The sequence below is a fragment of the Magnolia sinica genome, chromosome 10 (assembly GCF_029962835.1).
Source record: "Magnolia sinica isolate HGM2019 chromosome 10, MsV1, whole genome shotgun sequence".
Classification (NCBI taxonomy): domain Eukaryota; kingdom Viridiplantae; phylum Streptophyta; class Magnoliopsida; order Magnoliales; family Magnoliaceae; genus Magnolia; species Magnolia sinica.
The window spans coordinates 7072340-7144428 of record NC_080582.1 but is presented as its reverse complement, the minus strand read 5'-3'; the positions used below and the strand labels follow the sequence as shown (position 1 = coordinate 7144428).

Here is a 72089-nt window from a genome sequence, read left to right as displayed (position 1 = left end):
GATGGGAATAATTCTATGGCTCTAATTGATGTTAGACTGAACTTATGTTAATTTTAGTTTGATTAGTAGGAATGCTTCTAGTTTTTAAGGGTTTGTTGTGACTGAAATTACAATGAGTCTGCGATAGCTTTGAGTATTTTGTTTTCATTATTTGATTGTGAAGTTAGGAAGCCCTGTTGTTCACCATTACCCCTGGGACATGGTTGGATGATGAAATCTCTCCTAATACTCATACATCTTTCTGATTGGTTATGGATTGGTTTAATTCTATTGTTTGCTTTTTCTCATGGGCATAGTTTTGTGATAGAATCCATTCTAATTCTCATACCCCTCAGCTCTTTGAAAACTAGATCAAAGGAAGTTCAGATTGTGTTTTAGTGAAATATCTTCTAACTGAATGAAGATGGGACTCAAAGTCCAGTTGAGTTCATGAATCAAGCATAGATCTCCCTGATCTCTACAAGTGGATCCTCTGATTAATCCTTAGTTTTCCACCTTTGCTTTCTACAAATTTTAGATTAATATTTTCATGTCTCAACCCTATGCTGTGGGGCCCGTGTAACTTTGATCTCCTTTGAACCGTTCGTACAACTCTGAGCTCAAGGAGCGTCCATGCTCGTCCTCGCATGACACATACCTACGACAGCAGTTATGTAGCTAATGTGAGGTACATCAGCCAATCCTCTTCCATTACAATGATGGATTTATTATATCTACACCGTTCATCTATTTTAGAAATCATTTTAGAGTATTATCCAAAAAATGAATCATTTCCAAAGATCATGTGGACCACACCACAAATAGCAGTGGAGATAGTGATTTTCACCGTTAAAAAATTCATAAGGCCCACCATAACGTTTATTTTCCATCTAATCTGTTCATAAGGTCACAAAGACTTGAATGAAGAGGGAAATTTTTTTTCATATTGATCTAAAACTTCTGTGACCCCAAAAAGGGTTTCAATGGTAGAAGTTCAACCTCTCACTGCTTTTTTCAGTATGGTCCAATTGATAGTTAGAAATATCTTATTTTTCATCTCAAGCCTTAAGACGAGCTCACCAAATGGATGGACGGTTTGGATATAACACACACCTTATGATCAGACCTACAGAACTTGCTGGCATCAACACAACAGCTATATCACACCAGCCAATCCGCGTCCATCACGCTAGTAGCTCTCAACATACAAATAGTACAGGCTTCCTATAAAACAGATATATCATTTTATTTTATTTTAACAGATATAACGTGTTACAGATAACTCAAAGTTGCGTTGCGGAGGGAAAGAGAAGAAAGTAAGGGACGAAAACGCAAAAATGTCTGTGGAGAGTATTGTGAGCCATATCATCGGCAAGTTGGATTCTTTGCTGGTGGAAGAAGTAAAATTGCAGAAGGGTGTTTCCAGCGGAGTCCGCCGTATAAAAAAAGAGCTACGAAGCATGAGTGGACCCTTAAGGAATGTAGATAGCGAGGCTGGGGTGAAAGAATGGGTGTCACAAGTCAGAGAAGCTCCTCCCAACATCGAGGGTGTTCTTGATGAATACGCACTTTGCCTATTCCAAGAACCCATTCATCGTAGCCATAAAGTCATGATTTTTCTTCATAAAACTATGCACTGGATCAAGAACTTGAAGAAGTGCCACCAGATTGCCAAGCAGATACAAGAACTTAAAATCGATGTTGATGGCATTTCATCTGGAGCAGAAAAATACAAATTCGAGAAGATCGAGCATGACACCTCAAGTTCCAATGCCCCATCTGATACAACGAGCCATCTTCGATCAACTTCTCGTTTTTATCAAGGAAGTTGACCTTGTAGGCATTGAAAATCCAAGAAATAAATTAATTGATTTGTTGGTAGCTGAAGAAAAAATGCTTATGACGATTTCTATAGCTGGAATGGGCGGTCTGGGCAAAACAACTCTGGCAAGAAAAGTCTATGACAGTGAACGGCTGAAAATTGCACACTTCCAAGCTTTTGTTTGGTCGCAGACGTTCATCATTGAAAATATCTTCAGAAGCATTCTAATGCAAATTTGTAGGGTCAGTAAAGAAGAAGCGAAATCAATGAACAAGGATGAACTAATCGAGAATATGAGGGTCCATTTACAGCAAAAGAGGTATGTAATTGTTCTTGACGATCTATGGAAGGTAGATGATTGCAAATGTATAAGAGTTGGATTACCCGATGATGAATGTGTAAGTAGGATCATGGTCACCAGCTGCAAAAGCGAGGTGGCTGCTGCTTGTGTTCAAACTTCTGACCATGTTTACAATCTTTCACCATTGTCTCCTGAAGAAAGTTGGGCTCTCTTTTGTAAGAAGGCATTGCAATATGACTTGGGTGGAAATTGTCCTCCTCACTTGAAGCAAATATCTGAAACATTCATGCAAAAATGTGGAGGATTGCCTCTATCAATAGAAGCCATAGGTAGTCTTCTGTGGACTAAGAATAAAACTCTTCCGGAATGGCAGAAACTGTATAATAGCCTCGGCCTCCAGATAGAAACCAGTGATAGCCTGACAAGTATGAATCAAATACTATCGTTGAGTTACAATGATTTTCCATACTACCTCAAGACTTGTTTCATATATGTAAGCATTTTTCTAGAAGATTATTTGATCAAACCCATGACATTAATTCAGCTATGCATAGCGGAAGCGTTTGTAGAAAAAAAAAAGGAAGGCATAACATTGGATAAGCTTGCTTATGATTACCTCCATGAGCTTGTCAACAGGAGCTTGATCCAAGCGGCATCGTATACAGATTATGGGGCACTCAAAACTTGTTGTGTCCATGATGTCGTGCGTGAGATCATTCTTTCTAAAGCTAGGGAGGAGAAATTCCTGACATTCCAAAGTGGAGGAAAAGTAAATGATAAAACACGGCGCCTGACCCTACATGACCATGGGGAGATTTCTCCAGAGAATGACTTGTCTCATCTTTGCAGTTTTTTTTTTTTTTGGAACAAAGAAATGGCCTGTGTCCTCAATGAAAGCTTGGCTTTCTACCTTTAGGTTGCTGAAGGTTTTGGATTTAGAGGATACAGGTATAGATGAATTTTCAAGTGAGATTGTAAATCTATTCCATTTAAGGTATTTAAACTTGAGCCAAACATTGATTAGGACACTCCCAAAAGACATTGGTAAGCTTAAAAACCTAGAAACTTTGAACCTTCAATACACATGCGTTGACACACTACCGACCAGTATTGTCAAACTCGTGTACCTACGCTGTCTCGTTCTCCTTGTGCAACCTGACCGTCGAGCAATTTGCAGGATTGGGGTTCAGGTGAATTCTGGAGTAGGGAATTTAACATTACTACAGCAGTTGGGCTTCATAATGTCAGACCGAGGCAATGGGGTTTTAATACAAGAGCTAGGAAAGCTGACACAACTCAAGTGGCTGGGAATTTCAGACGTGGCAAAAGAAGATGGGTCGAGTTTGTGTGCTTCCATTCAGAAAATGACATGCCTTTCCTCGCTTTCTGCTCTTTCAGGAAACGATAGGACTCGATTTAAATTATATATCATCTCCTCCACCACTCCTTAAGCATGTATATTTGCATGGGCATTTAGAAAAGTTGCCGGACTAGATTCCCTCGCTTTTGAACCTTGTGCATTTGAAACTGTCGTGGCTGCAATTGAAGGAAGACCCACTTGGTGCCCTGCAAGATTTGCCAAATCTAATGATGCTCGAACTAAGAAGAGCATATGATGGAGAAGAGTTATGTTGTGGAGGGACAGGGTTTCAAAAGCTCAACGCATTATTCCTCCACGGCTTTAGGGCGTGTTTGGGCGGCGGGAGAAAGGAGCGATGCCAAACCTCCAAAAGATTCTTATTGATGATTGCCCTAAATTCCATAATGTGCCTTTTGGCATCGAACATCTAACCGTCTCAAAGATATCGAATTCAGGGATGTCGGAGATGCATTGGGGAAGAGTATAGGAAGGGTTGACATGAAAAACGCCAGAAAATCAGCCACGTCCCTCTCGTCCGTTTCAAAGCAAACGGATACTCCGCACCAACACTCATATATACTCGAAATATGGAAAGGTATTAATCCTCCCTTTCGAGTTTTTGACTTTGTTTTTCGATAGAGCAGGGAATTATTGTGGTTTTATGAACATAAAATGACTAAATGCCCTCATGTGGTGTGCTATCACATCCAACCCCGCCTATGTGTGCATGCCAATGATGTCGATCAAATGTACCGAAATTCATGCCTATTAATTCATTAGTGGGCCATTTGTAATTCAAAGGCTTTTGCAGAGACGCAGATTGCGTCCTACAACGCTCGTCTCTAGCCCGGAATGGGCCATTCTGTGGGCGGGCCCACTGTGATGTATTGGTTTATCCATGCGATCCATCCCTCCTCTCGGAGATCCAACGCTCAAGTGGACCACACCAAATAATAAGCTTGGTTACATTAATTAATGCACAAAGCATTAAATGTAAAGGTAATCTCTGGTGGGTCTACTTGAGAGTTGGACCTGCCTCATTTCTGTATTTATACCTTAAAATGACCTGAAAGAGGGATGGACGGCGTGGATAAACCAACACATCACAGTGGGCCAGCCCATAAAACTGCCCGTTCGGGTCCAGAGACGTCGGGGTAGGACGCAATCTGTCTCAGAGCGGATTAGGTGAGACCCTGACCTCACCCAAGATGGTGGAGCCATAACCGTGACCATGGGTCCACCTTAATATGTGTATTCTGTATCCACTCCGTCCATCTGTTTTTTCAGATGACTTCAGATTATGATTTTTTTTTTTTTTTTTTTAAAGCACATCTAATAATTATCAGGTGAACCATACCATAAGAATAAGTGGTGATTGACCATTAATGAGTAACAAAAGTTTTGATATTTGTTTTGTTCCCTTTGTCCAGGTATACGGTGGCTTTATCAACCCAATGGATTGCAAATAACATTACCCCAACGTTAAGGTATGCTCTCATAAGTTTTTAATGGTAGGACAGTCAATCATTACTTTTTTAATGGCATGCTCCACTTGATAATTGGACCTGTTTTTTGGATAATGTCCTAAAATGATCTGTAAAAATGGATCGAGGGAGTGGATACATAATACATACATCAATGTGGACCACATGATAACCGTACCGTAAGGGCCACACCAACTTAGGTGAGGCCGAGGTCTCACCTAATCCGCATCCGTTTTTGGATGGCATGCATTGTTTTTAATGGTATGGCCTGCTTGATGAGCGGACGAGCGTGATTTTCTGTTGAGCCTTGGAAAAGGGTGATATCCCGCGGGATCCACAAAGCTCGACTAACCTACGTACGTTAAAGGGCATTATGGTCATTTTACTCCTGAACAATTTGGAATCAGTCAAGCGCATACACCTTAAAATTCCACCAACATACTGGTTTCTTATTTTTGTCAGAGATTCCGAGGAATCAACGGAGACGTGCACGATCTCTTGATAGGTACAAACAAGCACATCAGGATACAATCGTAGCCGTAGGACATCAGGTTTCATTTGCTTCTATTTTTTTTTTTTTTATTGTTTAAAGATCGTCATGTTTTGTGTTCAGTTGCTTTTTTTTTTCCAGTCCTATTTATTTTCGTCAAGGATTTTGGTTGGGGAGTGGACCATGTTGTAAAATTTGCTTTTAAAGATGGTATTTTGATGAATATCTATGTGAAGTAGTAGATCCAGACCGTCCATCTAGAGGTCCTAAGAATAAATGGTTATTGTTGTAACTATTAAACAGATTATCCTGCTCATCAATTATTGCCTGTTGAATGATCACTGTTAATCTTTTTTCTTCCTTTTCTTTTTAGCCTTTTTCAAGAAGAACATTTCTCACTATCCTTACCATAACAATGCTGTTCTCTATGTTAGTTATTTTGTATAGGGTAGCTTATGTAGATCCGATACAACAGATACAGCCGTTGTTTTCCTCCTAACATATTACAGTGTAGATATCCTATCCCTGAAAAAGGTAAGCCGCACCTGAATATCAATCAGGACACAATATTTAAATCAATGAACAGGCAATGGTATGAGAATCTGTCCATCCAACTGGTGGATGAACTTGATTTTTGTATCAAGTGATAATCATGGTGCGGCCCACCTTTTGCTGGGATTGATTTTCCACACACATGACATTTTGACTGATAAAATATGTATCTACTACAAGTTATGACCCAATTACTGTATCTGATCATATATCTTTCATGTATACCCACTTATAGATTTTATAAGATGGAAATTGTTTACCATACCTGTTTCACACTGTGGGTAAAATACTGAAACAGTGTGGCCACCATGTTGTACGTAAGTGAATCCACTACGTCCATCAGGTGAGATTCAAGAATTCTATTAGGGGTGCGATCCGGTGTGCCACCTTAAGCTAATTAGGTGGTATCCAAGAAGTGTGGTCCACTTGATGTGTTCACAACATCTAACCCATCCATCAGATTATCCCATGAAACAAAAATTACAGGAAATTTTATAAAATACTACCTTGTTATTATGGTTATTACATTCCAGTTCATTTTTCAAAAAGGCTTTCAACTAGCCACCCCATTAATATAATTAATTGGGAATTTTACAAAATAGTACCTCCTTGGTTGGATTCTATTTGTTTAATCCACACTGTCTATCCATTTTGCCAGATTATTTTAGGGCATGAGCAAAAAAAACGAGACATACATGTCTCAGGTGGACCCCACCACATGAAACAGTGGTGATGAACGCCCATCATTAAAGTATTTTTAAAACTTTTTGTGGGCCACAACCCCCCTTCATCCAGGTCCGTGTGACCTAAACAATAGGTTGGATGGAAAATAAGCATTATGGTGGGCGTGAAGGTGGGCAATAGGAAGTTTTTAATGGTTGTTATTCAATCACCACTGTTTCCTATGGCATGGACCACTTGAGATTTGGATCTGCATCATTTTTAGGCTCATGCGGTAAAATGATCTGGAGGAATGGATGAACTACATGGATACATCATGGTAGATTCCACAGAACACCCACCAGTAAACATATTTATGTAACTATACAATTGGCCCTCTCAAACGTTTTTTCATATCTAATTTTTTATTTTTATAATAACAGACGTTTACATCTAGGTTCCTATTTAATTCTTTTTAAACAACCTCATTAATTGGTGATCATTTCATCATTCTAGGAAAAATCATTTTTAAAACTAAGGGACCCTAGAGAAAACTAACTGAAGGTATAGTTTGACAACAACTTAATTAATGAGGTAGCTTAATAAAAATTTAATTAAAAAAGGTACCAGATGTAATATTATATGAATAAGGTACCATTTTGTAAAATTCTGTAATTAGGTTGTACTTTTTAACGGAAGCTAAGACAGGCCATGCCATCAAAGGTTAGCACCTATAGTGAGCCCCGCAGTGATGTTTATGTGAAATCCACCCCAACCAACATGTGCGTCCCCCAAGTTAGGTGCATGACCCAAACATCAGCCTCATCCATGATTTAGGTGGGCCACATGGTTCCTCTAAATTGTTGTCATTAGTGTGGCCTACCTGAATCACAGATAAGCCTTTTTTTTGTCCCCTAGGCCTAAATTTTGGTGTGACATATAATAGTTAAAGTTGATTTCATATAGTAATAATGATGAGCTCTATAAAAATAAAAGGGTGAATGTCTCTCATCAAATTATTTCTTTTGGTCTGGCCCACCTGAATCAAATATCAGGCTGAGTTTTTTGCCTTGCGCCTAATGTGTGATAACATATCTACTGATCGAAGTGGATCTTATATACAAGTGACGTAACATTAAGGATGGGTGTCTCCTAATAATCTCTTTTTTTAAAATAAATCAACGGAATCTCCTAACGCGCGGTGTGAGGGAGATCAGAGGGACGCTGATATTTTGAAGGACCTACTGTGACGCATATGTGAGATCCAATCTTAGCACTAAATGTGTAATCCTTCCATAGGGGAAAAAAATCAAGCTGACCTATTATTAAAGTGGGCCGCAATGAAGGAAATAGTTGGGAGAGACATCCACCTTTCAAATTTGCAGGGATCGCTGTGATTATTATTTAAAATCCATTCCAAGTATTAGATGCCACACCAAAAGTTAGGCCTGTGGCCCAAAAATCAAACTCATCTGTAATTCAGGTGAGCCACACCAATAGAAATAGATTGGACGGTTGCCATGTTCATTGTTTCCAATCACGTGGAATGCCTAAATTATAGACGGGGCTGATTTTTTTTATACATAGGCCTAACATTGGGTGATGCACCGGGTTGTTGGGATGGATTTTACATAAATATTATGGTGGGGCCCGCCCTGGATCTGCAAACCCCTTGCTCACATGGCTAGCCCCAACTTCCATTAGCTTCCCCCACCTTCCCTGGAAAATCTAAGTGAAGGTGCTCCAATGATGATTATTAAATGAATGAAGTACCTTATTGAAAACATTTTTCAAAATGGTGTCATAAAGTTCTTAATTTTGAAATTAACCACAGGAACACAGGTAGACCGAGGGGATGGGTTGAGAGGGAACGCCCGCATAGGCTCCACCATGTTGTGTATATGGAATCTGAGCCTTCGAGACCCTTAACTCTCCCATGAGTAGACAAAAATCAGGTTGTTTTTCAACGCAGATGGCGGGGCCAGTGAGATTAATTAAGGGTGGGTGTCCCTTCCCACATTATGATTTGTTCTCTAGCCCACTAGCGTTTTGGATAGAATTGATTTTAATGTCCTCTGTATATCCTGAGGTGATTCACCTGATGGACTGATGTTATATTAACACCACATGGGCCCCACATCTGCCTGATGCCATTTTAAGCTTAGGGTGGTATCGTTGCCACCAGGTGGGTGGTCAACAACTCAGTAACTGGACATGGAGAGATAATTACTAGGGGGGATTTATTTATTTTTTTCCTTTGGCTGCATGCCTTTTGGATTATGGACTGAAAATCTCTTACTTTTAAAATATTTTTGTATAATTGCCTTGGATTATGGACTGAAAATCTCTTACTTTTAAATTAGTTTTGTATGATTGCCTGTCTTCTTAGATACTAATAGTCAACTACTTGCGCTAACATTGACTGACGGATTGTTAGATAGGAGATCCAATTGTTTTGAGTCAGTTGACTCACCCACCTTCCGAGATAAAAGTAAAAGATAGTAAACTCATCGAGTTATTAAGGAACATGATTTCTAGCTCTTGGACTGTCGATTTTTTTTATTTTTTATTTTTCGGATCACTGTTACAAATTACACAAGATTGTCCAAAAAAAATACAAACCACAGGTTCGGAATTTAACTAAAATACCCCAATAATTTTCAGAATCCAAGGATTGAATTTACATTCCTTTCAACAATCTCCTTGACCTGCTTCTTCTAATCACCAGTCGTGATCCTCCTTCATCATCCTAAGAATTATCGTGACGGTAGAACAGCAGCGACTTTGCATGCGCCGAACCTTTGTTTCTCCCGGTAATCTACTTTGGAGCAAAGAATAATAGAAGCTCCAGCATACCACGGTATAACCGCATGAATAGGAATCAGCCGAGACCAATACCACAGCAAGGAAGGCGGCTCTCTCTTACAAGCCTTCCTTCAATAGTTGTTGCATAACTTGGAACAGCTTGATATATGTCGTCATGGTGATAGTGAGGAGAAGCGGATGCGACATCTATAAGAAAAGGGGGTTTTAGCCTTGGTTCAAAACTGTGGTTAAAAAGGTTCAAAACTGAGGCTAAAGCCTTTAGTCTCAATTTTGGCTTAATTATTCAAACCGAGGTTGAAATCCCAGTGGCTAAAGGCTTTAGCCTCAGTTTTAACAACCGAAGCTAAAATGACTTTTATAGCCTCAGTTGTCTCGAAATGAGGCTAAATCAAAATTTTAGCCTCTATTGTTTCCAACTGAGACTAAATCAAAATTTTAGCCTCAGTTGCCTCCAATTGAAGCTAAATCTATTTTTAACATCGGTTCCCAACAACCGAGGCTAAAGTCTTTAGCCACAGGAGTTGTAGTCTTAATTTAGATATCTGAGGTAAAATTGAGACTAAAGATAAATTTAGCATTTGTTGGCATCAGCTGAGGGTTAATTTAATTTTTAACATTAGTTATCCATAACCGAGGCTAAATCTAGTTTCTATCAATAAAAACTAACAATATTATAATCAACCAATGATTGAACCTGTGCATGTTTCACCCATTTAACATCCATCAAGATAACAATCAGCACAATCAAATAATTAATGGTTTATTTAAAGTTTTCAAACCAAACAAACGGTCATTGCTGCTGCTGCTGTACATCCAGGATTTCTGTCATTGTTGCTGCTACCACTGCTGGCTTCAATGAGAGCCTCCACCACCCTTGATTCTAGTGTTTGAACCATGATCGTCTCCCAATCAAAGGTTGCAGATGCATGAGAGTTTATTCCCAACCTGAGGCTACAGGTTGAGGAGAAACACCCAGCCCAACGATAGCAATTGGTGCAAGAGCAGCAGCTACATCCCATCCATCAGCTGATACAGCAGCTGCATCCCATCCATTAGATCCATCCCATCCATCAGCTGATACAGCAGCTACATCCCATCCATCAGCTGTTTCACAAGGAAAGACAGGTGTCAGTGAGATTGTACACATAGCATACATTAACCAGGATTAAACACGTGGCATACATCAACTAGGACGAGGATTTCCTGCGAAAGCCTTTCGCAGGAAGTTCCTGCGCTGGAAACTGAGGTGGAGCCCACCAAGATGTTTGTACGGAATCCACTCCGTCCATCTGTTTTCTGAGCTCATTTTCGGATGTCAAATGAAAATTGATCAGGATTCAAGACTCAAGTGGGCCGCACTAAAAGAGAAGGTGGGTAGGAAAATTCCTACCGTTGAAACCTTCCTAGGGTCGACAGTGATGTTTACATGCCATCTATACCGTTCATAACCTCATTCCTATTAGGATTAACTGAAAACACAAATATTAACATGATTCAAAACTTCTATGGCCCCACGAATATTTCAACTGAGGACGTTCAATTCTCACGTCATTGGCCCACTTAAGCAATGGATCCGGTTCATTTTTTCCCTAATGTCCTAAAATTAACACAAAAAACGGATGAATGGGGTGGATTTCTCATAAACATTGCAGTGGGTTTTTCCCTAATGTCCTAAAATTAACACAAAAAAAGGATGAATAGGGTGGATTTCTCGTAAACATTGCAGTGGGCCCCACCTGGGTTCCCAGCGCAGGAACTTCCTGCTAAACGCTTTCACAGGAAATCCGCGTCCCATCAACTAGGATTAAACAGACTACATTGTGGAAACCACTGTCACTAAGTCATATTCCAAAAATCAGATCTGGTGGACAATCCAAACATCTAATTGGTGGAAACGTATAGATATCTCTTAGTTTCAGCTTTAATGGTCCTCTTAGTTTCAGCTTTAATGGTCCAACAATGTCTACTAATCCAATAGTGAGATACCCAAGTAAGCCTACTTTCGAGTCATAATACATCTAACTGGGACTTGTAATTTGAATTGATCGTGTGCCATGCCTGCAATTTCTCAGTAATTCAATAAGCATATCATCGATCTCACTGCTAGAGTATCTAAGTTTTTCTCTGGTAACCGAGGATGTCAATGTAGCTACAGATGCAATAGAGCACTGTGAAGTGATGTTCATAGAATCAACCCCACATCAGAAACATGCTTGCAAAATACACTTGAGACATAGAACTAACAAAGAATGCACATGTACTTATTTGCATTCGCATGGGTTGACTGCATGCAACTCATAATTTCAGCTGTTAAAATGTCTTCAAAGTTAAAACTCATTCGCATGGGATGGCTACAATTCTTTTTGTTGGGCCCACCCGAATGGATGTATTTGTTGACTGATCAATGGAACCTATGGCTAATGCCATTTCTTTTTCTTTTTTTTTTAAATGTTAAAACTCATTGCTCAACCTTATATATGTCCCTTCACCAATGAATTCCTTATTATTATTATTTATTTATTTTTCTTGCTGTTAAAATGTGGAGTTTTCGATGAAGAATTATGGAGAATGGTAAGTATATTAACCAGTGCTATGTAGCTCGTAAACCTCCCGTGGCCAAGATCTGCCTTTAGTTGACCTTTGTAAACAATCGTCCTGCAAAATCAGAGCTATTTAGTTCTAGTGAACTCAAAAACTATAACAGCTTCAGAAAATGGAAGAAAAAAACATTACTCCTCTTTGTTGATGTAGGTTTTGAGTGAAATAAGAGCATATGCATGGTCGGGCCCACCCAATGCAGGGACTATATTGCACGCACATTTGCCATTTTTATGCATTGGTGTGAATGGGCTCTCTGACATGCTTGTGGCGTTAGGCAACATCATTGCTTTGCTAGAGTATTCAATATATTTAATACTATATAATATTAATACTAAAACTAATTGGATCCAAGCTGGAACCGACTTTGACCTGACCTAACCCCATTTTAAGAGGGTACAAGTTGATGGACCTGACAAGAACCAGGCTAGACTTAAAATTTAACCGGTCCAAAAAAGTAAGACCCAAACCAGACCCAGGTGGTATAAAAAGTTGGGACCCAGATCCATTAGAATAGGGTCCATTAGGTACCTGCACATGTCTAGATAACCATTGAAAGCCCTAATTTTCAGTCCTTGTTTCTCAGCAAAGTGAAAGAAATTAAGAATAGATAAGGCGGTTAAGAAAAGATAGGGAAGCTCACCTAACCCTAGATCCTTCCGATCTATCAGATTCAACAAAATCTCCCAAAAATAGTAGAGAAAACGCAATCTAGAGATAGGGAAGCTCAAATCTCATTAAGAAAAGATAACAAAACGTTGAGATTCAAAGCTCTCAGTTGAAAATCGCTGTAAGAAAACACATCTTATTTATCTAGCGTGGGAAGCAAATTGTGACCTACCTGGCCTGCACGGAAATCGGCTCCCTCCCTTCTTTGGATCTCAGAGAGAGAGAGAGAGAGAAACAGATAGAGAGAGAGAGAGAGAGGAGGGAGACGGAACGAGAGGAGGAGAGAGAAGAGAGAGGATTAGGGCGAGAGAGAGTGAGAGAGAAGAAATATCAACATGGCATACATCTTTAATTCCCAAAATGCCCTTTCTCGGATGGCCAAAATTCCGTTGGAAATATTGGGTTAGGGGGTATTTTCGGTATAAGCTGGTATTTATATTATATAGTATTGGCAATTTAAGAATTGTACGTCAACTTTCGCACGTGTGATGGATTTGGGCCTTTAAATGACGTACATAGAATCTTGTGGAATATCCAGATCATGTATTGAGTGTGGCCCACCACTCAACTACCTAGTACAAAATATCTGGTTGGTTTAATGATTTAATAGGCCAAACACGTATGTTGGGTGTTGACCGTTCGTGATTTTTTTTCTCACCGTTAATCTTTAATAAAAAATGTGGTTGGCGTGATGACTGGACCAAATCTACTTTTTGGAAAGTAGGATCACCTGATGAATGGACCTGATATTAATCATGTGCTCCAAGTCAGCTCGTGTGGCACGAAGGCTTCATACATCTCGCGCGAGTGCACTTATATTTTCTCTTTAATAACATTAATACTCTGGAGAGCATGAACAACCATATACACATTCACAAAGGTTTCTTTATAAGCGACTCGTATTCGCCTCAATCCAATCCGTTCAAATTACGAGGCCCACTGTAATTGGTCGATAATGTAAAAAATTTGCATCAAACAAATGATCCTAACTGTCTAATTGCTTTCATAAAATGAACGGTATAAATGTTAAGTAGCAAACTCTGAAATTCAAATATGAACGCTTACAAAGATGAGTGCTCATCAAGCAAATTATTCTGGTGGGGCACATAAATTCTGATGGACGGGTCTCCACTAGAGCTTAAACCAAAGAACACGCTTACAAAGATGAGTGCCAAACAAGCAAGTTATCATTTTTTTTTATTCTTAATGTTTCAAAAAAAAAAAAAAATCCTTAATTTTTTAAAAGTTCTGAAATTTTTTAAAAATTCTTAGTTCTTAGAAAATTCAAAATTCAAATCTTTTTCAAAACTCTCAATTTTTTTTTGAAAAATTCTCAATTTTTTCACAATTGTCTCAATTTTTGTTCAAAATTCTCAATTTTTTCACTATTGTCAAAAATTTTAAAAATTATTAATTCTTTCAAAAAAAATTTTTTCAATATTCTCAAATGTAGACTTTTGGTCTTGATTCCTATGCAATGGAGGCTAAAAAGTAGACTTTTGGCCTTGGTTCATATGCGATTGAGGCTAAAAAGTAGACTTTTCGCCTCGGTTGTTATACAACTGAGGCTAAAAAGTAAACTTTAGGTTTCGGTTCATATGCAACTGCTGCTAAAAAGTAGACTTTTTACCTCGGTTCCCATGCAACTGAGGCTAAAAAGTAGACTTTTCACTTCGGTTCCTATGCAACTAGGCTAAAAAGTAGACTTTTCGCCTTAGTTCTTAGGCAACTGAGGCTAAAAAGTATACTTTTTGCCTTGGTTCTTATGCAACCGAGGCTAAAAAGTAGACTTTTAGCCTCAGTTCCTTAGCAATTGAGGTGAAAAATGAACTTTTAGCCTCAGTTCCTTAACAACAGAGGCTTAAAAAAACACATTTAGCCTCTATTTTTTCAACTGAGGCTAAAAAATTGTGACTAAAGGCCTATTTTCTTGTAGTTTCTTCAGGCCAAGGAATCGGTTGAGGGATTCCAACTGCCGGTTGAGGACTGCCTTCGAACGTTCTGTAGTGTTGGTGGTGGTGCTGAGGATGCTGCCAATTCCTAAGCTTTGCCCTTCTTCCTCACTCATCTTTTCACGAGATAGATGGGCTTCTCTTTCTTTTGCAGGAGGATAGTTTAGTACACCTTGGAACATTCCACAATCTTCGACAATCGATTTTAGTCCATCGATAGTGTCTGGTATGTTGGTAATTTTTTTGCGAACCATTTCTAGGTCAGTTTTGCGTTCGATCGGCATTGAGAGAGTGATTTTTTATTATTTTTTGACAGATATTGAAAATTCGTGGAAGCAAGCCCTGAATTCGAATCAAACAAAGATAAAGCAAACGCAATCAAAGCATGCCTAAGTACACATGATTTTTACGTGAAAAACTCTTATGGAAAAAAACTACAGCACAAGAAGACAACGAATCACTATAAAAGCAAAACTATAAGAGATAGATGCACTTATAATTTAAAAACTCTCGTTTTCTTCTTTCGAAACTCTAGAAATGAATTATCCCTTCTTAGAATACCTTAATCCCGCAATTACACCGATATGTATAGTGTCACACCCATAATATGAAACAATTCGTGCAATTATGTAAAATTATGCGCGCCTTCATTCAAACCATTGATCGATCAACATCAATTGAGCAGTCACCGATCGCATAGATCGAGCAGTCATCGATCGCATTAATCGATCGAGCCGGCATGTTTGATCAATCGAACATGCACAGAAGTGTCCAAAGAGTTAAATAATTTTTTTTGTGAATTTCTATCGATCGATTGACCTAATATTTTGATTGATTAAGATTATCCAAAATTGTCCAAATACCAATTTATATAATTCGAGACTCATTTGATCGATCGACTAGAACCCATCAGCAATTTGCCTGTAACCCATCAGCAATTGATAAGGGGGTGAATCAGCTTTAAGGACAACGTATTCTATACATGATTCAGCTTAGTGAAACAATTTTTCTTACATTTATTTTTTATATTTTTTGGTGTATCCAAACATCAATTTACAGCAATCTTAAAGTGTGATTCCATGGACACCGAAAGTGTTGCATCACTCAAATTGATGAACCAGGATCTGATTCGATTGGACCAATTCGATAGTTCAAATTTCACTAGATGGCAGGACAAGCTGAAATTCCTACTAACAGCTCTGAAAATCTTCTGCATCATGGACCCGAGTCTCCAGCCTCTGCCTGAAGCAAAGGACACTATCACTCTAGAAAAGGTTGCTATTAGGATCAAGCGACAAGAAGACGAACTGCTGTGTCGCGGCCACATCCTCAATGCTCTCTTTGATCAGTTGTACGATTTGTACACGAGGACCACATCAGCGAAAGAAATTTGGAGTGCGCTGGAATACAAATACAAGGCTGAAGAGGAAGGTACACAGAAATTTCTAATTGTCAGGTATTTCAACTTCATGATGGTAGATAATCTACCATTGCTTGCTCAAATCCAAGAACTGCAGCTTATTGTAAACAAAATAAAAGCCATAAAAATTGATCTTCCTGAATCCTTTCAGGTCGGAGCTATTATCACAAAACTGCCTCTAAATTGAAAAGACTACGGAATAAACTACTGCATAAATCCGAAGAACTCACCCTGGAACAAATCCAAAAGCATCTTCGTACTAAAGAAGAATCCCATAACCGAGACAAAAAGGTTGACGCTATGGTGCATCCTCATCCAAGGTGAACACAATAGAACGGTCATCCCAAAATAATTTCTATGAGAAAGCTGATTCCCTTAAACCTAATAAAGATCAAGGAAAATTCAAGAAAACTCCAAAAAAGAAAAATGACAAACCTAAGGGAGCTTACTATGTCTGCGGCAAGACCGGGCATTTTGCCCGAGTTTGTAGGGACCGAAAAAAGCTTAAGAAAGAGGCTAATGCAGTAGACGATGATATCATAGCCATGGTCATAGAAGTGAATCTAGTTCAAAAGAAAATTCTTAGTTGGTGGTATGATACAAGTGCCACAGTCCATGTATACAATGATCGATCTGCCTTCAAAACCTATGAAGACGAGACTAATAGTCAAGAGGTTCAAATGGAAAATGAAGGATGATCAAAAGTTGCAGGAAAAGGAACCGTGAAATTACTCTTTACCTCTAGAAAGAAGGTAATCCTAACCAACGTACTGCATGTCCCAGACATAAGAAGGAATCTTGTGTTAGGAGATCTCTTAAGTAAACCCGAGATTAGGGTTGTGTTTGAATCAATCAAGCTAATCTTATCTAAAAATAGGAACTTTGTGGGTAAAAGTTATGCTTGTAATGGGAATATCAAGCTTTCTTTAAATGAAAAGAATTCTTCTGCTTACATGCTTGAGTCTGTAACGTTATGGCATGGTAGACTAGCCCATATTGACTACAGTACCATAAAACTCATAGCTAAGAATGACCTAATATCATACAATGATAGTGACAAAGATAAATGTGAAGTATGCATACGGTCTAAAATAATTAAGAAACCATTCCCTAGCATTGAGAGATCATCTCAAATATTAGACCTAGGGCATACTGACATATGTGAACTAAATGGCGTTCTTAGCCGTGTAGGTAAAAGGTACTTTATAACGTTTATAGATAATTGTTTAAGATATGTATATGTATATCTGTTAAAATTAAAAGATGAAGCATTTAATGCATTCAAGATTTATAAATCTGAAGTAGAAAATCAATTCGTTAAAAATATTAAAATCCTTTGTAGTGATCGAGAAGGAAAACATTTCTCTAATGAATTTTCTAACTATTGTGAAGAACAAGACATAATATATCAATGCACAACACCTTATACACCACAAAAAAATGGTGTAGTGGAGAGAAAAAATAGGATATTAGTAGAAATGGTCAACTCAATGCTAATACAAGTACAATTGTCATTAAACCTATGAGGAGAAGCATCATTAGCTGCATGTCATGTTTTAAACCGAATTCCATATAAGAAAGCCAAGACCTCTCCATACGAAATATGGAAAGGAAGAAAACCAAACATAGGGTATCTTAGAGTGTGGGGGTGTCTTGCATACTACAGAACTTAAGAACCTAAAAGAACTAAGTTAGGACCAAGAGCTATCAAGTGTGTCTTTGTAGGATATGTACAACATAATAAGGCCTATAGACTTCTAGACTTAGACTCTAATGTAATCATAGAGTCTAGAGATGTAGATTTCTTTGAAAATTTTGTATTCACGAAAAAAAAGAATGTTAAGATTCAATCTCGATCCTAATGAAAGTATAAAAGAAATACAAATAGAAGAAATAACTCCAAGTGAACCTCGTAGGAGTCAAAGAGCAAGAGTAGAAAAGAGTCTTAATCCTGATCATATAGACTCTCAACGACTCTCTTTTCATCTAGTTGAGGGTGATAGAGAGAAGGTCATTAGAAAAATACTTATGATTTTAACTATAGAAGATGAACCTAAAACCTTTAATAAAGCTATGACTTCAAGAGACTCCGCTTTTTCAAAAGAGGCCATTAATGATAAAATGGATTCAATAATATCTAACCAAACATGAGAATTGGTAGATTTACCTTCAGGTTTTAAACCAATAGGTTGTAAGTGGGTATATAAGAAAAAATATCACACAAATGGTACAATTTAAACCTTTAAAGAAGGTTAGTTGCTAAGGGTTTTTGACAAAAAGAAGGAATCGATTATTTTGATACTTCTTTACCAGTAGCTAGAATAACATCAATTAGGATCTTATTCACTCTAGCATCCATACATCATCTTTATATCCATTAAATGGACGTAAAGACGGCATTCCTGAATGGCGATCTCGATGAGGAGGTATACATGAAGCAACTATAAGGGTTTATTCTACCAGGAAATAAAAGAAAAGTGTGTAGACTTGTTAAGTCTTTGTATGGATTAAAGCAAGCATCAAAATAGTGGCATGATAAATTTGATTCTAAAGTTCTGTCTTATGATTTTGAACATAATATTGCTAATAAATGCATATATTCAAAAGTGTGTAATGATTAGTTGTAATCATATGCTTGTATGTAGATGATATGTTAATAATCAGTAATAAAATGGAAGGTGTAACTGATACCAAAAAGTTTCTCTCTTTAGTTTTTAAAATGAAAGATCTTTGATAAGTGGATATCATATTAGGTATCAAAGTTAAAAAAATATAGTGGGGGTTTTGCATTATGTCAGTTTCATTATATTGAGAAAATAATAAATAAGTTTAATCACTTGAAAATTAAAGAGACAAAGACCCCGTTTGATCCAAGTATCAAGTTAAAAGAAAACAGTGGAAGAGCAGTTGCACAACTAGAGTATGCTAATGTTATAGGCAGTCTTATGTATGCAATGCAATGCACAAGACCGGATATAGCATATATTGTGAGTAAACTAAGCAAATTTATGAGTAATTTAAGTGTTGAACACTGGAAAGTAGTAAGTAAAGTTCTAGGTTATCTTAAAGAAACCAAAGAACTATGGCTATTTTACTCAGAATTTCCAGCAGTATTGGAAGGATATACCAATGCAAGTTGAATATCGAGTGTAGGGGATAACAAGTCCACTACAGGGTAGATATTCACCCTAGGAGGTACAGCTGTATCTTGGGGATCCAAGAAACAAACTTGCATAACGCACTCAACTATGGAATCTGAGTTCATAACTTTAGCTGCTATAGGCAAAGAGGCTGAGTGGTTAAGGGATCTTCTATTAGAAATCTCATTTTATGCGAAGCCTATACTGGCTGTTTCACTTCATTGTGATAGTGAAGCCACTCCAGCGAGAGCCTATAGCAGTACCTATAATGGAAAGTCCAAACACATGAGTTTGAGACATGACTATGTAAGGCAATTGATTTAAGATGGAATTATTGCGATCGCATATGTAAAGTTAACTAATAACTTAGCTAATCTTTTTACTAAACCTCTAACGAGAGAGGTAGTAAGGACAATATCTAGAGATATAGGGTTAAAATTCTTTACTCAAAGTTTCACCAGTGAAAGAAATCCAACCCTAAATTAGAAAATCTTTAAATATTAGGTTTAATGGGTAATAATAATTTACTGATAAGTAAAAAGTTTCAGCACCAAAAAAATAAAGATTATGAAGGAACATGAGCCGTTATAAAGGAGAGATGAGTATTAAACTCTTAATGAAGTTCAGTCAAACAGGACAAGTATTTTAATGGAAGCATTGGAAGGATTTCACCTATATAAATGTAGAAGTGGTGTCGTTTCTCATGCGAATTAGAGTTATGTTAGGATTGTTCATGAAACAGTATAAACACATGGCCATTAAAAGTGCTAAGCGAGATTATGAAGGAACACGTAACGAATGAGCTATTATGAGTGTGGTATTTTCAGTTATATCATATAGGAATAACTATTTGAATGTTGTGGCAACCAGAAATTTTAAAATAACTTTAAAATACTTACACTAAGGAAAGATTCAAATCGCAAGATATATATGCATAATAACTGTTATTATTCTAGCAGATTTTTTCATTGTTTTAAAAAATCAGTGGGGGATTGTTGAAAATTAATGGTTTTATAAAAAAATTTTAAAAAAGAAATTCGAATTTTCAAAATTTCGCAATGCACAAGACCGGATATAGCATATGTTGTGAGTAAACTAAGCAAATTTACGAGTAATCCAAGTGTTGAACACTGGAAAGTAGTATTCTTACTTGAAGATTTTGGAGGAGGTGATATTCGGGTTGCATATTCCAATGCTACGCACTAAAACACAGGCACGCACGCGGGGGCACGCTCGAGCTCGGGCACCAACACAGGTGTGGGTGTGGGCATGGGTAGTGAGGCAGTGTGGCTGTAGTGGCGCTAGATGGCGCACTTTGCACTTTGCATGTGCGCATCGTGTCACAGAGTGGTCGCTCTCTCGTGACCTTACCCGAACTGGTGCGAGACGGTGCGATCGCGATGCGATAGGTCTGGTCAGAGCCTTAGGGCGGTGGATCTGAAAATCTAAAATGAGCCCGAGTTTTATAGGTGACTGAGAATGGTCGGATCTTAAATCCGAAACGTCCAGCCATTTCTAAAAATGGATAGTCACCTTGAAAGCCACAACGGTCCGAAAACGAACAGGTCAGGATGATCCAACGGTTAGATCTTCTGATCTGATGACCAGAAATGTCTAGGTATTTGTCAACGGCCAGAAACATTTTTCAAACGTTTTAGACCATTGAATACCATACAAAAATAGTGTTATACTTGATGCTTATATAAACTGGACCATTCTAGTCCGATTTCATCATCTCAACACACCATCTATCCCATCAGAAACATCCAAATCTCCTTAGTGAATACTGTAAACATTTCTCTCTATCCGATCCTGCCAAAACAGATCAATTGCGTTACAATGTTCCATAGTGGATCCATCGTGGTTGCTGCACACTGATTCAGTAGAGGCTTGTCTTATCCTATAAGCAATTCGCCTGTAACCCATCAGCAATTGATAAGAGGGCGAATCACGCTTTAAGGATAGCATATTCTATACGTGATTCAGCCTAGTGAAACCATTTTTCTTGCATATATTTTTTTATATTTTTTGGTGTATCCAAACATCAATTTATAACAGTGCCACTTGTCAATTAGTCAAACCAATCATGCTATCAGGTGGGCCACACTCGTAAATTGAATGACATGGACCCCAACCCGCCGGATGAGTTGAAGTTAGCTTGATCTCACCCCAGGGCACATGATTAAGGCTTGGATCAAGCACATGTGTGCTACACATGTATGGGATTAGCCAACCTCCCAAAGCTACTTATGTAACTAACTGGGTGTATGTACTTAGGCCGTCCAAGCATTCGTTGTTGGCAGGGCTCACACAATCAAATGATCCAAGCTGTCCAACCAATGGGCACTCTATGGTTCATGACCCATATGGGGGGAACGACTGTATCGAATGGTTCGTTTGATTCAAACATGTAGTAATGCGGACCTATCAGCGAGAAATGTTGGACTGGTGATGGTCAACTTACAAATGAGGCCTATAATTTTAGGGTCAACTCACCATGTCCTTTGTCATGGGAGAATCCGGTCCGTTAATCTTCTGCTTTAGTTGATCAATGTCGCCTTCCAAGGGGTGATTCGTTTACCAAGCATCTCGACTATTTCTTTTCGTTCTTTGTTGGACTGTAAGAAAGATTATGAAATTCCATTAAAGAAAACAAGTTCTTTTTGGATTGCATTTTATTCATTAATTTACCTAAAAATTCCTCTTACACATTAGTTTTACCATGAAATGCCTTAAAAGTTTATATTTACAAAATCGTGCCTCCTAATTTATGGTGGAGGGTAAAAATATGTTTTTCCCCATCCATTATTCTCATCCATCCTCTCGCCTGCAGACCAGTTGCAAATGACCGAGTACATACTTGCTCCAATCACTAAAATCACATCTCCTCATATTCCCAGCATCTTTCACCAACTGATCATCATGTTGGCCTGTTAGCATTTAACCTGTTGTGCCCCACCTTGATGTCTGTCTTGTATATCCATGCATCCATATATTTTTCTAACTCATTTTAAGTAATAGGAAAAAAAATGAAGCAGATCCAAATCTCAGGTGGACCACACCATGGGAAATAGTGGTGATCAGCCATTAAAAGATTTTTGGGGGCCACAAAATTTGGATCAAGTTGATATTTGAGTTTTAACTTCATTTAGGTCTGTGTGACTGATGCAGGGATGAACATGATGACATCGATCACCATCTTCCTCAAGAGAATAACTACTTCGAATCCACGGAGCTTCTCTGGACTCCTCACAAAGACTTCTCAAATCCAGGAGGAAAGAAAGCAGAAAATAGAAATAAATTCTAATAAATTCGAAATTGACTTAATGAATCCCAATAAATGAGTTCACAACCCTTTAAATAGGGATACCAAGAAATGGGAGAGAAATTAGAAGCAAACTACAACTAAACTCCTAGAATTCGCGACTTACTATAAATAGTAAACTTACTATTTATAGACGTTCGTGATGTCTACTAGTGCGCAAGGTTTTCCGCCAAAAATAGTAAGTCTCCTATTTGGCTTCACCAAACCGTTCTCCTAATTATTCTAAGCTCTTTTCACGTTGGATGCAACTCCTAAAGCCCACCGGATGAAGAGTTATAATCAAATTAAAACTTACTATTTATAGTAAAAACGAAATTAAAATAGGGAAACGACCTTGATCCAGGGTTATTTTGCAAATCCGGCTTGTGGAACCTAGTGTAGCAGGGTTGGTTGGCTAAAGTAGCTCGTTCTACCCCAAAATCATATATTTTACGCTCGATAACTCATTCCGGATTGTGAGATATGCCCGATCTAAGGTTCGACGGTCCGGATTACTTCTGTCATCGAGTGGGCCTTTTCTGATCCATCTTGGCCATGAAACTCTCCGCGACCCGCTCTACATCAGTGACCTCATCAATAGGTTAGATGGCAAATAAATATAATGATGTGCTCTAAGAAGTTTCTAATGGTGGGTGTTCAACCACCACGGTTTCCTATGGGGTGATCCACTTGGGATTTATATCTGTATCATTTTTGGATTACGTCATAATGAATGGATGGAGTGGATATGCAACGTATACATCAAGGTGGGCCTGCGACAAGTACAGTATAGGGATCCTGCAAGGCTTGGCCCTGCTCTCATTTTATGGGAGATTTAGATCACAAGAAATGGCAGGAGCTTTGAAGACACCCAGATTAGAGTGGACTAGACAATTGCTAGAATCTGTAGATGGTTTACCCACATTGCTACCTATTTCCCACTCCCGTCCTCTAGAGATCGGAATAGCATGAAGGTTGTCCGGGATTTGGGGCTCTCTCCAAGGCAAAATAATAGGCCACTATCAATAGTCAAATGGAGGTGGCTGATGGAGGGATGGGTTAGATTGAATGTAGACGGGCCCTTCAGGTAGTGGGAAAGTTTGTAGAGATGAAAGAGGCGAACTTATATTTACATTCACCAAAGGCTATGGTGTCAGGTCCAACTTTCAAGCCGAGGCTAAAGCAGTGGTGGACGGGTTGAATCTATGTTTGGATTATGAGTTAAGTAGAGTGGAAGTGAAAGGTAACTCGTTAGCGGTAGTGGACTTGTTCTCTAAGGAAGGTCGAGTCCCATGGAATATCTACTACTAAAAGAAACATTTTGATTTTAATTGGGGCATCACCCAAGTCTTGATTGAGCACATCCCGAGGGAGGCCAATAACGTGACGGATGGCATGGCTCGCTTGGGCAGCGCTAATCAGTCGGATAGGAAATTTGCTACGGTTTTGGCCCTTCTGCTCCTTACTCAGGGGGAGCTTGTCCTAGACCGGTCAGGTCTTAGGGCGGTTAGGGAGAGTTAATAGTGTAAGGGTTAGAAGTTACGATAGGCTGACCCGACCTCCTTTTTGTTACAATGGGTCAGCCCAAATGTACTGTGCGCATCTGTATAGAAGCCTCAAAGATTTAAGATATAAATCAAATTAATATTATTATTTTTAAAAAGGTGGGCCCGTGGTCTAGGATTTATCTAATGCAGTAACGCCCTAACCTAATCGAATGGCCTCCCATCCCAATTATCCCTACTAGGGAAGGAGTCTGTCGCATGGGTGGGACCCACCTTGTTGTGTTTTCGAAATCCACTTCAAGCATTGAGTGCATCATCCATTTTAGGCGCATGACTTAAAAATCAGGCCTATTTTTTATCCAGGTGTACCATAATATTGAAATAGTGTACATGGCGATGAACACTCTCTAAACTATATCTCTTGATGTGACCCACCTGAATCATGGATTATCTTATTTTTGGGCCCTAGGCCTAAATGCTTTTGTGGCATCTACCGGTTGGAGTGGATTTCTTATAATCATTATGGTGGTGTTAAGACTAAAATATTGCATAGTTATCTTCTCAATTATACTAGTTTCTTATGCATTCAAAGACTTATTCAAAGGCTTAATTGATCTAATTATACACATTTTCTACATGTGAGGTACTTCAAATACTAAGGATGAATATGTGCTTAAAGATGAAGAATTAAAACTCAAAAGAATTGACAATGAAGAGTTAAAGATTTGGAGCTAAGAAGTGATGATTCAAAGTGTTAAGTATCAAATGAAAAGAAGTGTCAAAGTGGTGAGAGCAACCGAAAGTCAAGCTGCGAAAGAATAGGGAAATCTTCAGAGCTTCAATCCATCGATCGACAGTTAGGTTTGATCGATTGAAGATGTCTTGACTAATCAGGAAGACTGATCGAGCAATGTCAAAATACAACAACAACTCTCTAGATAAATTTAAGGACTTTCGACTGGTCCACCGATCGATACAGGGAGGAAATTCAAAAGTTAGTTACTATACAATTTTGTGAACTTCCAATCGATGTCTTCAACAAATCAACATGTACAACAGGTCGACGATATGTGCAACTGCATAACTTTAAGTTAGTTTGTGAAATTTCTAGATGGATGCATAAATTGAATATCTAAAACTATTTAAAGGGCTCTTTTATATGTCCTTAATCATCAGGATTTTGGAGAAGGAGATTGTGGGGAGGAAGCTTTCCTAGCGTTGTTCCACTGTCGAAACTTCGGTTCTAGTTTGATTTCTTTCTGTTTAGTTTAAGATGTTACTCGTGATTGGTTAGTCTTTTAGATAAAGGTAAGGGATAAACCTTTTGATGGCTTATTGATATTTAATTCGTTTTCAATTAAAGTTTTTAGGTTTTCATGTTGAATTATGATTAGATGTGATTGAATTCCTAGATTGGAGAAAATATTAATATGTAAAATTGATAGATCTATTTTTGCTTCCGAGTACAATACCTTTTGATTCCCTGCGATTGATTACCTAGATCTTCATAAGAAATCAACCTATCATAATTCTAATCTATATTGGATGTTTATTATTAAATTTACTATTATATCTTTCAATTAAAATGGATTAGAATTCCGTTCTAGTTGAGTTATCAACTTGAGAAGATGAATTAAGTTCAAATTCTATTGATTGGGGACTCTTGAATCCTTAGTATTTTTATTAATTATTCACACTCTTTTACTTTGTTGGATTAAAAACCAAAACAACATAATTAGTTTTAATTGTTTTCTCACCAAAAATTTATGTGGTTCGACCTCAAACTCCTGAGTTATTACTACATCACAACCCTACACTTGGGGTTGTCAACCCTTATGTTCAATCAGGGGGGCCATGAAAAAAATCAAGAGTAGAGGTCTTTCTCCCAATTATGTTCTTTGATGCGGTCCATCTGAATCACAGGTAACCTGATTTTTTGGCCTTAGGCCTAATGTGGGATTGCACATCTAATGGTCAGATTAGATTTCACCTACACATCACAATGGGTCAAGTGTGCGTCCCATGATTATTTTTTTTAATATAAGGAGAACTGAAATCCCTTCAAATAATTACCAGAGGCCACCGTCAATTTTTTATGGGTTCATTGTGATGTGTATGTGAAATCTGACGTTAGGCACACGATTAGAAACTCAAGCTGAATTGTGATTTTGATCGGCCAAAATCAAACAAAATAGTTGTGAGAGAGATATCCATAGTTGATTTTTTACAAGCCCACCATGATGATTTTCTGAAATCCACTCAAACCAATGGTAAAGATGTGGACTGTATTTTTCCACTGGCAGTTGCAGAGGCTTACGAACTACAGGAGAGATGCAGTTGTTCTGAGTCGATCGACTCACTCACCGTCCAAGTTAAAAGTAAAAGATCAGCAAACTCACCGAGTCATTGTAAGCCATGAGTTCTAGCTTTAAGTAGGCCAAAGCCTCGCTAATATCATCACAGCCACTCGTTGATGTCCTACTTTGTTGCATGGTTGAACAATCCCTTAACGAGAACTTGAAGGTGAAGCTCTCATTCAAAGGGAACTTTTGGTTGCTTTTAATTCCACCACCCCTTTTATTATGGTAGCCTGGATAGTCAGACTTCCTAAATTCCACACGTTCCTCCAACACAAGGCCCACTCTTTTGGCTAGCTTCTCCAACTTCCAACGGTTGTAAGGGTCATCGTTCCGGTGGGACACGTGCACTTCTCCAATGTCGGTCAGCATCTCACGTGCACTCTGGAAGAAACCAGATAGGAGTTTCTGGTGTCGCCTGTTTTACCAATGAAGTGAAACCATAGTCATCAAAATTAGTTTAATGAGTTAATAGAAGTCATTGGGTCCATTAATCTTCTTCTTATTACTATCAATGGGCCAACATCCAAAAATCACATCGGCAACATCATCCTAAATAGAGCTGGTCACTGGACGACTCCACTAGGAAAACTCGACTCGTCCGACTCGTTCAAATCCGACTCGATCCGAATTGAGTGGGTGAGTCGATCCGAATCAAGTTGACTTCGTCCAATCCGAACTCAAATCTTGTCACGTTCGAGTCTCTCGGTAACTCGACTTGACCTGAAATCCAACTCGATACTGACTTGACTCGATTCGAAACTCAAGTTTTATATATATATATATATATATATATATATATATATATATATATATATATATATATATATATATATATATATATATAGGGAAAAGGTACTATGCGCTCGACCTCACGATAAGCTCCCGTGAGGTCGAGTTGTGTGGGCCCCACCATGATGCGTGTCGACCATCAACACCGTGCATTTGATGGGTCCCCTCTAAATTATGGGATATCCCAAAAATCAGCCGTATATGGAACTCAGGTGGGCCATACCATCTAAAATCATATGAAGACATCGTTAAAACATATAAAAGCACTTGGTGGGGCCCACCTAAGTTTTGAATGATGTTGAAACTTGGTCTGAACCCTCATCCAAGTGGGACACACATAATGGATGGGCTGGATTTGCAAACCACATCTCGGTGGGCCCAAAAAATGATTATGAATGTTTTAATGGTGCACGGCCCCTCCCCACTTCTGTATGTGGTGTGGCTCACACAAGTCACAGATTGACTTGATTTTTGAGACCTAGGCCCACGATGGAATGGTGCATCTGACTGATGGGGTAGATGTTCGAAACGCATCACGGTGGGGCCCACACAGCTCGACCTCATGGGACGAACTCGTGAGGTCGAGCGCATAGTACCTTTTCCCATATATATATATATATATATATATATATATAGTATCAGATCTGATGCCATCTAGCTGATAGAAAGGCTGCAATTATGGCAAGTGAATTTAGGTTTTGAGTTGTGATTTCAACATGTGGATACTCGGTGCTGACTTGACCCGACTCAGTACTTGTGAGTGGGTCGACTCGGTCTGAATTAGTCCATGACAGGCCTGAACTCGGATCGGGTTAGGCATGCCGCAACAACTGCATTAGGAGAGATCAGAAAATCAGATGGTTGTTCTCCTGCTTGTGGCAGTTACAGATCTCTGCATGAAACAAATTTTAAAAAATGATCATAGCTTTAAGGTTGCCAACATATGAATTACACATCATCCACAAGCTTTTCATTTGGTGCACATATTTGTCATGAATAAATGAGCAGCTCCAAGAGTACAGTGCAAAAATAGAAGAATGACTTGATGGACCTGAAAAAATGAAGGCAAAAAAGAAAAAGAACAAAAAAAATAAAAGAACGATAGGCAGTTCAAATCCACACCATGATTTCATTCACATCAAAAGAAATGTCAGTATCAAATCCCCATAGTAATTGTAAAGGAGCTTCAAACTCGTCTATCATACCCATTTTGGCCTAGACACCAAGAAAAGAGACCACGCCAACAAAAAAAAAATGATGAATGTCTATTAAGACCATTTTGTAAGAAAGACGCAGACCTTATGATGTGGTCCACTTATGATATGGATATACCTCTTTTTTTAGCCTAATGCCCTAAATTGTTATGGAAGAAAAGATGGACGGGCAGGCATGATCCCGAAATTGAATCACAGCCAAAGCTCAATTAGACTACACTACATGAAATAGTGCAAAAATGATGTATACTATTGAACCTCTCTATGGCCCACATTGTTATTTATTTATCATCCAACGTGTTCTTAAGCACACACAGACATGGACGAAGGGAAAACACAAATATCAGAATCTAGGCAGCTTGAATCTCTAGCATTTCACCCATGTGACTTTTTTATCCGCCTGATTTTTCCTTTTAAAAGCGGATTAGGAGAGATTCTAGGGCTCACCCGAGTTATGAATTAAGTTGCATATCATAGTCCAGGCCCAATAAGTGGTGGACAGGTTGGATGACACCTACACGTAACAGCTTGATCACGCTATCGTAATAAAGAAAATAGAGAAGTTAACTGCGTGGATAAAACAAATAGATGAACAACTTGGTCCACTTGAGGTTTGAATATGTCTCATTTTTTGACTAAGGCCCCGAAATGACCTGGAAAAATATATGGACGGCATGGATAAAAGAAATACATCAAGTTGCGGCCCACTAAGCACTGCCCAATGGCCACTCCGCTCCTGGCACCGGTAGGCAATCCTATACTTAAACTGCCTGAGAAATACTTCCTGCGGCAAGCCTTCCCACAGGAAGTTCCTACCGTGGGTTGCGAGGTGGGGGCCGTCATAATGTTGGTGAGGAATCCACCTTAGTCTGTCTGTTCTGCGAGCTCATTTTAGGACATGGTACCGAAAATAAGTAGGATTTAAAACTCAGGTGGGCCATTATAGAGGAAAAGGTGGAGATTACCACGGTTGAAACATTTCTATGGGTGCAAAAGTTGTGCATTAGGATAAGTCTTTTGTATTTTCACTTCATCCCATTGGTAATGACCTTATAAACGGTTTGGATGGCATGCGAACACCAAGCTGGAGGTCTCAACGGTGGGTAAACGGATAGACGAGGTAGATTTCTCTCCAACATCACGGGCCCCACCAACAATCTCAGCACAGGAAGTAAATCCGTGTCCAACAATCTGCGTCACGTCACATGGGCGGAGGCCGGATCCACTTCAAGCGTTTGTGCGACCTACCTTGATATTTGTGATAAATCTACAATATCTATCGGTTTTTCGAGATAATTTTTGACACGGACCGAAAATTAAGCAAATCTAACACTCAAGTGGACCGCACCACTGCAAGTAATGAGTAGAGAAATTGTTGTTTGAGAAATTGACCACTGACGCCACCTTTTACCCGGCGTCTTTAAACGCTCCCAAACATTACTTTCCCAAAATAAACCAGTCTGTACGGAACACTATTTGCAGATGGAAATAACCTTGCATTTTAGTCTATCACTACGGTTAGTACCTGTAGCTATAGGTGTTGAATGCAAGTGTATTTTTGTCTGTAAATAGTGTGTCCGTACATAATGGTTTACTCTGGGTAAAGAAAGTTTGGGAGAGCTTTGAAAAGACGCCGGGTAAAAGGTGGCGTCTACAGTGATGTTTCAATGAAATCTGTACCATTCACAAGGTCATTACTACCGAGTTGAACTGAAATACAAATATATTAGCTTGATCTAAAAATTTTCTGAGTCTACGATTGCTTCAAGGATGTATGTTCAATCTCACTGTTTCCAATTGTACGGCCAATTCAATTTTAGATCCGCTTCATTTTTTGTTCCATGTCCTATGATGACATGGGAAACGGATGGACGGGGTGGATTTCAAACAAACATCATGCTGGCCCCACCTAACTTCCGATGGAAATTAGTAACCAGGAAAAAAAAAAAAAAAAAAAGTTGGGCGGGAACTACAATGTGCGTACGTGTGATCACAAAGCTGGATTTTTGTTAGAGTACCTTGCGTTTTTTGATAAAATAACAGAAATGCCCATTCAATGAGTAAAGAAGGGTCAGGGAGTTGTCCCCTGTGGGGTAGCCCACCTGAGAGTTGGATTGGAATGAATTTTAGCCATGAAGGAAAACATTGTTAGACGTACATGGTGAACAGATTGGATTGTATACACGCACCAATATAGGACCTACAGATTGCATACCTACATGCACATGGAGTAGATCCGGCCTCTTTCAAGGAACAAATGTTCATGTAGGGCGGGTGAAGGCGGAAGTGATCAGTATGATATAACCTTAAAATAGGCATATCTCACTGAAATGAGTTATTCACATGTAGGGCTGTACATGAGCAAGCTACTTTGAAAAGGTCGCTTGCTGGATCTAGCTCCACTCGACTCGACTCGGCTCTAACGACATTTCAAGATAAGCTAAGCTTCATATGACCCAGCTCGTTTTGAAAACAAGCTAAGTTCAAACATTGTGGACCTTGACTCAACTCGACTCGAACCTGCTCGAAGCTCGAGCTCAGCTCGTCCTCCCCAGCTATGGAATCACTGTCCCACCTATTTTTTACAGGGAATCTGGCAGTCAATTTGTGGAACAAGCTGGCTGTTTTCTTCAAGGTGTCCTTGCCTGCTCGTCTTATGGTCTGAGGTCGGCTCGTCTGGTGGTGGCAATGGGCTCTTCCTTTCAGATTCACCCCAATCGGTCTCCGGCTAGCTCCTTCCTTCCTGTTGTAGGAAGTTTGGAAGGCCAGGAATGAAGCTAGATTTGACGGTCAAGGCGTTTCAGTTCAATGTGCTCGTCAAGTTCAAATGGTGGATGGAATCGTGTTTCCCACTCATTCAGTCTTCCTTCTATCAAGCGGAAGCCTCCCCCCTTCCTGTTGCCCATCGTTAGATCCGTCAGGGCCGTCACCCCTAAAGTTTTTGTATTGTAAATTGGAGCAGGCCGAGAGAGGGTAGCTGTAAGTTAAACATTAACGGCTCAGCTTTTTCTAACCCTGGGCCCGCCGGTGGTGGGGGCATCTGCAGGGACCACAACGGTAATTTGATTTTTGCCTTTGTCAGTGGTTATGAGATTTCGTCCAATAACGGGGTAGAGCTACGGGCTATTTATGACAGTATGAAGTTCTGTTTGTCACAGGATGTGGGGAATGTTCTCATTGAATTTGACTCTAGGTGGGTGGTGGATTGTATTTTGGGGAAGTCATCTTGCGCCTGGAAATGGAAGTATTGGATTCAAAGGATTAAGATCCTTAATGCGAGGGGCTCCTTTCGTGTCTCCCATATCCCCAAAGAAGCGAATGGGATGGCGGATGGTTTAGCTAATGTGGGCAGGAAGGGCCAGCCTGACAGGTTTTTCATCGACGTCCTTGCCCTTCCTCGACTGGTTAGGGGCCGCTTCCTGATGGATAAAGCTGGTATAGGTTCGATCCGGAATGTATTTAGTCCTCCATAGTGTAGGATATGATACGTGGGACAGGCCATGGGCCCTGCTTCCTGCCCAAAATAGCATTGCGTTGTAAATTTTCTCACATCAATGCAGTTTCAGTTTTTTTTTTTTTTTATATTTAAAAATTAAAATTAAAAATAAAACTTAATCCCTATCCTGCCCATGCGTCCCTTTCTTACCCTTTTCCTTCCTTACCTAACTCTCTCTCTCTCTCTCTCTCTCTCTCTCTCTCTCTCTCTCTCTCTCTCTCTCTCTCTCTCTCTCTCTCCCACTTGGCCACTCACTTAAGCTTGGCTCTTGATATTCTTGCTCCAACTTGAGGGGGTGTGTAAGTAAGCATATCTGTGAGTGTGTGTGTGTGCTCAGGCCGAGCTCTCTCTCTCTCTCTCTCTCTCTCTCTCTCTCTCTCTCTCTCTCTCTCTCTCAGCACTAACAACAAGGTACCCTCTATGGCTCTATTTAATATTATATATATATATATATTTTTAATTATTAATTATTAATTGAATATTGGATTTGGGGGTTGGGTCAGTTAGGTCGGGTGGCTGAGTTGAGGTAGGAGCAAGCTCAACTCGACTCGAGGTAAGCTCACCTTGACTCAATCCACTATCTCACCTCGAGCTCGACTCAAAAGATTTGGAAAACAAGCCAAACTCCAATGGTAAGCTCAGGGCCGAGCTCGACTCAAAAGATTTGGAAAACAAGCCAAACTCCATTGGTAAGCTCAAGGCCGAGCTCGACTCAAAAGATTTGGAAAACAAGCCAAACTCCAGTGGTAAGCTCAAGGCCGAGCTCGAACTCGAGGAGAGCACAAACAAACCAAGCCAAGATTGGCCCACCCCGATGTATAGCCCTATTCACATATGATATATGATTTTGGGTAAGAGAAAGTAGCTTCTCTTACCCAACTATTGAATCGATTCTAGTTTGATCATAACTTTTGATCCCTTGAGCTTTAGGAGTGGTGTCCTATATGAAAAGGGCTTAGAAAATTTAGGAGAATAACATGGTCAGGCTAAATAGGACACTTAATATTTTTGGTGAAAATCATGAAGTCTACTATGAATTATGATTGTCTATAAATAGTAAGTTTACTATTATATTAATTCATGAATTTTAGGGAGTTTGAGTTGGAGTTTGATTTTGAAACTTATTCTTAAGTTTGGTATCACTATTCAAAAGATTGTAAAATTGTTTTTATTATGAATCAATTTATTTTTGAATTTATTTCTAGTTTCTATTTTTCCTCATGGATTCGAGGATTCTCTGTAAGGGAAGCTCCGTGGATTCGGAGTAGTTATCCCCTTGAGGAAGATGGTGATTGACCTCATCCCATCCATCCCTGCATCAAATGTCCACCAATCAAGGGCTAGGATTGTTCCACTAATCTTATTTTTAAATGGTAACTTGCAGTGGTAGGTCAGTTTCAGTCATCTTCTTTTCCCTTCTCTCTCTTGATTGACTCCTAACCTCTATTTTTCAAAGATTAGATTGTTTTTCATTAGCTCATTAGAACTGTCATTTGATGAACAACTGATTTGAATAATCAGCATCTACCAATTCCGTTCGTGGAGCAAAGGGTCATGGCCTGCGTGTGGAAAGTTGTATACAATACGGTCGAACTTCATCTTCTTTAGGATTGGTTGTTGGTTCATGACATGCACATCAATACATCAATCTAGCATCCTGTTATATCCACTGTCCATCCAGTGTCCAAGGACTCCAGTGTTGTTCCACTAACCTCTTGATTTTAAATCGGTCCCCAACTTCATGGTGGTGTAAGGTTAGACCAATTTATATTAATATATAAATAATAAGGCCGCTACCTCACATGTCCGTCCACTTGTTGTCACTGTTGAGCTCCCACCGTGCATGCCAGTAGTCGAACAATATAACTCCATCAATCATATGCACATTCCATTGGGCTATTCTCAAAAATTAAGCAAACCCGGATCTCATATGATTTCTTAACTAACACTCAATTTCTTAAATAAATTTCCAACCGGCTTGTGAAAGTTTCATAATCAATACTTTGGTCCCGAGACTTTTCAATCATCCCATCCATTAGTGTTTCGTGATGTGGTTCAGACCATGTTAACACATTCAATAATCAGGTGGCACCCATACATCCCAAGGCTCCTTAATGTTTTACGTTTCACATGTTTGATGGTTGCCCACAGAATCCCTATCGGTTTATTTTGGGAACTCTCATAATTTAGAACGGATCCCACTTCGTTTAACAAACCTGAACGCTCTAATACCACTATTATATTATTATTTATTAGTCATATATATATATATATATATATATATATATATATATAGAAAATGAGGTGTACAAAAAAATTGCATTTTCGTAGAGCGACAGCAGGAGTACAAAGAAAGAAAACACAAAACTGTGGTAATTGTTCACAAACATTTTTAAGATGGTGGTGACTCATCCATCATCAAGTGAAGAAACCTAGCCTACCCAAATCGTGGGCCCATTAACATACTACATCCTACGGACTCCATTTGTTCACCATGGAATGAAAGGTTAAAACACAACAAAATTAATGGTCCAGATTCAACTGGCAATATCAAAATGTTCAGACCGTCCAATCAGTGATCTCTTTCAGCTAAGTTCCATCGAGCGTGGAGAACACGACTTGGACGGTCAAGAATATCATGCAACCATTATTCAAAATAAATGGTGGTGAACTAAGGTGTGCTAGTGATATGTTGCTATAAGACTACAGATTTAATACAAAGATTTCCAATCACGTGTATATATGTGTGTAGATGCATGTGTACCTTTTGAATCATGTGAAGTTGCCACCATGTTAGTAGCTGAACCAAAGGCCTTTGCAAGAGAGGCAGAGAAAGAGAAATCTCCCTCTCCTACTAGTAGTATCTTGTGAGAGCTGCAGTAGTGCTGTATCCATTTCTCTCCGCTCTCTTTCCTCCCTTTGCCTGTTCCCATTAATTGCAGTAACCTTTCTTAACATTCATGGAGAAGACTATATAAAAGGACTTGTTTGGTACTCTGTATAATATGATCAATCATACACATGCATGCATCCACCTTTTACATGCCATCTATGTAACTCAATCCAAACCGTTCAAATCAGGGAGAATATTCATAGTTGGTGACCCAAAATTGTACAGAATGCTGACAAAGAAGGAGAATTGATCACATGCAGTAAGTCGCATGCTAACTTAGCATGCGACCCATCTTTCCCATTTAAATTATGGTTAGGGAAGATCTCCATTTGCCATTTTCTGATTAAAATGTCACTTGTGTATTAAATCCAGTCCATTTAAATATTGGGGTCCACCATGAATATCACCTGTCTCTCAAATCCAGCAGATTTGCCCAAGAGGTGGGCCACACCTGTAAGCTGAGTCTGACAGCTGGCCTTCCTTTGATTTCTACGGTGTGGCATGTCAGATGAGTGGATCAGCCTGATTTCTAACGCTTACCCACTAAAGAAGAAAAAGAAAAGAGATAAATCAAAGACGTACTTAAGGATTGGATTCCACCACCAAAAAGAAAAAGAAGAAAAGAGCCAGTTCATACGGAGTCTTTACTTTTTCACGGATAATTACCAGTGCCAAAGTTCCTGATGGCGTAAGCTACGTAGGGCCCACCGTAATGTCTTTGAAAAATCTATTCCGTTCATTAGTTTAGGAAGCTCATAATATGATAGTTACCTGAAAATGATGCATATCCAAAACTCACGCGGGCCACACGAAGGGAAAATGTGAGAATGGAAATACTCACCGTTGAAATCCTCCCGGAGCCCACAGTAATGATTTTATGTCTTCCAAACCATTGATAATGTTATTCTCAGATGAACTGAAATCATAAATACTAGCGTGATTCAAAACTTTTGTGGCCCTACGAAGGTTTCAATGGTGGGCGTTGAATCTTTACTGTTTGTTGCCGAGTGGCACACCTTAGCTTTGAATCCGGCTCCTTTTTTGGGTAGTCTCTCGTTCTGAGACGGAGTAGATTTTTCACTGACATCTCCGTCGGCCCCAAAAAGCTTCCCCCATGGGAGCGGATTAGGTGTCAGCCACACCACAGTGAAAAGTGGTGAATAACCATTAAAAACTTTTTGTATGTCACGAAAGTTCTAAATCAAGCTAATCTTTGTGTTTTCACTTCATTCAGGTCTCATTGATCTTATCAACGGATTGGATGGAAAATAAAAATTATGAATTTGCTTATGATGGCCCTAGAAATTTTGAATGGTGTGCATTCAATCACCACTGTTTCCAATGGCGTGGTCCACCTGAGATTTGGATATGTTTCATGTTTATGAAAACATCTTAAAATGATCTGGAAAAATGGATGGACGGCATGGATATAAAACACATCATCAAGGTGGGCCCCACGGTGAGGGTAACACCTAATCCGCTCCCCAACCGGCAGAACTTTACGTTGGGGACCATTTCAAGTACCCTTGTCACCTTTTTCAGTAGCGTTGGTTACACGCACATACAGCTTTTTCACCCAGCACATGCCCGACGCATCACTTGTCCACGTGTTAAGGTATCTTAGAAAAGTCCTTCTGACTCCAAAGCTCAGGCCTTCAATTCATTTTGGTTCGGTACGACAAACCTCTGAACAAGGACTTAACCAATATAAGCCGTCCGTGTGCTGGGATCTATGTTGAAACACTGAAGTAGGAAGATCATAGTTCACCTTTCATCACTACCGTTGGTTCAAAGGCTACAGGTCAGATGGCTACGATTGTCTCATCAGTGTACGACAATCCGCGAGGGCCTGCCAGATGGACTGATCTGGATTTCGCCAATAGTACGAGTGTCTACAGTAATTGATCATGATTCTAGTACTGCATGCATATGGTTCCATGTTTTTGGTGGAAACTGGGGTTTGTAACAAAGGCTCCCGAGCCTCCGGTGATATTATTGCTTTTGGCATTTCTCAACACTAACGCAGTCAAAAGCAAAAAGTATTTCAGGTCCAAAAGCTCCTCAATTCATCATGAAAATGTACCATAATTCAAATGCATGCACACAGCCATGGTACACATGGCATGCATGTAGCTCAATCCAGCCATCCAAAATCAAGTACCGCACCATAAGCACACCATAGCCCAATAAAATGCCCAACCCTGGATTTTAACTTTTTAATGGCGACAAAATTGTGGTTAGAAACGTACTGTTGCTAAAATTGTGACACCAAAATCATTTAGCATGTATTTGGCGCACAAATTAGGTAGGATTAAGTGGGATAATATTATTTGAAAGTAATTATTATGGGATATCAGGTATTGTCGAGGGATTCAATTGGTTTGATAGTGTTCCATTCCATACTTGGAATGTAAAAAGTCTCCATGTATATATCTTTGATGAATGAGGATACTGTGTTTGGAAACGGTACGAAGGAGTCGTGGTCGATTACAATGAAGATGCCGGGCCTGGATTTTTACATAAGGCTCCACCGGAAGTTAGTGCTTAGGGTTGCTAGTTGGGGCTCACCATGTTGTTTGTGAGAAATCCACTCCGTTCATTCATTTTGAGAGCTCATTTTAAGATAAGAGACCAAAAATTAATTGGATAAAAAAGTCAAGTGTGCCACATGAGAGGGAAGAGTGAGGATTCAATGGCCACTTTTGAAACATTTGTATGGCCACGGAAGTTTTGGATCAATTTCATATTTGTTTTCTCCCTTCATCTAGGTCCTTGTGACATCATGAACAGCTTGACAAATAAACATCATGATGGACCCTAGGAAGGTTTCAAGGTTGGGAATCATGGTTCCCACTAATTTCTATGATGTGGTCCACTTGAGATTTGGATCTGTCTCAAATTTTGGCTCATGACCTAATGTGATCTCGAAAATTGGATGGATGGTGTGGATATAATACATATATCATGATAGGGCCCACGGAAATTGGTGACGCCAATACACGATTCCACAATCCCTCCCGATAATTTCTCCAGCTCAAATTTATCAAGGAATTCCATCCCACAGTCATAAATTACGTGGGGATTGGGAGAATCCCCTCCATTCAAATTTTTATCTAGCATAGCTTCCAAAGCTTTTAACCAACATCAATAAAGAATGTTACCAAACAAGGGCTAGGTTTCAAAAAATGACTTTTGCAATTCAATCCCACCTAATTCCGTCTAATACCACGCGTCAAACGTCCCCTGAGGGTTCATTCCCTATCCATGTTTCACATGCTAACAAGGTTCAATCATTAGTGGAACTCTAGAGGGATATTTTTGATATTTTTCTCGTTAAAAATGGCTTTTAGAGTAACTTGTATTGGGGGCCGGTGAGGGTTTCTTCTACAAGAGAGTTTAAGAGGAGAGTTTTCTTCTTGAATTCTTGATTCAAGTGTCCAAGGTATTTCAAGAGGTACTCCAAGGTTTTCTTCTCAAGGTATCAAAGGTGAGAAAATCCATTGTTAGCATTTTAATTGTAAAGGGTTTGTCTTTTTAAGCTTCAAATTAATGGGGTCTTGTTGTATTCTTGACAAAGATACACTATTCTTTATTTTTATTGTAATCTCTCCTTATCATAGTATATTTTCTTTGTTGGATTACATGTGGATATAGCCCAAGTGATGAACCATGTATATTGTGTGTTCTTGTATGGTTGGTTTTGAGTTTTTCTTCATTATTTTCTTTCTATTTATTGCATATGATCCTCGCGTATTCCATGTGCCATTAGACTCAAATGGTTGTTTGATTTTGGTGGCTTGCTGCTTGGGCGGTGGTTTAATCGCATCAAGTGGTCAGTGGTGGTTTTAACCGCTTCAAGTGATATAAGAGATTTTGGTTTTGTGTAATAAATTGGAAGAGATGGCTAGTAGTAGATTTGAGGTGGAGAAATTTGAAAGGCAAAATAATTTTGAGCTTTGAAAACTAAAAGTTCAAGATTTGTTGGTTCAACGGGGGTAATACAAGGCATTGCCCGGTAAGGAAAATAAACTGGAATCTATGATCGATAATGGTTGGGATGAGATTGATCTTAAGGCATTGTCTACTATGTACTTGTGTTTGGTAGATAATGTTTTATTCAATATAATTGGCGAGAAGATCACGATGGGTTTATGGGAGAAGCTAAAAAACTTGTATCAAACAAAATCCCTTACAAACCAGATCTACTTTCTAAAAGAGAAAATTATATGCCTTAAGAATAAAGAATGATAGAAAAATTTCAAACCATCTAAATACATTTAACAATATCATATGTCAGCTCGAAAGCATAAGCGTGAGAATATAAGAGGAATACAAGGGGATGGCATTGTTATGTATGTTATCAGAGCCTTATAACAATTTAGTTACATCATTGAATTGCACCAAGGAAGATTCACTCGGTTGGGATACGGTTTGTAGTGCATTGCTTACCGATGAATTTCAAAAAAATACATCTTTGGGAGTTCAAGTAGTTCGGAAGTGGAGGCTCTCGTGATAAGAGGAAGGCCAATTGACCGTTGTAGCAAACCAAAGAATTCTTTAAGAAGCAAGTCTCACAGTCGATCAACATCAATGGGTGACAAAGGTGCTTGTTGGGTATGTGGTAAGACTGGTGTCACACCCCAGCTCTTAAAACTCGAGTTCGCTTGACTCAGTCATCGAGTTGAGGGTATGACTTGATGGGGATGAGATAATATTATACACATAACCATAATAATAATCATAAATAGTAAACTCAATTAATCATCATGCATCAAGTCAAAAGTATCAATTATCTATTAGTTAATATCCAGCACAAGTTCATATATCATTATTTAAAAGAAATAAATATAAAATGAAAAATTATTTATTCTCATAGCAAATCTCTAAAAGCACGCCTCTCAAAGTCACCACTCCTTATGCGGAGACTCCAGTTTATTTCCCTATCCTAGATGGTTTTCCAATCAATTGAATAAGCTAACAGCCCATCAAGTAGTTGTATGCATGATTCACAACATAGGTATGATACAAGTGCATATACAAGAATCTTAATATGACACATTACCAAAAAATTAGCTTCTTTAGTGAACAACCAAGGTCATAGTTGCACATAGTGTCCAACCTCCATTCGAGCCCAACACGTGTAGGAGTTTACTCACATCTTACGCTAATGTTGTCTTGAGGTATCTCACGTACCGTGTATAACTATATAGTTTGGTAATGAGCGGCCCACTCTATAGATGGTCAAACTCCATCCCTAGCCTTGACCATAGTCTAAGGAAGAGGCCTTATTGGTACTAACTCGGGTTCCATTGAGAACTCTACCCGAGAATTTAAGGGATAACTCGATCTCCGAGTCATCTAGTGTTTTCATAATGACACATTAAATACAAGACAATTGTATACTTAAACAGATATCAACATATTATAAAAGTTAAGTAAAAGTAAGCATGTAATGTCATGCAATATATGCAGAAAAATTCATCCTTGATAGTGACTACTTACCCTTAATATTCATTCATTATTCAAATATCTTGATTTTTTGATGATTTCCTCATGGATCTAATGACTGCACTCGGGTTTACAATTCATAAAAAGTTTTTTTTTTTTAGTCGTATTTACAATACTAGCATCAAGTTAATTTCTTTCTTACTTAATGTTTATTTTCTTAAAACACTTACAAAAAAAAAAAGTAAGATCCTAAAATTGTTATATTTGTCCATTAAATTGATCAATCAAGTCCCTAATTTTTTAGATATGAGTCATAAATAGTACATTTACAATATTTCTAACTATAGATCGTAGTTATTAATCTTTGTTAAGTTTGACTTATGATCAAGATCTACCATAAAGACAATTGGATGTTTAGATCCACCAAATCTGACCATTTACATACTTATTTTCCACGATTTTGGTCCAATAGTCTCGATTGATCTTTTATCAGATGATCCGATCTAACATTAGAGCAAGTAGATTTTTAATTTTCTTAAATCTAATCTCTTAATTGGTTTATTAAACATTTGATCAACGGTTGGATTAGACCCGATCGTTTATTTAATGTTCAAAATCATTATTACGATCATTCCTCTGATTTTAACAACATGGATATAGATTTATAAGGTCTTCAATCCATATTTACATTTAATGAATAAGATTTCTAAATGTACGATTAATTTTATGTGAGGCCCACTTTCACACTAAACATTTATAACGGATTTTTCACTTACAAGATTATAACACAACATAAGATATTGGAAATACAAATGATTTAATATGATAAACATGATCTTTTGGCAGGGTTCACTTTTGAAGAGATGTTAATTTTCTTTTATGTTGGCCCACCATAATTTTAATGATAAGACCATGCAACCAACAATTCAATTATATTTAAATAAATAAATAAATAACTTAATAAACAACAATTCAAATCTAGATGAAAAAAATTCACATTTATAAAATCTTATAGAAGAGTAGGGCTCACCCTTACCATTCATTATGACTACACATGGGGCCCATGCATTTGTCCACGTGAGGTAATGTGTGGGGTACCATGTTGTTGCTTGCGTGACAACGTGTGAGGCCCACACATGATGACCTCATGGTTAGTCTATGGCTCATCTTATTTTTACACTCAATGGGTCCATTTAGATTTTATCTAAAATATTTAAGAGATATAATATTAGAGCACTCACTTGATAAACAGTTTAGATGATAAGGTAAGCTCACAAAACTTCCATTTTAATCTTTTTCTCCCTCCCTCTCTCTATCTCTCTCTTTGTGAGTGCTCACGAGAAGTAGTTTGGCATGCCTTATATAAAGGAGCATATGTGAAAATATATGTAACTACATGAAAATTAATGGTAAATACATGTAAACACATGAAAATTAATGGTACACATGTAACTCTCATATTAAGGGTGTGAAGTAATGGAGAAAGATTTTAGAGTGGATGAGGGTACAAACGATATGTGCATACGTGCAATGGAGATGTGGATCCCACAAGTACAGTCTCTTTGATCTAATTGCATTATTAAATTATTTATACCTTATACCCTCTTGTAAAAATGTTTTCTTAATCAAAATTACCATGGTTAATTGTAGAGAAATCACAAGTGTTCGTAGAAGCAGCGATGCACCAATTATTGTACAGATGCGTTCATTTGAAGTAAGGTATATTAATCGAATATGTACATGCCACAATCATGTGGACCATACTAAAAGTTTGTATATCCAACCATTATATCAAAATTAAGTTTTTATTACAAAGATTATGGGAAAAAGTAATTTTAAGGTTAAAAAAAGAAGTGTATAATACTATGGGCAATGCTCAAATGTATGACTATAATATATATGGATAATTTTTATAATTTTACATGTGCTAAATAATTTAAAATCATCATCTTGAAGATCTACTAGAGTCATGAAATAAGAAGCTAATATACTTTGCCATAGTCTACAAAATATACTAAAATTAATGGTTCAAGAATTCTTGGCCTTAGATCTCAGTTTTTTTATCCTTGTTCAAGTCAAAAAATTTATATGGGATTGTTGATATTGTGTCAAAGAACATGTTAAACAGTGGTCTATAAAAAAATCAAGTAGTCTGATAAGAAATTCTCAAGATTTTGATGATACATTTGTCAAATGATAATTTTAATGGTAGATTTAAAAATTAATCAGTTACTATTTAATTTAAATGGTTTGGATTAATGATTCATGCTTTGGATTGGTGATCCAATGGACATATTGTCACATATATTGGTTTAAATAGTTAAAATGACCCATTTGATGATCAGTTATGATTAAATAATCAAAAGGAAAAAAATTACCCCTCGAAATTGGTAGTATATTACAACTGGTTATTTGAGGAAAGATTGTTTGAAAGGAAAAAAGAATAATTCAAAGGAATCTAATTCAAACAATAACAAGCAATTCTCCGAATCTAAGAATGAAGCCAATCGAGTATAAGTGTCAACATTGGCGTCGATTGAAAATGAGGTGTTGATGATGAGTTTTGACTTGGTTTATTTATTTTTTTAATCAAAATTGGATACTTGATAGTGGAGTCAATCATCACATGTGTTCTCATCAATTGTGGTTTATCACGTATAAATCACATGAGGGTAGTATTGTATTGATGGAAAACGAGTCAACTAGCAAAATGATCGGGGTTGGTTCGATTGTATTGAAGATGTTTAATGGAACGCCTATCATACTTGAAATGAGGCATGTACCATGATTGAAAAGAAGCCTGATCTACCTCTTTGAATTAAATTCGGATGGTTGTAAATTTACAGGGCAATCGGGAGTACTCAAAGTTTTTGAGAAAGCATGCGTCGTTATGAAAGGTATTCGGGTTGAAATTTTGTACAAGTTGCTAGGATATACATGACAAATGCGGTTGTTGAGAATGATGAACTTCCATTGCAGTTATGGCATAGGAAGTTGGGTCACTTGAGTGAGAGAGGTATGGAAGTTTTGGTGAAAAGAAATTTATTACCGATGATGAAGTTTGGTAAAAAGAAATTTTGTGAACATTATCTCTATGGGAAATAAGGCGAAAGCTTTCAAAAGGTAGTCACACAAGCAAATGTGTAGTTTATTACATACAAAGATGTGTGGGGGCCTTCACTAACTGCTTCATATGGTGGTGCTATATATATGTACTCCATCTCATTCATTGATGATTTCTCAAGAAAAATATAAGTGAAAACAACATTAAGTTTCAAGAGTGATGTGTTCATGGCTTTCAAGCATTTTAAGGCCGAGGTAGAGAGTTAAAACATGGTGCCACATTAAAACTCTTAGGACGGATAATGGAAAGTAATTTACTTTCGATGAATTCCTCAAGTTTTACAAGAATGAAGGAATCAAGCAACACTTTACAGTTGTCTACACTCCTTAATAAAATGATGTGGTTGAAAGAATGAGTCGTACACTAATGGAACATGCTAGAAGCATGTTTGACAATGTGGGGCTTGAGGAAGAAATGTGGAAGGAAGTTGTACCAACGACTTGCTATTAATTTCATCAACCGATCACCACCTATGGCTCTAGAGGAGAAAACACCTATAGAGGTATGGTCTGGAACTCCTTGAGATTATTCTGAATTGAAAATATTTAGTTATGATGCATTTACTTTAATTCATCCTTATCAAAGAAACGAATTGAAACCTAAATCCAAAAAAATGTTTTTATATTGGTTATACAAATGAGTAAAATACTAATTATTTGTGGGATCTGATAGCTAAGAAAACTATTTTTAGTTAGGATGTTCAATTTAATGAGTCTCATGTGCTTTTGCAAGGTTCAAAATGTCAAAATGAGAAAAAAGAAGCTCTACGATAAAATAATGTTCAATGTTTTAAAGATGCATCAGAATATTTGGTTTCAAATATTATAAATCCCATCAATCAAGCAGACGATGAAGATGAAACTCAAGGAATTGAAGAAAACATAGAAGATTTTGAAGATGAGGCACAACCTACGATGGATCGTCCACGTCGTGGAATCCGTCAACTGACGTATTTCAAAGATTATGTGGATCCTATGTCATTAAGGGCTCTAGTCACCAAAGATCAAGAACTAAGCGCTTTTGTGGAAGGTATGTAAGGTGAAGATTCGGAAAATTAGAAGAAGGCCATAAAGGAAGAAATGTTTGTACTTGGGAAAAAATAAAACATGAATTTTGGTGGAATTACCAAATGGTCATAAGGAGTTTGATTGCAAGTGAGTCTATAAAATCAAGGAGAGTGCAAGAGGTAAAATTGAGAGATATAAGGCAAGGATAGTTGCCAAGGGCTTTGCACAAAAGGAATGTATTGATTTTATAAAACATGGATTTTGGTGGAATTACCAAATGGTCATAAGGAGTTTGGTTGCAAGTGAGTCTATAAAATCAAGGAGAGTGCAAGACGTAAAATTGAGAGATATAAAGCAAGGATAGTTGCTAAGAGCTTTGCACCGGTTGTGAAACTTATTTCGATTTGGTTTGTTCTTCCACTTGTAGCTTTGCTAGACCAGAAATTTGAGTAAATGGATGTAGCAATGGTTTTTTTACATAGAGATCTTGAGGAAAAAGTCTACATATGACAACCAGAAGGGTTTTTTATGAAGGGCAAGGAGAATCTCATATGCAAGTTGAATAAATCATTATATGACCTCAAGCAAAAAATTAAGGCAATGAGATAAAAAGTTTGACTTTGATTATATTTAAATCTTGAATATAAAAGAAGTGATTATGACCATTGCATATATTTCAAGTTTTTTTATGATGAAAATTTTATTATCTTGATTTTATACGTCGATGATATGCTTTTTGTATGCAAAGATAATAGAATAATTGATGAGTTGAAGACTTAATTACGTCAAGCCAGCAAGTATTAAAACTATCATGTACCGTAGCTATTTTGTCACCCTAGCCCAGTGTTTTAGTCTAGGCCCTACGTTTTTAGACTGTTGATCCGCGGCGGGGCCCATAGTATGATGTCCCAAGTCGTAATTTGGGACCCACATCCAGCTCAATTAGTGGCCAATTCTGCAAAAGCCGGACGCATGTCGGCTGTTTTGCCTCATGCGGAAAAAGAGAAATATGAAGTAGGCTGTGTTTTGGAAAGCGTAGATAGTACATGGAATTCAAAGTAAAATGAATAAAGAGAACTGATGCATCAGTACTGACTGAATATATCCTGATGCTCCAGTTTGAGCAAATGGGGCCCATAGTGAACTGATCCAACGGTTGAGCTGATGGCACCTGCCGTGGATCGAGGATTCTACAAAAATCTTGCGTGATTTTAACCCTTGATAAGTGGCCTATAACTAGGCATTAAGGATAAAAATTCAAAAAATGATATAGATTGAAAGGCAGCCTAGTGGGTTGATAAGATCATCATATCTGGAATATTTCAAAAGTCTCCACCATCCGTTAGTGGGGCCCATCAGTTTTGATGATTCTAATCACCAAACAAGGGTCCCCGCATGTTGTTTTCACTTAAAATTTGATTCCCACTCTGACTCATCCTGATTAGTCGTTTCGGGTCACAAGCTCTAAGTTAGTGGGCTTTACCTTGAACGTCCTAGAAATCAGGCAATTCCTCACCGGAAGGGCCGGAGGGGCAGATTGATGCAGGGATGGAAGTGATGAGAATCATAAGCAAAAAAAATAGAAATAAATTCTAATAAATTCAAAAATAGATAGATTGGTGATAAAAATGAATTTACAATCCTTTAAATAGTGATCCCAAACCCACCAGAAGTTTCGGAATCAAACTGCAAGTAAAACTCTCTAAAAAATGTGACTTACTGTAAATAGTAAACTTTCTTATTTATAGACAGTCATGATTCCTATAGTAAGAGTTGAATATAGTGAATAACACATTCCTGGATATGCCTGTTTTAGGATTCTGACAGTCCTGATCACTTCTGCCTCCAATCGGGCCTCCTCCGTTACATCTTAGACACAAAAGTGTCCACGAACCGGTATACATCATAGAGTAGCCCCATCAGATGGACGGTTAGGATTCATCTCACTTTTGTGGCTGGGCACACTGTGACTACATCCGGATCATGGCCCGAAAATCACTGGTGGGAGGATCCTGACAGTCCAGTTCCTGATCATCCAATATTGAAACGGCAAGCAATCCACAGCCAGGCAGTTATGATCCTCCAAAGGCAGCTATTCTCAGGCAATTCTCCGTCAGCATCCACAATGGGACCCACAACTTGGATGGTCCAAAGTTTATGTGCATGCATGCTAAGCTTACGTCCGCCGAAGTTTATAAATGTAGCATATGTATATGATTATCCACGCCGTTCATTCATGATAAGGCTCTACGAACGGGCCATACACACCATACCGCATTCATACTAATGGTTGGCTGTGACGCTTTGGCAGCAACTACTCTTATCGTGACTCCATCATGCCATTTTGTGTCCTTTCTGAAGGATGAGGTGAATGTACATCTCTCAAAAGGCCGTTAAGATATAGAAGAGGTGACACAATACAGACAGTGCAACCGTGACATGGTAGTGCCATCCTAAGATCTCTTGAGAAGGTGGTGTATATATCAATCTTGGCCATCCATTTTCAAGGCCCTATCATGGATGGCTCATCTGTCAAAATTCACACCTAGAGGTCAAAAAATGCTGAAAATATACCGTGAGGCACCATTTTTGTTTCTACAGTCGCCTTGAAGAGCAACCGGTCGGATGGCTAGAACCATCCAATCCATGTGGGTTTTAAACCATTTTCTATCCAAAGTAGGGCATACAAGATGAACGGTCCTGATTGACAAATTATCCATCCATGTGTGCTGTGGAGAGTTTGCTCTACCATCTGCCTAGATGGATTCGAGTTTGAGAAAAAAGCGAGTCTCCCTTAGAGATGAAGTCAACGGTCGACAAAGAGGGGATGGGGTCACAGTCAGCAGTCAATGCCAAATGCATGCAAGATGATAGATATGAGAAAATATTGTGTGATATAGACTCAGATTTTTCTTATATTACAATTGAAGCTTGGTTTTCATCTATAAATAGATTGTGAAACAATGGTTTTCCATCATCAGAATCCTTTGAACTCTAGAAAGGGAGAAAAGATGGTGAGGAAGGAGATGTTGGTCATTGTCCTGGCCTGGGTCATGATCGCAGCATTATTCGTGGTCAGCTCAAAAGCTGCTAGCTCTCAGACCGCTGAGTACGTGGTCCATCCTCAAGGTGAGCTTTAAGGAGTTCTAGTTATTTTTAGTTCATGTATGACATTTTTTCTCAATTTCCTTGATTATCTTATTATAATGCTGATTATAACTCTAATGGCTTGTGTTCATTTATGATATGGAAGGTTGTCGCTGCTGTTTTTTTATTATGAAGCCGGTAATCAGCTGTGGCAAGGTGTGCTGTGGCGACGGATGTTGTTAGCCATCACTAAGTCACTTAGATTAAAAGAGAATAAAGAAATAAACCCCCCCTCTGTCTAAAATCCAGACTACTGTCATGTTCAGGTATTGAGAGGAGCTTTTTAATACCCGGTTTTTGGAGACTTTGTTCTTCAAGAGTAATAAGAAAACGCTACCTTTTGGGATGTGTTATGTAAGGAATAATGTTTGAATTTTGATGTCAGGTTTGGGTCTTGCCTCAAGCCAAATTTCCTTAATAAAGAAGGGATCAAGCTAGTAATATGTACAAGTCAAAAATAACCCAAAACCAAGATGAATCGAAACTGGAACGAGTCAACTCAATTCTAAGGAATTCAAGCCAGGTCAGGGTGGCAATGGGCCAGGTAGCCCACCCGACCTACTTTTTGCTGGGCTTGGACTAACTAGCTTGGCCAATGCGCCAAGGTTAGGCCTTGTATGCACAGCTCTATCAAGTTTGGGGATGGGCTTGGGTTCGACTCATTTTAGCCCAACCTGACCCAACCTAGACCGGCCCAAGCTAGATTTATGTGTACATGTTACATCGTACAAATATGACATTTTACTCCTTAGGTGACATCTATTGTGAATGTGGAATGTTTGTTTCATTCCTATAAAATGTTTATTTCTTGCATGCGTAGCCCATTTGATAAATATATAGATTAGGAGAATTCAAGGGAATAAGAAGGATTTAAATTTTTGGCAGGATCGGGTCAGCCCGAGCCAACTGAATTTTTTCAGGTCAAGCGTGGGCTTGCTATGCTAGGCTTATGCAAGGCTTAGGCCTTGGTTCTTAAATATTGGACCAGGTCTGTTGCCACACCCTATTGACAAATAGGGGTGGCAATGGGCCAGGCTGAGATTGGCCTGGGCCTGACCCAAAGCCCTGTCCTAGTTCAAGCTCTAACGAGCTTAAAAAGTCTTTGCCGGACACAAATTCGTAAGCCCTGGCCCAGTACAAGTGCTAACAAGCTAAAGAGGGCCAAGCCCTTGCCTTAGAGGGCTGGGTTGGGCTAGGGCCAAGACAAGGCCGGATCGGATGATGGTCGAGCCCTATATGTTAGTTATAAATTGCATATATGGTATTTGTATAATTGCTTTATAATTGGTGAGTACATGTTTATGAATTATCATGCCTTTTTCAAAATATCAAGGTTTTTCTATGGCACACTTATGTCAAGTAAAATGATTAATTAGCCAAGCTTAGGCCCCACTTAATTATCCATAGACTTAAGCAAGAGCCCACTTCCTTAGAAAAAAAAAAGGTTTTACAATTTGGACAATTGTAAGTGCCTACATATGATTCATTGTAGACTCTATAGTCTATATTACTAATATATGGTATGCACTAAGGCAACAGACCAAACCATTCAGCGTTGGCACTAACCAGCTTGGCATAAACACCAAACCTAGATTTCAAACCCAAGCCTAGCCCTTGGGCCAAGTTTAGTAGCCCAAGGCCTGGCTCTTCAAGGGCGGGTTACCTTGGCCAGGCTAGGCTTAGCCGGCATTGCCACCTCTACTAGCAAGCAAACACACTCGCAAGTTGTGACTCAATCCCAATTGACTAGAGTCATTCTCCATCGATATGACTCTTATTGATTCAGATAGTCATTCAATTTGATTGGTTGATAAAAGCAAAAAATGAGCAACAAGTTCCAAACTCAATAGCTTTCACTACCAAAGCATGCACCCATAATTCCCGCGCTGCCAACCATGCATTTGTTTAGTTACTAAATATAGAGTGAGATAAAGTAAAGGCTCGGAGATTGAGTCGAGTTTTTCAAATTGTCCACACCCATTTCGTTTATGGCAAACCTACATGAACTAATAGATGTCGCCAAATGTCGGCACTACGCGCTTAATAATAACGAAATCTTACTCACGCTTGAAAATATCTTTCACCTCATTTTATCCGAAGATACATCACTTACCAAAAGTAAAGTGGCATAGAATTAGTCACATGTCTGCAGATAAGATGAAGTGACAAATGACATGTAGCCCTAATATGTGTACAATGTTGACCAAGACAATGTGTTCAATAAGGCTATAAAAGACCCGTTGAGATATGGATCTTAACATGACAACGCCACTTTTTTATACTCACACCCACCCAGACCACAATGGGTACTCAAACCCATGACCTACTCTCACGGCAATTACAAATATTAAAAAATTGGATCATTATCAGAGGGCTAGGATGAGAACTAATGGATTTGGGATCGATCCGAGTCTGAGACTAATCCTATAAGATATATACGGATCTTCATGGTCGCACTGGCAAAAGATTTAAGAATGATTTCGGACCTTCTAAGATCTCTTAAGTTGGGCAGAGATGCTAAGAGAACATTGTGTACCATGATTATCAAGGATCCTTGATTAGCAAGGAAACCTAACAAGGGTTTCACCACCTCCCCAATCTATAAAAGGAGCACGCAATGAAGAGCTCTAAGCTCATGCCAAATACAACCAATTTTCTTGGCATAACAATGCAGCTTTTGTGGACGCTAGATCTATAAAAAGAACATGCGACGAGAGCTCCAGGCATACATTAAACACAATCCATTTGCACGACGTGACGCTGCTTTTATCTTAGTTTTTAGTCCATCCACTTCCTTCCAACTACGCGTCAAAACGTCTAAGGTTTAAATTAATTTTAGATCATTGTTGTCCAGTGTCATTGGTGCAGTACGCTTAAGAGAAGCATAAATATCCAAGACCTTCCATCATTGGATCTTGATCAACTGAGTCCTTACTTAAAAAATCAATCCTTGGTCACATCCTCTTGACCAATCTGCCATGATTGTTTGTCCAACAAGTAATTATAGATATTTATCTTTCTTTTATTTCTCTATTTTATTTTGTTTATGTGTTGATTGTGTTGATCATCAAGTATACATCAATAAAATCAACATTTTTAGCCCATTCAGTTTTAAATTTGTTCATCTTTGCTTCATTAAGAAATATAAATGTTCCAACTATTGGTGAAAGAAAAGTCCTTAACGTAAGACAAAAAGAATCCATTCAAAAAGACTAACCCCTACCCTTCTAAAATTGCCTAATCATTGCACTTGTCGATGGTTATAGGGTGGTTGATCCCACAAGTTTAGTCATAATTGGTTTATCTCAGCGCAAGGGCACTAACGTTCAATCAAACGTAAGTCGAATATGACTCTGGCACGCCCACAATATCCTAATCACACAGTTAACCGAATACAGGTCTCGCTAACATGTGTGGCCATGTGTTTGATAGAATTGTACAAGAAGAAATAAGGGTTGAGACATGCATATGTGTAGTTGTGTATAGTGTGTGTAGAGAGAGTAAGAGATAATAATGTTCCCCTCATAGCTGTTTCTCACGAGAACTCGTGAGAACTTTTTGAGAATACAACTCACATGATGTGTATAAGCAATCTAAACACTAAGGGTCCGTTTGGGCGGTGGGATTAGAAGGGATTAGGTGGGATGGGATTCATGTGGTTTAGTGCCAATTCCACTTCATGTTTGGGAAGATTGGAAAAGCTTGGAATTATATTAAATAGAATTGCATTGGGTCCTGTGCCAATATCACTCAATGTTAGCAAGTTGTTGTAGTTCCCACCATGATTGTAGGTCCCACCATGATGTGTGGCCTATATCCACACCGTCCACCCATTTATCAAGATTATTCTAGAGCATGGGCCAAAAAATCAGGTAAATCTAATGCTCAAGTGGACCCCACCATAGAAAGCAACGGGGATTGAATACTTACGGTTGAAAACTTCTTATCCCATCCCGCCTAATCCCTTCTAATCCCACTGCCCAAACAGACGCTAAATTAGTCGCCTCATAAAACCTCTATGACACAAAAGTTAGCCTGATCCAAAAATATGGTGGGCCATAGCAAAGTGAGAAGCAAATCAAGTGAGGCAATTACCTCTCACTTTACTATGGCCCACCAAGTTTTTGGATCAGACTAACTTTTGGGCCTAAGGGGTTTCAGAAAATGATTCATATGCATACATCACATGTCAAAAACTGCTCACGAATTCTCATGAGAACCGTTCCCATCTCTGCATTTCGCCACACACACAAATGCTCACATGTGCACCTTCCTAATTGTACACCTTTGCACACGTGTTATGGGCACAAAATCCGATCGGTATACATGATGCGGCACCCAATGAAATCTCTAAGGCCCAACTTTAAGCCTGATCCAAAACTCTGGTGGGACATGGAAAATTGAAACAATTTCATCCCTTGATTTGCTTCTCTCTTTGTTATGGCCCACCAAAGTTCCGTGGTCCCTATCATGGATGGCTCATGAGGAAATTCATGATAGGCCCAATCATGAATTTTTCCTATCATGAATTTGCTTCATATCCATGCCGCCCATCCTATGGTACGTACATTAAAATACCTGGTAGACCACACCATTGTAAGAAGTGGTGAATGACCATTAAAAGCTTTTTCTAGGCTATAGAAGTTTTGGATAAAGCTAATATTTGTACTTTCCATTCATCCAGCTGTGTTTGACATTATCAAGGGTTTGGATGGAAAATAAAACATCATGAGTCTGCTTATAGTGGGCCTTGGGAATTTTTAATGGTTAGTGTTCAATCATCATTGTTTCTTGTGGTGTGGTCCACCTGAGATTTGGATATGGTTAATTTTTGAGAAAACATTCTAAAATGGGCTGTAAACAGAGATGGATGGAGTGGATATACAACATGTGATCCATGTGGGCCGTATATTAAGGGAAACACCCACTAACCGGGTAACACCTGACCCACCAAACACTGGGCATTTAATGCTCACATCCATTCACACGATTGAAGGTGCACCGTGAATGAGACAACACACATTAGAAAACGGTGGTGGACTACCAGCGTCGAGTCGTCTCTTTGACCATAATCGAGCAAGTTGTACCGAAAATACTACAATAGCACCGTTGAAATCTCCAATCTCGAGTTGAAAGACAGCAAGATTCAAGTATTATATATATAGGGGAGAGCTCCGGTGTAGGGTAGTATCGGCCAGATGGAGCACAGAGCATCCATCCTTAATTTGCATGGGCGCTACCAATTCCAGTCCATCAAGACTCTTAATCTGCCATAGATTAAGGGTTATGAGAAATTTTTACCCATATATCCTGGGCAATGGTTATTTGCGCACCTCACCACCACATTGTAATCTTTTAAAATTGGAAGTTCTCTCATAGAGAGATTCCCAGAGATCTCTCGCGATCCGTGGGAAGATCCTGCGCTAAGCTAGGTGGGCCCTTGACGTTTGTGAGAAATCCAAACCATTTATCTGTTTTTCCAGTTTTTTCAATGGGATGTGACAAAAAAAAATAAAAAAAATAGGAGGACACCCTCCCTCTTATTCAAGGATAATTATTTCGAAAAAGCAAGAAATTAAAAATAATATTCATGTAAATTCATAAATTAATTGATAGATAAAATAAACAAGTTTATAACCCTTTAAATAAGGATACCAAGCATTGAAATAAGTTTCGAAATTAAACTACAACTAAAACTCCCTAAAATTTGTAACTTATTATAAATATTAAATTTACTATTTATAGAAAGTGTACTATGTGGCTTAACGACATTATTCTCCTTGTACACAACTCCTAAGGCCCAGTGGACAAAGAGTTACAATCAAAACAAAACTTATTAAAAATAGTAAAAAAGAAAATAAACATAGAATTCGACCATTGTTTTGATGAAATTTCGCAAATTTAGCGGGGTAGGCAAACCAGCATAGCCAAGTTGGTTGGCTAAAGTAGGTCGTCCTACTCCAATATCATATGTGGTACGCCGAGTAATGCATTCCGGTTTGTGAGATACGCCTATCGTAAGGTTCTATCAGTTTAGATGACTTCTGCTTCTGATTAGGCCTTCTTCAGTCCATCTCGTATATGAAAGGGTCTGCGACCCGCTCTACATTAGTCATCTAGCTTTCTAGTGCAACCACTTCTTTACCAATAATTTTTACTCAAGTGTTGGAACTCTCTCTCGTAATTGCAAGCGGATTGCGTGGCGTGCGCACAACCTCTTTCACGTGTTTACGTCACTAAGTTTCATGTGCCCCACCATTGTTACATCCAAACTGTCCATCCAGTTGATGAGATTATTTCAGGCAAAAAAAAGGCAGATTTAAAGCTAAAAAGGACCATATCACAGAAATAGATTACCCATCATTGAAAACCTCTTAAGGGCCACAGAAGTTGTATATCACGCTCATATTTATCTTTTCCCTTCATTCAGTCGCGTGACCTAAGGTGGGAATCATGGTCTCCACTGCTCCATGTGATGTGGTTCCCATCAAGTTTAGATTTGTCTCAATTTTCAACTCATGCCTTAAAATGATATTGCTAAATGCAAATGGATGGACAATTTAGATATAACACACAGATGGGGACTATAGAACTTGGTGGGGGTGGCTAGCAGTGAAGTATGAACTGACAGTGGGTGTACTAACAAGCTAACAAAAAAAAAAAAAAAAAGAAGAAGAAGAAGAAGAAGACTATAGAACTTGGTGACAGGCAATGAACCACGCAGGTCTGTAGTGTGTGGCAAACCGCTTCGCCCGCCATTTTCTCTCTTGTACTCTCTTTGACTTGGGCAATGGAGAATCTTTCGGAAGCCGATTAAGTGTTACCGGCCAAACACCTTAGGGCTGTTACTTACTGTGATGCACACCTTAATGTATATTAATGTCGTCCATCCGTTTCCGCAGCACATTTTAGAACATGCTCTCAAAAATTAAGCAAATCCAAACCTTTGATGGGGCCATAGCACAAAAAACAGTGGTGACTGGCCGGACGCCTTACCATTAAAAACCTTCTATGCCCACCGTTGTGTTTTTTAATGTTCATTTGCCCATTCTCAGGACCCTGTTTATTTGCCATCTAACCTGTTGATAACATCAAGAAGACGTGGATGAAATAAAAGTAAAGAGTTTGGCTTGAGCCAATACTTTTCCGGCCCACGAAAAGTTTTAATAGTCATTCACCACTGTTTCCAGTGGTGTGGTCCACCCGAGATTTAGATTTGTTTATTTTTTTGGATCATGTTCTAAAATGAGGTGGAATGACAGATGGACGGCGTGGATATACAACATATTCATAAAAGAGGGCCCTACATGGTCAGGGTAACACCCTAGTGCTTCTGAATCTCTACTGCACTTCTCTCCATGGTGTGTTCACGTCACAAAGTTCTGTGTGGCCCCATATCTGTTGACACCACATTGTTCATCCATTTGGCCAGATAATTTTAGGACATGAGCGTAAAAATAAGATAGATCCAAAGCTCAGGTGGACCACACACCGACTGTTGAAACCTTCTCAGGCCCACCATGATGCTTTTTTGCCATCCAACAAATTCGTAATGTCAATAGATAAAGGTAGAAGGGAAAAGAAAAATATCAGTCTTTTCCAAAACTTCCATGGCCCCTAAGAAGTTTTCAATGGTAAGTGTTTAATCTCCACTGCTTTCTATGGTGTGGTCTATTTTAGCTTTGGATCTTCTTAATTTTGGTCTCAGGCCTTGAAATGATCTATCCAAATGGATGAATGGTTTGGATGTAACACATGTATGATATTAGAGCCATAGAATTTAGTGATGTCAACAAACCAAGGAGGTCAGTGGTGTGTGGTACACCACGCTTCGGAAAGAAAGTCCGGACGAGGATGGATGCAGATTAGGTACTACCCCGCCCGTCCGGAACTTAGAACAGGCTGGGCTCTAATGGGCCCACCATAATGGGTGTCTTATCAAGACCGTCCATCCACTTTTACATATCAGTTTAAAATATAAGCCAATATCCAAGGCTCACGTAGACCACATAATGGGTATTAAACTCCCATCATTAAAAACTTCTTTGGAGGTGCATTAGTTTTGTATCAAGATGATATTTGTATTTTGACTTCATCGAGGTCTATGTTACCATATGAACATGTTGGATGCCAAATAAACATCATGGTTCTCCCCAAAAAGGCTTCAACGGTGGGTAGGCGTGCGTACCTCATTAGCACTGCTATTTTTTATGGTGTGGTCTACTTTAACCTTTGATTCGTCTCTTTTTTTTAGACTATATACTAAAATGATATGAAAAAATGGATGAACGGTGTTGATGAAGCCATATATATCATGATGACCCATCGTAGGCCCACCAAATATGAGATGAATTCAAAACTCCAGTGGGCTAGGAAAATGTAGTAAAAGAAATGCTTCTTATAAAATCTTTCCCGAATCAACCTTATAATTATATGACTTGCAAATCATTTAAAATGTCATTCTATTGAAATTAACTAAAAACACCAAAAATAAAAAAAAAATGGCCACGTGCCAGATTTCTATAGCCATACAAAGGTTTCAACGGTGGTAGTTTAATCCCCACCTTTCCTCCGGTATGGCCCACTTGAGTTTTGGGTCCATCTTATTTTTTATATCATCTCTTGAAATAAGCTGGAAAAATGGATTAGTGCATTTCTCACAAACAGCACGTAGGCTCCTAGCTTCTCAGCCTAGGAACTGAGAGATCTCCGGAAATCTCTCTCGCATAGAGTACTTTTAATTATAGAACCATACGGACTTAAGCTTATCAGGGTAAGAACTTCCAAAGTCATAAGAGATCTCGGGAAATCTCTCTCGTAACATGGAAGCTTACGGACTTAAGCTTTTCAGGGTAAGAATTTCCAAAGACATGAGAGATCTCCGGAAATCTCTCTCGTAACATGGAGTATTTATTTTTAATTTTAGAAGCTTACGGTCCTACGGGCAAGTGTGCAAATAGCCATGGCAGCGTAGATATATGACAAATTCATAGAGGTGATCCCCATACAGTTATGTAACACGCGAGAGATGAGTATTAATATGCTAACCATCTTCACACAAGGCTTCATATCCCACCACCACGGCGTGTGTATGCCATCCATCCACTCCGTCCATCATTTATATCAGCTTATTTTAAGATGCCTGCTGATCCAAAACTCAAATGGGCCACACTACAGTAACAGTGGAAGTGAAGTTCTTTAACCCCACGATAGCCACCTTTCGGCTGCCACTGAAGATTTGGATCAGACGGGTATATGATTTTTTATCCCTCCCAGTGAAACCTACGGTATGGGATGGGTTGTATGGCATCTTTTTTTTCTTTATTCTTTTTTTAACACACGCACACACACCCCACACACTCACGCTGGTGGAATTTCACCACCTATGGGTACTCGAACCCTTGACCGGGTTGTATGGCATCTAATTAGGCAGTTTAAGCTTTCCCCATTGACGAGCTCGGTTTGGTTTGAATTGAGCCGCAAATTTTCTGGCATGCCCATATTCATTACCTGACCAAACTGCCACAAACAGAGAGAAACAAGTACTAAGTATACTTGGTGGGACATCGTCTCTAACTTAATAGCGTAGCTTTGCCAAACAAGATAATGAATAGAAAAAGCAGTCGGATTGCTGGAGCCAAACCCTCTACACTGAGTACACTGCTTCCAGCTAAGGATGTGTCGGTTCAAGCGGCCACTAAAGCATTGAATCTAGACAATAGCATGACACTTAACACCGAAAACCAAGAATGGGCGTCGACCTCTCGGGCCATTTCTCTAAAGGAGATAATGGTCGTAATCCGGGATATGCAATTAAGTATCCAGCATGTTCAAGAATACAGAATGGCCCAAGTTGAGCAATTATGCATTCGACTTGAGAATACTAATGGATACATGGCTGGTCAGATTGACGCCATGCATCGATTGATGGCAATGATAGACGAACGAACGCCAAAGGCAATGCAATAATGCCGAGGGAAGTTCAATCAACAATATGGCCCAGCCACCATCTGTGCCTCCTTAGAAGAATCCGCCACCAATTCCAATTTAGGAGACACAAAATGCTCCACCCCCTCCTGTGTTTAGACAACCAGAGTGGGAGGCTAGGAATTTTGTTCCTAAAATTCATAATTAGGGTGTACCATGAGGGTATAACTCCTCATAATTCCTTAGGAATCCGTTATTACAAGATGGTCCAAACCGATTTGATTCCGATCCACCACTGGTAGCTGAACCCTAGCGAGTGAATCGCAACCAAATTATGCAAATTGTCTAGGAAGTTGCGGGCCAAGTACTCGGCCGCAATACTATTTTAGTTTACCATAAGCCCTATCTTGAATGGATCGATCGCCAACATTCGTTGTCATGGAATTATCGGCCAGATTTTGCCTTATTTTTAGGTGATCCCGGTCATTCAGCTATCTAGCACGTTGATCGATTCACTAGCGAGTTAGAGAACAATGACTATAACAAATTGTAATTATTCGATCATTCGCTACCAGTCTCGACTTTCACGTGATATTTCAATTTATTGCCAAATTTAATTCATACTTAACAAGAAATGGAAGAAAAATTGTATGCGTAGTTTTTTTCTAGGAATAGGGAAACAATTATAGTCAATCTCGCCTATTTCCAACAGCTACCAGGAGAAACATACGAGAGCTGTATTACCTAGTTCAAAATGACAAAAATTCGATGCAAATTGTTATGATCGAAGCTAAATTTGTGCAGCTTGCACAAGATGGGCTCGAGTACAAACTTTGTAAAAGTTCATTGGGACAGAGTTAATGGACCAGTATGACCTGACTATAAAGGTCTCTAGGTACGAAGAACTCTTACAAGAAGGTGCAAGGCAGAAAAGCTCGTCAATTGGGACATATTATCATGACCCAAATTACGAGGTCACAATTGCCGAAGTGGCAGTTAAGAAGCCACTAATATGTTCGGCGCTGGTCAAGGCGGAATTGACTGTATGAACGGCACAAAAGGCCCAAAAATTCTACACTTTTGATAGCACGCAGACCGATGAGATTTTTAATTTTTTGTTGGCCAGAAAGTTTATTAAGATTCCTATAAATCATAAGATACCTTCAGCCGACGAATTACAAAAAAATGAAATACTGTAAATGGCGCGAAACTCATTCTCATTTAACTAACAAATGTATCGTGTTCTGGAACATGGTCTAGGAAAATATCGATCACGAGCGGTTGAAATTTCCTGAGAATGGTGAGGAAACGATGTTTATCAATACAGATCCCTTCTCGCCCAATCTTGAAGTCAATTGACCGCAACAATGGGTCGATCTTGGCTCAACCAACCATGAAAGCACACCATGGCAACCAAGGCAGGGGCAACATCGACATTCCCACCCAGCCATCACTCGACCGAATGCAATTCAACAAAATAGTCGGAGCTCACAACTGTGTGATCAATGTCCGAAGAGGATCGTTCCAAGATGGAGCATCCCACCTCAACCAAGATTGCAAGGCCGATACATGGCTCCGTGGGGAAGGTAGTGATCAGCATCGGCCGTAGGAAGCACCTTCACCCTTTGGTCGTTACTCTCGAAGAAAAATGTCAAAGCAACGAATATTTAAACCTCCAACAACTTAGAAAGGAGTCTGGAAGCAGGTCATGCATCATAAATTCACATTCGTACTAAAAGCATTGACTCGAACTCAAAAACGTCGTTAGCAAAGGCATATAACAGCCATGAGGAGGGAATCGGCAAAAGTCGAAGACATGCCCCGACCGAGAACAGCACCACCGCGACCATTTTGGAGAATCCCTTTCCCTGAAGAACAGGTGGCCATTAACACGGTCGAAGCGGTTCTACCTCCTATGTTATGTGAATAGGATGCCAATATTATCAACCAACCCTGTGAATTGATAGGACCAAAAAAAAACTGTGATAATTTATCCAATTATCTCAATAATGAATGTTTCTCAGGGGATGGGTGGTTGGTGAATGAACTAGTAGATGCCACTAAAGCATTGCAAGTAGTCTCACTAACAACCACATCGCCTAGTGCCATGGCCAACGAAAGCACTAAGCGTATTCAAAACCCTATACTTGAAAGAGCTCAAAAATACTAGGGAGGCAATGTTCGAGTGCGGAGATTGTGTTTGGACATTGCCACCCGTTGTGTTCCATTGCAATATGGTATTCAGTTTGCTTTTCAGTTTCTATGTTAAACCGGTCCAACCAAGTAAGATGCGAGTAATGTGGAAGAATTCAGTCCTCCTGTAGTGATACAACATGCTTCTATCACATTAGAGGAAGTAATTAAAGGGAAACCTGGATTAAACAAAACACCACATGTGAACAAAGTTAGGGTGGAATCAACAACCACATCGGAAAGGGTAGTCATAGAAAGACCTACCAATGGCATAATGCAGTATCTGACACCATTGTATATATATCTCTACCCATCTTGAAGGTTGCCAAGTCACCAGGATTCTGGTCGACAATGGAGTTGTTGTTAATTTTCAATTTTCTAGCACTGAGAATGATGCCAAAACTGGGAAAAACAACGGCCGATTTAATTTCGTCTAAGGTCATGGTCAGTAATTTCGCAAGCCATGTTATAAATACTCATGGGGTCCTACCAGTCGATCTAACAATCGGGACTAAAATAATGTTGGACCCATTTTTTGTGGTTGATACGTCATCTAGCTATAATGTTCTACTCGGTAGAGCTTTGATTCACTCATTTGCATGTATTCCATTATCTCTGCACCAATTCATAATTTTCTGAAATTAGGATACAGTCGAATTGGTTTTGGTCGATAATAAACCCTTCTTGGCCATGTCGAATGCAAATGAAGCTTACTAATCTGGCGAAGAAGTAGGGTCGATTCAGTTCACTGGGAGAAATAAGTATGGCCAACCAACTGGAATATATGTCAAAAAGAATCCAAAAGGCATTGTGCAAGATATTCGAGAAGTGATCCATCTTATCGATGACTTGCTGAAGGATATTATTCCTTTTCGTTCAGTTCTGGATTGTACCATCAAAGAAATCCCATGATTGGTACACCAAAGGATAGCTAGCGCCGGGCCAATTTCACGGCCAGAATAAGAAGGCTTTAAGAAAGCCTAAAAGGTGTCAGCAATGGTTGTCTAGTAAATATGGTCGATGCAAATGTCTCAATCAAGGAAGAGAACATGGAGCAAGATCCCCTAGTGGAGGTGAACTTAAGGATGGAGCAAGACCCAAATCCTACATTCATCAGCGATTTGTTGGGGCCACAAGATAAAAAAGCAATAGCCCTTCTAATTGTTTCATGTCAATCTTATCCCCCAACTCCCTATAACAAAAAGCAACATTCACATCCATCTATTCCAATTTCAGGTTGTATTAGGCAACCAGTGCTAATCCAAATCTGACAAACACCTGCTTGACTACAAGAGAAAAAATGTTGCTGAAGTTGACACCCTTCTCCTACGCGTACCCTTTCACAACCAATCTTGCCTTGTATTTATCTTATTTCTTTGTATAAATCCACTTACAACAGCTTACTTTACACTCCATTGAAAGCTCCACTAGCTCTCATATTTCATTATTATGCAAATAATCCATCTCGTCATGCATGGACTTCTCAACATCAGAACTATCTAATACTTCCTAAAAGGTAGACGAATCTCCCTCATCCATAATAAGGGTGAATACAACATTCGAGTTATCCTTGTATCTTACTGGCAATCTGCGATCTCTTGGTGAATTTCTTCTGAGAGGTGGTTGCTCAACCTTCTCTTGTAACTCTGCCTCCATCTCAGGCTTTGCTTGTGTATCTTCTTTTTCAATCTCGACATTAATAATTGTTGATTTTTTCAGTTCCTTGCGTTCATCCTTGTGAAACAATAAATCTTCATCAAACCTGACATCTCGGTTAATTATGATCTTCTATGTGACTCAATCGTACTTGTACATTTTTATACCATCATCATAGCCCACAAAAATGCACTTCTTAGCACTTTTGTTTGACTTATCTTTCTTAACTAACGATACATAAGAGTAAGCGTTACAACCAAATACATGTAACTGTAAGTAGTCTACCTCATGACTACCTCATACTTCTTCAGGAATCTTGTAATTTATTAAAATAAATGGGGACTGATTCACCAAGTAGCAAGCCGTGTTAACGGCCTTCGTCCATAACTCCTTTCCCAATCCTGGATTACTAAATATGTTTCGGGCTCTCTCTAAGAAAGTCTGATTTATCCATTCTGCCATTCCATTCTACTCAGGAGTGTGCCTTACTATATTGTAGGGATGCACACGAGTCAGTTCAGTTCGATTCTGAGGTGAAACCGGAACCGTTCCTAACATTTCTAGGATTTTCAGAACCGGAACCAGACCGTTAGTACTCTAGAACCAGACCGTGAAAACCGGTTCGATTCCGGATTGGTTCCACGGTTTTGGGCAAGAGATAGAGGAGTAACGAGAGAGAAAGAGGATTGGTGACAGAGAGAGGGTAGTCGCAAGCAACTGGGTCGAGTCTGGTTAGGGACTTAGGGTTTAAGTTTTTTTTTTTTAAAAAAATATATATATATCTTTAGTTCCTAGTTCGGCTCCAGGTTTGGTTGAGTTCTACATACCCCCAAACCGAGAACCGAACCGAACTAAACAGTTTTTTGATTTGAATTTGGAACTGAGACAGAAACCGGTGCACTGTAGAACTAGACCAAACCGATCCATTTGGTTGATTCCGATCCAGTTCCATGATTCTATAGGTTCGATGTGCACCCCTACTATATTGTGCCTCATAATCTCCTCATTTTTTCAAAACTAGTTGAATTCTTTTGAAGTGAATTTACCTCCATTATCAGTCTTTAATACCTTTATTTTCCACCACATCTTCCTTTCAACCACCACCTTCTACACTTTAAATGCGACAAAAATATTAGCTTTATTTTTTAGAAAATAAACTCACACTTTCCTAAAGTAGTCATCAGTGAATGAGACAAAATATGATGAACAACAAGCAACGGGCCCCATATATCTGAATGCACATACTCAAGCACACATTTACAAACATGCTTTCTAGTTTTAAATGTTTGTCTTGACTATTATTATATATACAATGCTCACATATACTAAATTCAATATTCTTAAAAACAGGAATCAGGCAATGATCAGAAAGTACCTTCATGCCGTAGTCGCTCATGTAGCCAGGCGTGCATGCCATAATCATGCCGATGTAGATTATGCTACTAATGTTGCAGCTTCACCCATTTCAGTGTTTCTGATCAACTTATATAGATTACTGCTCTGTTGCCTTTTCATCACAATAAGTGCTCATTTCGAAACTTTAAGGACATTTTCATAACTAGTGAACTTACAACCAAGTGTCTCAAGAGCTCCTAGAAATATCAAATTCTTCTTAGGTCCAGAATATGTTGAACATCTTTTAGAATACACTCCGCCCCATCGAACATTCTGATGTATACTGAACTGATTCCAACAACTTTACAGGCAACATCATTATCCATAAAAATATGTCCACCATTGTACTTATTGTATGTGGTGAATCAATCCCTATGAGAAGTCATGTGGTATGATGCCTCTAAATTCAAAATCTAGTCATTATTATGGTAACCAAATTTATATGCAGTCAAGACATCACCACCATTCATCTCATCGCTTGATTGCACTATGTTAGCCTCATTTGGCGCATTCTCTAATTTTTCTCCATTTTGAGCCTTAGGGTTCCTGCAGTCCTTCTTCATATCTCTTATCATCCCACAATTCCAGCACTTCATCTTTCCATTCCCTTTTGATTTGGATCACGATCAAAAATTGTTATTCTCCCTTTCGGTATTCCTTCCCCTGGCAACCAACATATCTGTAGAGATACCTCTGTTGTTATCTTTCTTTGTCAATTGTTTCTCATGAAGAGCCGAGATAACAGTCTCCACATCGATGGTATCTCTATTATAAATCAGCGTATCTAACAAATTCTCAAAAGATGGTGGAAGCGAATTCATTGGTTTATATTGCATTTCGTTGAAAGTGTTCATGCGTTCATTAATGTTAGACTCTTATATCATGTTAAGATTATAAAATTGCTTCTTAAGATATATATATATATATATATATATATATATATATATATATATATATATATATATATATATAAATATATATATATGACTACTTAGACCTCAATGGTCGGACGCCAACAGTGGCCATACCCCTTCAGCAGTCTTTTATTCTAATAAATAATGGGGGACCCCACTGGTTTCACTCAGTACGCGATCTGCGTCCGTTTGATCCTCGGCGGGGCATGTGGGACCCAAATTGGGATGTCCCAAGGAGTGATGTGGGACCCACATCCAACTCAGTTAGTTACCAATACTACAAAAGATGGACGCATGTGGGCTGTTTTGCCTCATGCGGAAAAATAGAAAATAGAAAGTTGGCTGGCTTTTGGAAAGCGGAGATGAGGATGCTAAATTCAAAGTCAAATGAATACAAGAGAACTGATGAATCGGTTGTGAATGAATATGTCTAATGCTCGAGCTTGGCAGCAATTACTCGCATCGTGATTCCATCATGCCATTTAGTGTACTTTGTGAAGGATGGGGTGAATATACGTCTCTCAAAAGGTATACTTGAGATATGGAAGAGATGATACAGGTCAAACAGTGCAACCTAGACATGGTAGCGCCATTGCAAGTACTTTTGAGAAGGTGGTGTGTATGTCAATCTTAGCCATCCATTTCTTGGGCCCTATCAAGGATGGCTCATCTGCCAAAATTTACCCCTAGAGGTCAAAAGGTGCTGAAAATATACCGTGAGGCACCATTTGTTTTCTACTGTCGCCTTGAAGGCAACTGATCGGATAGCTAGGATCATCCAATCTATGTGGGTTTTTAAAAAAAAATATTCCATCCAAAGTAGGGCCTACAAGATGAACGGTCCTGATTGACACATCATCCATCCTGTGCAGAGTTTGCTCTACCATCTCCCTAGATGGATTCGAGTTTGAGTTTAAAAAAAGAGTCGTCAACGGTCAATAAAGAGGGATGGTATGACAGCCAGCAGTTAATGCCAAACACGTGCAAAAATAATAGATATGAGAAGATATTGTATGATGTAAATCGGATTTTTCCTATATTACAGTTGAAGCTTGGTTTTCATCTATAAATAGATTATGAAACAATGATTTTTCATCATCAGAATCCTTTGAACTCTAGAAAGGTAGAAAAGATGATGAGGAAGGAAATGTTGGTTATTGTTCTGACCTGGGTCATGATCGCAGCATTATTCGTGGGGAGCTCAAATGCCGCTAGCTCTCAGACCACTAAGCACCTACTGGCCGGTCCTCAAGGTGAGCTTTAAGGAGTTAGTTATTTTTAATTAGCTCATGCATCACATTTTCTCCTTTTCTCATTTTCTTAGATTATCTTATTATAATGCTGATTCTAACTCTAATGGCTTATGTTGATTGATGGTGTGGAAGGTTGTCGCTGCTGTTTTTTTATCATGAAGCCAGTAATCCGCTGTGGCAAGGTGTGCTGTGGCTACGAATGCTGCTAGCCATCACTAAGACTATTGTCATGTTCAGGAATTGAAAGGAGCTTCTCCTTTTTTAACACTGTTTTTGAAGACTTTTATTCTTCAAGAGTAATAAGAGGCTAGCTTTTGTGATGTGTTATGTGAGAATAATGTTTGAAGTTTAATGTCAGGTTTGGTTCTTGCCTCAACCCAAATTTCCTTAATAAAGAAGGAACAAAACTAGTAATATGTTCAAGGTAAGAGACATATTTCCAAAAGAGTCTCCGATTACGTAGTGTAAAACAAAGCACCGACTGGTATGCATGGCAAATCTCCATGGCCCTACCATCATGTATGTGTTAAGGGCATTAGCCCAGAAATGAGACAGATCGTGGACCACACCACGTGAAACAGTGGGAATAATGATGCCCACCGTTGAAACCTTATTAAGGGTCCACCATGATGGTTGTTTGCTATGGAACTTATTCATAAGGTCACAGACCTAGACGAAGGGAAAACGCAAATATCAGCTTGATCCATAACTTCTGTGGCCCCCAGGATGTTCTCAATGGTAGGTGTTCAATCTCCATTGTTTCTTGTGGTGTGGTCCACTTGACCCAGAAGAGAAAACAGTGGGGATAGTGATGACATCCACCGCCATGATGTTTATTTGAGATATAACCAGTTCATAAGTTATCACAAACATGGATGAAGGGAAAACACAAACATCAACTTGATCAAAAACTCCTTAAGTGTTCAATCCCTACTTGTTTTTCTTTTTCTGGTGGGGTCCACTTGAGCTTTGGATCTACCTCATTCTTTGCCTCATGCCCTAAAATGATCTCTCCGAATGTATGGACAGTGCGGATGTAACACATGCATCATGGTGGGACCCATAGAACCTGATGACATCACTTCAGTAGTGAGATTGGCCACTGACGATGTATCTAATCCACCCCGTAGCAGGAGGTCTAAGTTCAACTGGTTGAAACATAAGCTACGGTCCAGGATATGATAACTTCCAAGGTATCAAGTGCGCATTACATCTAGACCTTCAAACAAGTTGGTCCGACTGTCTAATACAAGGTCAGTCGAATCTACCGTATAAAACATCGTCTACATATGGATAAATAGCGAAACAGAAGTGCGGTCCTCCAATCAATCGTTTTTGCATATGTATATTTTCAAAAGAATAATGATCATGATGGCGCTTACCTAACGTGAGGAGTCCACTACTTTAAACCATTTAGCTCTTTTTATTCCCTATGCCTTACATGTGCATACATGAGATTAATGTAAAATTCTAAAACTTGGTGACGCGACTCAAAACTCAGCTGAGTCAACTCAACTTGAGAAGATTTCAATCCGAATCACCTCAATACTCACGATTCGACATAAAGCGACTAAGCTCATTGATAGGGTCAACTCATAGCAACTCGGCACGACCCAAACCAAGTCAATCAGTTGGTGATTGCTTTTCCTGCTTTCTATTAACAAACCATGCACTTGGTCGATGACCATGTATGCCAATTTTCATATTCATATATGGCCATTATTACTTAATTATTCTTATTAATTTAAATATTAAGCTGAGTTGAATCGAGTCTTCAATCGGACCAAACATACATTGAGTCAAGTTATGTTTTTGGGTATTTGAACTCGGGGTAAATAGAGAGATTTTCAAGAAGGAAAGGATGTTTTAAGAATACTCCATTCAAACATTCATCATCATAGAGCAAATACATAAACTGATCTATATAGTAAGAATTAGCGGTCCTATACCCTGCCTGTGTGTGTGTGTGTGTGTGTGTGTGTGTGTGTGTGTGTGTAACTTATAAAAGTTTTTAAGGGGCAGACACAAAAAACCCACAAAAGAAACCATCTATCTCCTGTTACATAGACCCCCAAATTCTCATTAGCAGAAACACCCACAAGCTCATAATACATGCCCCAAATAAGCTCCAACACCCCACGATGCTTGCCGAACTGTTTTCACTGATCCCGACAAAAAATCAACAATCCCCAATCGAAGGGTCGAGAAATGTGACCATCCCGAGGACATCAAAATCACAACTCTGTGATTTCTGTTTCTGTAACTGATAGTAACTGTTGAAAGCATATGAAATATTTCCCTTCGTCCCAATCGTATTGCAAGGCCCGCCGTATGAAAGTATGGTGCAATCTAAGACACTACATGCCAGCCTCATGTGATTGGCTACGCCTGAAAGATCCCGAGATGGGTCTACAACACACCACCTTGATGGAAGGTATTGAACGTCTCTGGCATTCTTCAATAATCTGTTGCCCAAGCCAAGGTTCAATGGGTACTTGGCCTGCCCGTCCAAAGAGAAAATCCCCCAGTGTCTTTCGAAGTTCACGGGCAGTACGTTCTTTTACTCATCGAGAAGACTGAAAAGATATATATCCATGGGTGGGATGCCCAGTCTCAACGGAGTTCCTATGTTGCTCAGTACATGGTTTATCAGGCCTTGATTGAAGGCCCCTGCAGCACTGAGATTCGCACTTACTGCACCATCCGTTGGCCAGCCCACCTCACCGATTACGATGGGCATCTGGCCATAACCAATTCTATTAAGGGCCGCAACCAAGGTATCGAAATTGCCGTCAAATGCATTGGAATAGACATTCGGCCCATCTATAAAGCATTTCTAGATGCTTTCCCCCGGGGAGGTGGTCCTTGACAGGAATGGTTTAGGTTCTGTGCGTTTTTCCTAGGCCTCGTTTTCCTTTTACGATAGGTGGGCCTGCTATGGGTTAGGCCCCCCCGAATGTGAATGTCTTGTGCAGTCGGAGCTCGGGTTTTCTTTTTGTTGTTCCTAAGCTCCCCTTCATACTTGTAAAGCATTTCTCACAGTAATGGAATGATCCTTTGAAAAAAAAATAAAAAGACATTCGGCCCATCTATAACGGCATGTGAAGTTCCATCGAAGAAGGCATATATAGTCTTGAAGGAAGTCGGTGCTCTCATACAGGCTTAGGAAGGGGTATGTTGAAGTCTCTCTCTAATCCTGGTCCATATCAACGACTCATTGGCCGACTTATTTACTTCACTATTACAAGACCCGATATCTCTCATGCTAAGTCGGTTTATGCACTCACCACGGGCTGCCCATTTGGATGCTGCCTATCGTGTTCATTATTATCTCAAAGGCTTTCTTGGTGCCTTCTTTATTCCAAATATGGACACTTGTCTATTTTTGTTTTTTCTGATGCAGACTGGGCCAGTGCTAAAGATGACCGGAAAATTACAACCGGTTACTACTCGTTTGAGGGGGGAAATTTGGTTGATTGGAAAAGTAAGAAGCGGCCAGTTGTTGCTCGATCCAGTGTTGAGGCTGAATACATGGCTATGACCCCTACCACTAGTGAGTTACTTTGGCTAAAGAACTTTCTAACCATGTTTGGCTTCTCTCCATCAATACCTATGTAAATGATGTGTAATAATCAAGCTGTCATTCAGCACAAAGCATATTGAAGTGGATTGTCATTTTATTCGAAAGAAAATTAAGTCCCGTGAAATTATAACTCCACATATTTGCACCGGGGACTAACTGACATATGTTTTCACTAAACCTCTTTCACATGACCGACATGACGCAATCACTTTCAAGCTTGCCCTTTCGAATATCTTCAGACCCAGTTTGAGGGGGAGTGTTGAAGGAACGAGTCCGAGTCCGACACTGAACCCGTCGAACTCGTGATAGGAGCGAATCCATTCCAGCTTTTTTTTTCTTTTTTTTTTTTTACCAAAACTTTCTTCATTCATATATCAAAACTATACATTTGGGCCCCCCTTAAACAAGTAGGGGCCTATTGTGGTCAAAAGAAAACTGCACAAAACCATCTCACACCATTTTAACCGAACCCAACCCACCCTGTCAAGAAATATGAAACCTCTAACCTGTTGAGGGAGATCAGACATTGTACTCTACCACCCAGCTGTGGACGATCCGCTCCCCATACGAGCCATAAAATTCGCAGCTGAGTTCTCTTCCTTTAGTATGTGCTTGAACTCGATTCGCCCTCTTCGCTTCATTTGATGGATCCTTCGCAGCCATGCCTTCCACTTCCAGCCCGGACTCGCCAACCCATTTAACATCTCTACAACCAGTCGCGAATCCGATTCCATAATGATTTGGAGGAAATCCCTTTGTTAACCAAACTGAATCCCATCATACACTGCTCTTAGCTCTGCGAGGGTGTTCAAACCGATCTCATAATTGGCCAAAAAAGCAAAGACAAAATCACCCTTCTCCCCTCTGCATATACCCCCGCCTCCTGAAACTCCGGGGTTATCTCTAGCCGAACCGTCGAGATTTATCTTTACCCAGCCAGCAGGAGGTTTTTCCCATTTAATCACCCTTGAGCCCCCTCCATTTTTGGAGGTACAAGCCATCGCCCCCCTCCCTCCCCAAGAGGTAGTATCTAACCCCAACACCCCAATTCTCGCAGCCCACCGCCGAATATTATTAATTGTCTTACCTGGAGCTATCATCTTGTTATCAAAAACTACAGCATTTCGAGCTTTCTAAATCTCCCAAATGATAATGCACGGAATGATCATAATACCATCCGATTTTCTTCTTGTTGGCCCCACCGCCGCCCACCACTGATTTAGTCTTCCTTCTACAGATGTCGCTGCCATAACATTTATGCCGAAGAAACCGCCTATCGCTCCCCACACTCGATGAGCTAATCTATTATCAATAAATAGGTGAGTCAGCGATTCGTGCGTGTGCTCCTAAGTGTTCTGAAACCCGCAGCAAACACAACTAGAAGCCAGGTGAACCCCCTTGGATTGCACTGACTCGTCAACTGGGATCGCCTTTTGAAGCACTCTCCAAATAAATAGGGATATCTTAGGAGGAAGTTTAGCATGCCATACCCATTGAGCCCAACTTCTCCCTGGGCCACGAAATCTGATCAACTTCCAGGCTGATTTTACTGAGAAATCACCAGATGGGGTTAGCGGCCAAAAAGGCATGTTAGAATCTACTGAGGTGCATAAGCCGGCCTGGAGAACAAAGTTAAGAAGGGTCTGAGGAAGGATTAGCCACGGCACTACTGTGGGAATAGGATTCTTCGTGATATGAGCGAATCCATTCCAGCCCATTAATTAATTGCCTCCAAGTGCAGAGGTTCGTAAGTAGTATCTCGTGAATACAGGGTCGATCCCACAGGGAGATGAATTGTGAGAAGAAAAAAAAATCAAATGCAAAACAAACTAAGTAATAAAAATTAATCTGCTGATTTGATTTTGGGATTTTTGAATGGATGTAATTCAACTGAATAAAATAACACCCAAGCTTCAAAGTTCCACACATAGGTTAATGTTCTAAAATCATGATGACTTGGATAACACAACTAGGATCTGAACACTATGGTCAGCCTAATCGAAAAATAAAACACTTTAAATGTTTTAATAAATGATATAAAAGATTAGAAAATAATGAATTTGCACCATTGACATATATTCTCAAGCGCCAGTGATTTTAAGTATTCAATATCTATAGGATAATGAATATAAAAAAAATATAATAGGTTGAGAACATCTCCTATCTAAGAAATTTGATTGATCTAAGGTAAGCCTATCCATCAATGTGGATCTCATATGATGGAAACATATGGATCTCACAAGAGGATAAAAAATAAAACCTAAATAATAGATATCATGCATACACCATTCTTCTCATCATTAAAACAATCAATTATCATAACTTTAAAAAATTATTAAACCCATGTGCTTCCCTTCTAGCATGGGCTAGAGGGAACTTAGAAAAACCTAATTAAATTGCAGAAATAAAAAACAACAAGAAATAAAGAAAAAATTGCAAATAGAAAAGATCTAAAAAAAATAACTTACAAAACTTTAATAAAACTAAAAACTCTTTAAAAACCCTAAATTTTGCTTTGGTATACCTTGAATAATGTTTAGGAATACCCTAGGAAGCCCTATTTATAAGTAGGGAACTCTAATTTTCTTATAAAGTTGAAAAACCCTAGAAACCGTATAAAATATACGTATTTTCCCAAAGTAAACTTCTCGCTGCATAGTTCGTTTAAAACAGACTTCCTGCTGCGTAGTTTTCCAAAATAAACTTTACAGCTCCAGAATACACTTTTTCAGGACGATTTCAAGATTCTTTATTTTAAATCTTCAATTCTCTTCATTCCTCACTTGGTTTTCTTGGATCTTTAACATGTAAATTCTTCAATCTTGGTCTTCTAAGATCCATCCCTTGCCTTGGTGATTTTTTAGTATCAAATTCTTACTTTTTAGCACCATTTTTCAATCCAAGCTCTTAAATTCACCTTGCAACACATACATGAGTAAATTAGAATATTAAGCTGATTCATGTTCATAAAACCAAGATGTAAATGGGCAAAATTATGCAATATTTGAGTCTCAACACCCATCTATAGATTCTTCGTGATATGAGCGCATCCATTCCAGCTCATCTGTAGATTCTTCGTGATATGAGCGCATCCATTCCAGCCCATCTATATCTCTGTATCTTCTTCTTCTTCGTGTTTTTTATTTTTACTTTTCCTCCATTCTAGCATAAATATGGGTTGTGTGCGGCTCAAAAGAAATAATAATCTCCTTTCCCAAATCGTGTCTTATAACATCCTCGTTAGACAGAGAATGTTTGTAGTTGGGCTAGGCATGTGTTCATGATGATAGTGCTGGCTATGATGGGCATCATCCTTGTTAGGATCTTCACCTCTTCAACTTGGTTCACTGTACATACTCTCCATGGCTATGGCGTGGAGCCTGTTTGGGATTTGTGCTGCGAAACCACACAGATTTAGATTAAGGATAGCAATTCAATAGTAACAAGCAATCACAGAAGAACACAATGTTTTTAACGTGGAAAAGCCTTGCAGGAAAAAACCACGGTACAAAGTGACAGAAATTCACTATGAAATAGAAATTATAAGAGAAAGGACTTACCCGATTCGAACAACCTCGAATCTTACCCTTGCTACACCCTTTAATAACCCCAAAACCCTTTAGAAAGC

At 39.0% G+C, this 72089-nt stretch overlaps 2 protein-coding genes, 1 long non-coding RNA gene and 1 pseudogene across 3 annotated transcripts; 2 read left to right on the top strand and 2 right to left on the bottom strand.

Moving 5' to 3' along the window:
- Positions 1-1899: 1899 nt before the first annotated feature.
- On the top strand, positions 1900-5448 carry LOC131217292 (disease resistance protein RPM1-like). The gene is made up of 4 exons (XM_058212203.1): positions 1900-2936; positions 3019-3096; positions 4893-4949; positions 5409-5448. The coding sequence occupies exons 1-4, from the start codon at positions 1900-1902 to the stop codon at positions 5446-5448; spliced, it is 1212 nt and encodes a 403-aa protein (XP_058068186.1).
- Positions 5449-26328: 20880 nt separating this feature from the next.
- On the bottom strand, positions 26329-34854 carry LOC131217291 (heavy metal-associated isoprenylated plant protein 41-like). Its single transcript, XM_058212202.1, has 3 exons — positions 34686-34854; positions 28232-28262; positions 26329-26837 (listed from the first exon to the last, which is right to left on the bottom strand). The coding sequence occupies exons 1-3, from the start codon at positions 34852-34854 to the stop codon at positions 26435-26437; spliced, it is 603 nt and encodes a 200-aa protein (XP_058068185.1). The 3' UTR covers positions 26329-26434.
- Positions 34855-47244: 12390 nt separating this feature from the next.
- LOC131257336 (uncharacterized) lies at positions 47245-47977 on the top strand. Its single transcript, XR_009177320.1, has 2 exons — positions 47245-47522; positions 47647-47977. It is a non-coding gene; the product is annotated as an uncharacterized LOC131257336 (long non-coding RNA).
- Positions 47978-66937: 18960 nt separating this feature from the next.
- Positions 66938-69462, bottom strand: LOC131217290 (glucan endo-1,3-beta-glucosidase 5-like; annotated as a pseudogene).
- Positions 69463-72089: the final 2627 nt, after the last annotated feature.

Excerpts from the sequence above, each read along its gene's own strand:
- LOC131217292 (XM_058212203.1), top strand. The coding sequence starts at position 1,900 with ATGGGCGGTCTGGGCAAAACAACTCTGGCAAGAAAAGTCTATGACAGT. Across the intron at positions 2,937-3,018 it reads ATTTCTCCAGAGAATGACTT|GTTGCTGAAGGTTTTGGATT; the intron begins GTCTCATCTTTG and ends TTCTACCTTTAG. Across the intron at positions 4,950-5,408 it reads AACATTACCCCAACGTTAAG|AGATTCCGAGGAATCAACGG; the intron begins GTATGCTCTCAT and ends TATTTTTGTCAG.
- LOC131217291 (XM_058212202.1), bottom strand. The coding sequence starts at position 34,854 with ATGGGAACAGGCAAAGGGAGGAAAGAGAGCGGAGAGAAATGGATACAG. Across the intron at positions 28,263-34,685 it reads AACTTCACATGATTCAAAAG|GTCCATCAAGTCATTCTTCT; the intron begins GTACACATGCAT and ends TCATTTTTTCAG. Across the intron at positions 26,838-28,231 it reads CATTCTTCTATTTTTGCACT|GCGACACCAGAAACTCCTAT; the intron begins GTACTCTTGGAG and ends TTGGTAAAACAG.